Source organism: Coturnix japonica, chromosome 15, assembly GCF_054131305.1.
Source record: "Coturnix japonica strain WE chromosome 15, WE-NBRP24, whole genome shotgun sequence".
NCBI classification, from domain to species: domain Eukaryota; kingdom Metazoa; phylum Chordata; class Aves; order Galliformes; family Phasianidae; genus Coturnix; species Coturnix japonica.
This window is the reverse complement of record NC_140677.1, coordinates 3,710,552-3,782,640: the sequence shown is the minus strand read 5'-3', so window position 1 is coordinate 3,782,640 and position 72,089 is coordinate 3,710,552. Positions and strand designations below refer to the sequence as shown.

Genomic DNA, 72,089 nt, shown 5'->3' with positions numbered 1-72,089 from the left:
TGTTTCCCTCCCTGTAGCTCAGCACAGCTGCCTGCTAAGCACAGACATGTATGGCTTCAAACTGCTGCTCCATCCTTACATGGCACTGCACACTCAGCCACCAGGCTGCCGAAGATAAACCCCATAGCTGCCAGCAGCTCCCAGCTTGCTCCTGCAGGACCCACCCTGCAGCCTTTCAGTGATTACAGACCCAGCGCTTCCAGGGGGCACTGCAACTCCCAGAAAGTGCACCGAATGGCAATTCCAGTATCTTGACTTTAAAATAAAACCGCAGAAGAAACAAGCGCGCTGGCATTTCCAATGCAGACCTCCTGCCTTCATTGCTGTTAAATATATTTCAACTTACAGTTCCAAAATACCATTTCACTTCCACACATCGCTGCACCCATTTCAGCACAGCTCCCATCTGATCTTTTTGGAGTTGATTCCTCAGGCTTCCCCCGCACCCCCACTCTCCCTGTGTCCCTGGGATACTGTAGGTGATGGCAATGGGGTGGTTTCCTGGTGTTCTGGGGCTGGCTGCATGCCACTGCATTCTCCAGGGGGTTCCCAGCATGGATGCCCATGCCCAGCACTGCAGACCAGTGCGGTGATGGAGAGCATGGACTACTAGCTTCAGCATGATACAATTGCATACCTGCCTCTCTGCTCAGCTTCAGCCACAGCATGGACACACTGCCAACTGCGAGCCCATAATTAAATAATTTAGGTGCGGGTTTTGCAGAGCAGAGGGTAGGAAGCTGTAATAACCCATGGTTTCTCAGATCATTCATGTTTTTCCTGCTCCCAGTAACAACTCCTGATTTCCATGGCAACACTTGCATGCTTCAGTACGTGTTACTTTTTGCTCCCGCAGAGCACTGCTCCCATAAAGCAGGATGGCCGAGCTCCCCAAACACCACCAGAACGCCCCCAGTGCATCCCATCCCACTGCCCCAGTGTGCTCCCACACATCCCCCTCCACAACTGGAGCCGCAGCACAAGGACATGCACTACTGTCTGCTCTCCAGCCAAGAGCTCATTTTAAACTTGGCTGTGGTTTCTATTTTAATCCCACACACACATTTTTGGAAACACTTACTAAACCATTAACACATTTATATGAAAGGAAAGATGGTGATTAGCATTTCCCCCCCACACCCCTCCCCATCATTTCTTTTTGTGTCAATTTTTTGGCTCACGAGCAGCAGCAGAACGTGGTTACAGCCATGCATACAGCGCTGGCGGGTGTGAATTCCTTCACAGCATCAACTTGATTTACCTCTGCCTTGCCTCTCCTCCAGTCCCACACACTCCATTTCACCACCACTCCCATACAAAGAGGAGCATTGCCCAGAACACACTGAACTCAACATGAGAACTTCATTTCAGTTCAGCAGGGGGATTTTTTATTATTTTATCTTAAACAGGCTTGTGTTAATGGCTCATTAGGACAGACAGCTAATCTGGCCCTCATGCTTTTTTTTTTTTCCCTATTTTTTTTTCAAACACCTATTGGGATGTTTTCATAAGCAAGAATCCTTTCCAAGGTAAAGAAGCAGCAATTAGTGCATTTATTTATGTTACTGTAATTCACACCACAGCACCAGCAGTCTCCCCTCTGGCCAAGGTGCAGAACAAATAAACAAAGTCTGCTTGAGAAGCCTTAAACTTCTCCCATATGGTGGGATAGGAGAAAAATCAAGGCTGCTGTGGGTGGAGAACCCTGACCACTTGAGATGGTGCGTGCAGAGATGTTGCCAATTGAGGCTGGAAAACTAGCGCAGAGAGGGCAGGAGAGCAATGCTGATCATGTGCAACAGCTCAGAACTGGGGAGACAGCCCAACAGCAGAGCCACAACAGAACCTGCTGCCTGGATATGATGTTCCTACCACATTGCCAATTGCATTTTTCCTTCCCTTAATTCAAATACCATTTGGCACTTCCCAGTAGGGGGGCTGCATTCACACAGGACTCGTCAGTCCCAAGCATGCAGAAATCCTGAAAGTTGCAGTCCAAGGAAAGGCCATTTCAAGGAGAGGAGCTTAGAGGGAGAGGCATAAAGCTGAGGACCACACAAGAACTGAGCTGCTTCTTCAGGCTGAGTCAGGCCAGTCACTACACTGCAGAGCGACTCCTAGATGAGGCAGCAAGGCAGCCAACAAACACTATTGCTGGTATGGCTGACACACCTTGTCATAACTAGTTTCTTAGACAGAAAGGAGTACTTCAGGTTCACATTGTCATTCAGATCATGGAAATGGGTTTGCATGGCCTCCATACACAAGCATAGCTGCAGAACACAGGAAGAAATCCCGTTTTGTGGAGAACAAAGGCAGGGCTTTGGACATCCCCATTGTGTTACCACCAGCTCCAGGTGGCCACCACATGAGCAAGCAAAAACATGCTTGTGAGAGGAGCGATGACAGGTCTATAGGCATGAGCAATTTTCTGTAAGATGCACTTAGGCATCTGCTCTGGATTAACATTGTTTTAGTTAAAATGAGTGTTTTGAAAGCATTTGTGCAGGTAAGTAGCTGCACCTATGCAGCATAAGGAAGAGTCATCAATAAGCAGATATGGCGGAACCTGACAAAAAAGGGTAACGTCAGTCCTGTCACACAGAGTACACTGGGGTCAGTGCAGGGGACAGGGGGAACAGCAGTGGCTCAGATGCTACGGGATACAGTCACTGCAACAAAATGCCAAGTAGCAAGGACTTGTCATTCTCTTTATCTCTTCAAAACTCTTACAACTGCTGGTCTACTGCAGCTGGCAGCTGTGAACCTCAGGCTTTACAGCTCAGAGCCCTGTTTTATGGCAGAAGATGAGGAGACGACTTGTTCTCTGTGGTTAAGACTTGCCAGCTCAGCCTGGCTGGGAAGGGTTCACAAGCCAGCATAACCAAACCTTGCTTACCCTCTCTGTTCTGCAATATCCCAGTTTCTTTTTAAAGCCCTATAAAAAAGCTCAAAGGCTAAATTAATAACTACACCATTCAGATCCACATAATATTCAACTACAGCCAATAACTGCAGATGAATTAAACTAGACACAGGTATGGGAGAGGACAGCTTCAAAGGCTGAGTGGTAAGATTTACGCAAACGCCTAATAAATATGACAGAAACCCCATTAGACTGAGAAGAGCCAACCTGACCTTGAAGCTGAGGAAGCCCCTCACGTGGCTGAGAGGATGTAAAAGCAAGCAAGGAGTCTGTGAGACAGCCCTGCTGATGGCACTGATTACCTGGCTCCAACTGGTCATCAAGTAAGTGTGGGTACCACTGAGACCTTTGGGTCCCGCAGCCAGGATGAGCCCTTCCAAACCCAGAGGCATCTCTCACATAGTTCCCTGCTGGTTTCCCTTTCTTCAGCCTGAAATGCAGGGCCTGGACTGCAGTCCCAGTCTGCTCTTTTTCAGGGGCCAAGCACAAGGATTTCACATACTGCTCCAATTCAGGTTTTCCTCTTATTTCTTTTAGAGGCTTAATTCCTTCAGTGCCTGAATTCCAGGATTTTAATGCTTTTAGCTCCATTTCCCCTTTTCCTGCTCTGCATCTAATACTTCAGCCCATAAATCTCCGCAAGCACACAGCACAAAAACAGATAAGGAAAGCTGTATAGCCATAGTATACTGGAAAGGGACGGCATGAAACCAACCCAAAGCAAAGATGATAACCAATGGAAGGAGAAGAAAAAAATAAGAGTTGCTGTTGAACTTCATGTAAACCCACAAAAGGTGTTGTATGACAACTTAATTAAATTACAGGAGATCATAATCAGCAATGCATAATTCTGCTGATGGAAGAACCCACAGAGGGGAGATACATACTGGCCAACCTGACTGCAGGCTGCATTTTTCAGTTCTTTCAGGTTTCCCACATCTCCTCTCCTCCCACAGGTCCATATCCCTATGAGGGACAAATGTTGAGAGGCAGCCTGATGTTCTTTATGCAGGACATAAATGCCCATCCCGATCCCGCCAACCATCCTGAAGCACAGCACGCATTCAAAACCTCACGTGGCATTGCCTTCCACATCTGTGCAATGATGGCCACAATTAACGTTAATAACTATTTCACTCCACAGATTTAGCCCTTTTCCTTTGGGTAATTATGATCTTTCTTCCTCTCCCCAACACTCATTTCAAATCCTCGTGGGTAATGTGCAGCCAGCTGATTCTACATTTATCTCGCTTCTATTTGTTTGACATATTTCAGGCAAGAGCTGCTGAAAAACACTACAAATCCAAGAACTCCTGCTCATTAATAACATTCATATCACCTCCTTCGTTGCTCCTTTAACATGCTGCTTTTATTTGATCTAATTGCAACTCTCAGCATGATTAATCACAACATTTTTGCGGGAAGCTGGGGAATTTGATAACCCTGTCCTCATATGGATTTGATCACATTCATGCTGAGAGTCCAGGCATGCTTCCCACAGTCTTAATGTAAAAGCTTAGTGTTAAATGATCCTCCTTGCCTAGAATACACTAATTACCAGTACCACTATATTCACCTAGGTTCCAAACATGGGCTAGAGATAGAAGTTAGATAGCGTGGTTCAGCTGCACAACATACAGCTTTCCTCTTGTCAAGGATCTTTCCATACATAGGCCCTCCTTTCCTCAATTTCACTTCGAAAAACATTTAGCAGACAAAAGTTTATACTGATCTTGGAAGCTTACAAATTAAAACGATACACAGGAATTAAATCCTCTTAATCCAAGGGGCCAAATCTCTTTGGAGAGCTGCAGAAGTTGTAGCAGGCGCTGTGAGAAGTAAACTCCAAACTAATCTGCACTAGGTTCAGTTCTCCAAACATACATTACACGCTCACATATAAATGTATGCATTCATTTCCTAGTGTAACTACTGAAAATTTATTAAATTAGCAATCTTGGAGGATCATATTTTTCTCATAGCAGGCAGTGACAAATCTCCCTGGGATTTCAATGAAACATGAAGAGCATCAGTGCACATTTCTGAAGTGTCATCTGGAGGTCACATCAATATTTGAAGACGACACAGCATTGCCTCCCAGCACCAGACAGGAGCAGCACAGCTGCCATTGGCTCCTCCAGCTGCACTAACCCAGGTGGCTGGAGATGGTGTTGCCCACCCACTTCTCTTCCAAGGCTCCCCTTTCCCAGGGGTTGGGCCTTCCTTCCCATTCACTCCCACCAAGAAGGACTATTAGATGGATTAAATCAGTCAGCTTAAAACCACACAGACATGACAGAGCATCCCTCACCAGCTCCCCTCCCAGGCTTCATATTCTCTGCATCATTTGCCTTGCAAAGCCCTTTAATTAAATGGTAGGAGCCTAGTGATTATCACCTACTCAGAAAATACCATGTGGGAAAAAAAAAAAAAAAAAAAAAAAAAGCTGAATTAACACCAAATCCTCACTCAATAGACCCAGAGTTCCATCTTTTTCCTGATGCTCTCCCACAAGTGCTATTCCCCATTTGGTGTTTCTCCAGATGTTACCACGTCTAAGCTGAAGGGCTGGGAAAGCAGATCTCAGCCCAGCATGGAAGGGAAGGGCCCTTTGTCCAGACACAGATCAGGCCATCAGCACCCAGCCCACGCTGCAGACTGCCTCTCTCCTGGGAAACATCTGTGGTGCAGTGGGGCTGCAGCTGGGTGAGCAACCTGCATGGGATGCTGGCTGCGTACCACCCTGCTCCTAAACCTTCTGCCTAAGCCCCATGCTGTTTGCTCAGAGCTTCACATGCACACATCTGCAATTCTTTGTAGCCTTGACAACAGGCTGCACTTGAAGTGGTGTCTCTAGGTTAAAAGGTGTTTGCTGAGTGACAGACTCCCAAATAAAATGGAAATGCAAACTCTGGAAAGCCCCACTGATCCCCTTGCCAAAACTGACACCTCACTCGGCTGTCTCCACACCAATGCCTTTTCCAGGTGCCCAGCTCCCACAGCCCCACTGTCAATACTCAAACACTATGTAGCTAAGCCCTCAAAAAGCAGCGCTCTCCAGAAACCATATCGTTTGGCTTGAGTGCTTGGGTTCTCCAAGGAAAAAACGATTTTTCTCCTCTTTGTATACACACTTAGCCCGTACAAGAAGAAAATATATATGTATAGAAACCTAAGCCACCAACAATATTCTGAAGCAACCCTAAGTTGCATTATATTGGTATATGCTGTGAAGCTCTTGATCACTGCGCTGAGAAAGACAGGATCTGAAGTACATCCTTATGTTGAAAGAAGTGGCACAAGTTCAAAACAACTACAGATAAGTTAATCAATAACTAATTAGCTACAACAAATAAATGAATCTGTAACTTCTCTTGCCCATGATTCATTATCTAATCATACGCTCTTCAAGTTTCCCAGTTCAATTTGCCAAGCATGATGCCAACCATGTCCTGATAACAGAAGATGTTCAGGAAGGGTTAATGGAAGACTTTGCAGGTCGAGCATCTGCACAAACCCAGCTCAGGCACACCATCTCTGCTCATGGCACAAAACACACTGAGTGATGGGGGCGGCTCAGCCATGGCTGGGACTGCTCCTGCTGCCTGCTACGCTATGCCCAGTCAGAAAAACCTACCAAAGCACATGCTTGAGCAGCCAGTTCTGACTTTATCTTGCTTAATATGAACTTCTAAGGAGTATCTTTGGTTCAGACATCGATAACTTGAGGGCACAGCACGAGTGCTGCACAGAGCGGCTTTGAAGCTCAGCACAGCAAAGCAACAGAGCATCGTGTCCTCCACCTTCCTCCATCCCAGAAGGGCTCATTACAGCTGCAAGCAGGAGAACAGCAACCACAGTGCCTGCACACAGCATCTCCTCACTACACTGAGCAGCCGGTGCAGCCAGCAGAGCTGAGCCCCTCACAACACACTGATGGCAAACTCAGTGATGGGAGAAGTCACTGGATGTGCACAGCATGCACATCAACAGCCATTTCTGCACAGGCTTTCAGCATAGCCTGTTCCCTAACAAATAACCAAAGAAATGAAAGAGCAGACATCAGCCAACTACGAAATGGTTGTTCTCTGTTCCCCCTAAAATATTAACAAGGCACTGACATGGTGTAGCACTTACTGCACAAACCTGCTGTGACAGGAGATAACCGGGACATTACAAAGGGCTGTGAATCAACCCAAGTGCACAGCCCTTCTGCTGGGCAGAACTGAAATACGCTTGTGACCTGTCTGGTGTTTCTACCAGTTACCTTCAGAACATTTATCAGAGGAGGGAAAGGTTTTATTTATGGACTCTGAAACTTCAGTCTTTCCCAGCAAAAAGAGTAGTGCCTGTTTAATGTTCCCTTTGTTCTACTGGACATATGCATGTATTCGTTTTGATTCATTGCTGCACTGTTAACAGGATCCAAGTACCTGCAGCTCTAAGTACACTCACAGCACACACATCTCAGACACTTAAGATACCTTTCCCCTAACAACCTCCCAAGAGCCAGAATATCTTCATTCCCATACAGAACACAAGCCTGTAGCTAAAACCTTCCCAAGTTAATCTTCCCAAACCACTCACACAACCCTACACAGCATGCTTTGTAGTTTGGCATGTGATGGGAAAGCCAAAGCTGGTTACAATTGATTTAATGCAAAGCTCCATAGATACAGCTTGTTTCTCCACTGTCTTACCCTGGGGTGTTATTTCCTCCAGGCCTGTTCAGAGCTGACCTTACTAGAGGGAAGGTCTATCTCCTTGTCCTCCCATTGGCAATGTTAAATGCTGCCCACACATCTCCAAGTTAATTAAGTTAATTGGGACTTAAAGCAGCAAAACTGAACCTACATCCAAGACTTCACATTTGCATGCAGGTTTTAGATTAAACAATTGGTTTAACACCAATGCAAGTCAAAGGGCAAGCTCCAGGCTGGGAACAGCAACACATTGCACAGCAGGAGCAGGGTGAACCAACAGCCAGCAGTGTGTGCAGGGAGCAAAGGCAACATGCAGCAAGCTTCCAGCTGGGTGTGAAGAGCTGCTGGACTGCAGCTTTTATTGAGCTTGGATGGACACAAAACTGAGAGGACTCATCAGTCCTACACAGCTCAGTAGCAGTGTTCCTCGAAGGAGGTGTTAAGGGTGCATGTATTTGCCTATATCATATCCCCAGATTTTAAGGGATACTTCTCAGACACCATACGGATGGATAAGCATTGCACTTCTTGACACGTATTTTAAATTCAGTGGTTATTTTTAGTACCCTTCTTGGTTAGAAAGTACCCAGAACCAAATAATACATCAACAAATGCAACACAGAATATGGGATAGTTTGGGAGTTTTGGAGGAATCTGTGTGTGTCCTTTGGGGAGCCTTGAATTCATGAATGCAACAAATCAATGTGGAGATGCTCCATAAAACAGCCAGGATATCAGACTGGCCTGGCACCAAGGGCCCTTCTCTCCAGCCTGACTCTGTATAGCCGAGAATCCACAGGAAAATGGTCATGTGAAATACAGACACTGAAGGACACGAGTGTCACCAGATCTTGTTAAGCTCTGGTGTTCCTGCTTCAGAAGAGCACACCTCCTGCTTTCCAAGCTTTCTGCAGGAGCTCTTCCCATCTCAGCCCACATGCTGGGCACACAGCAGGGCACCGCTGTCATCCCTGGCTGTGATGATACCAGCCTGCCTTTGTGGGCTGCAAGCTCTGCTTTAGAAACCAGCGAGGGAAGTAAATATGAAGATACAATCCTGGCTGCTATTCTACCACTACAATTTTTAACCAGCTTATCTCATTTTGCATATGTAAAAGAACAGTAGGCAAAACATTTCTGAGAGCAGACAGACACCAGAAAGAAGCATGCAGACCCTCAAAACCAGCAGCCAAGGCAGCAGTTTTAGCTCAGTCAACAGCAAGATTTCATCCATACGAAGTCAAAAGCAGAGGGAGCAACTGGGACCACCAAAGACCCAGGGCTGGGGTTGAGCTTCAGCTCTTCTGTGAGCAGTGAGGGCACAGCCATGGAAAACAGCTAGTCCTAGAGTATATCCTGAGCAGCATCTCACCAGCATCTTTTGGCAAAGCCAGAGCCACTAAAAAGGCATAAAACTCTTCATTTGAAAAAAGAAGGAATACAAATACCCAATGCAAACACAAAGAATCTGCTTTTATACCTAATTTAAATGAGGAGTAGCCATGTAAATAGCATGGCTATAGAGAGATTTGCACAGGGAAGGATGAGACTGGAGCTGTCTGAGATGCAGGTGGTAAAGAAGAGAGCCTGGAAACAAGCTGCTCTCCATGCTCAGCACTCCTCCAGTCAGATTCGTATTAGCATATCTCTAAGTGCATATAATTTTCACATCAAAGAGCAATTTTTTTTTTAAAGGCATTTAAAAAACCAACAATAACAACAACAAAAAACACCTTGGATTGAAGTAGATAATTTCTTTGCTGAAACCTCTCAAGCAGCTCCTCTCTATGGCATGACAGAAAAATTACAGAGGAGACAGGCATTTAAAAAAACTCTTCCCTAGAATTCAGATTATTCTTGAAGCACAGGGTAATAAATAAATAAATAAATCAGCCAAACCGCAATAGAAAGTGTAAAGGAAGCTCTGAGCACAGTCTGCAGCTCAAGACTGGCACAAGAGCATTGGTGGTGGCACAGAGCTGGGCATTGCATCGCTGTGTGTGCACACAGTGGCACAGGGGAACACCAACATCCCATCATCTTCAACTCAGGAGCACCCTGTACCCTCTGCTCTTTGCTTGGGAACTAAACTAATCAGCAGTCAGAGCAAGGAGGAGGAGCTGAAGATGTCTGAGCCATTCTTGCTCTGTCCCACCAGCCCTTCCAGCAACTGGAACTGGTCCTTATGCAATATCTATGTACTCCTTCCCTAATAGTGTCCCCATGGTACTGCTCCCCAAACCCCCAGTTGTGCTGTGCATTGCCCTGCTCCATTTGCCTCAGATAGCAGGTTCAGGCAGGAGCCCTCCTCTAACGAGCTTTTATTAAAAGACTCTGTTACAAATAGCCACTTAAGCAAGTGAACCTTTGGAGCCTCCAGTCCATGATGTCAGTGCTGTGGCTGAATGTTTCCCGGGAGTATTAAACCCGATGCTAATATAGGTCTGCACTATATGACAGCTATAAAACTCCTTAAGCACACCAGGCAAGAGGCCAGCGTGGCTTTTTGTTGCCTATCAGGGCTTGGCTGAAGGCCTCACACACTGAGGCAAGCAGCAAGGCAGGGAGCCAGCTTTTGCTCACCTCAATTGCAAAGATGAAAAGTCCCAGGGATGGGGGATCCTTTCCTATACTTCCCTTACGTGGGCATATCCCCCAGTATTGTGCCATGCACCTCCAAGTTACACTGCCATCCCTCAGCTCCTTGACCACAGCTGTGGTCATCTGCCACAGGAAAGCTCAACCTAAGCCAAGTAAGCTCAACAGTATGTCTAAAATCACTTATTTTTCCAAGCCAGGTTTCCAGCCTCCCAGCTCAAATCTGCAGACCTGCCCTCTCTGCACACACATCCTCAGGGCTCCATGGGGCCACTGCCACAAGCCACGTCACTGCCACTGCTCTGCAAATCACACCCAAGATACACAAGGAATGCAAGCAACGTTTGGCAACAGTAAGCAGTACGAAGAACAATAGTAAAACAGGTTTGACCCAGCTGCCAGCTGGAAAATGAGAGGCAGAGGGCACAAAAACACTCATTAATCGCGTTATAACCGACTGCTTTCCACCAATAGGTGGCACCAGCAATTTTTGGATAGGCTGCAACGTGGTGCTCATGGCCCCCTTCCCACGCGAAGATGAATGGGGTGGCGGTGGCATAACAGCACACGGCCCCTCTCCATCTCTTTCAGTTAGGAAGAGGTTACATCCCCACAAGTCTATTTCTCTCTCCCAGGCAGACCCGTTTTAAGGAGCGTGTCTTACCTGGTGAGTATCTCAGGGAACAGAAGTCCAGATGGAAGAAATAATTCTTTAAAATGGAGGCACAGCTTCAGAGGAAGGGAAACAGAAATCATGCAGCTTAGTACAGAGAAAGCCCAAGTTTCTTGTAACCAAGTGCTCTGACCACTTATGTGAAAACATCTAAATGAGAGCCTAACGCTATTTAAGTGCACCTGGTTTCAATGTATTACCTTGATTAGCAAGCCTGAGAGAAGGAAGCACCAGGCAAACACATGCTCCATCCTCACACACAACAAAAAGCAACTCAGACCCAAGCAGAGTTCACAGCTCAGTAGCCTGACCCTGTGTTGGGGAAAACCCACCTGAAACACCCTCTGCCCAGCCCACTGCCTACAGGTGCATGGGATCTAATGACTTCAGCTTGCAACACCACACAGCTGAATCCAGCCCATATAAATTATTTAAGAGTCTGCAGAACATTACACAGTTCATGTAGTTAATGATTATAGTTCAGCGTCTAGGTCAGATATAATTAGATGTTACATTAAAATAGCTTCACAGAGCCATTTATTCTGATTTAATTACTTAAAATGATAGTATAATGAGCAGTGCTTTCAAAGAAAAAAAAAAGAAATCTCTTAATGAGCTCATTTTAAGTTAATATAAGGCAAATTAATCATTTAACAAAATGCAGTGAAAAAAGACAAGTTCGTGTTTTAAAGCATGTTCTTCCCATGTCAGAGAGGCTGTTGTGATGGCATACTGGGAAAGGTACCCAAACGGATGGTGCTTGAAACAAGTGTGTGTGCTGTACATCTGGAACATCTTTACACGATGCTTTCTGCCTTCCCCAGATATACCTGCGTCGTCACAGCCCTTTGAAATACAACCTGAGCGGCAGATTTATGACCATCAAACCGCGTCTTTATCCCGACGTGAAACAGAGCAATGGCTGTGTGAAGCGGTTATCCGGAGGGGGTGAGCCTGTGACAGAGGGTTAATCACGGGGAGCTCCATTAATCATTCAGCTGCTGGCTCGGAAAATTAGCTTCTACTTGTTTGTTTGCTCAAGAAGAGATAAGCCGGCTCGCTTGCTAACTCATCTATTTTCTTCCCCTTGCGTTGTTTTAGAGATTTTAATCCTTTCCCATTTCTGTCATCAGTCACTTTGGTCTTTTAGCAGCGCGGCTTACAAGCAGCAGCAATTACTGCGTGAGAGCTGGCATTTCTCTGCAGGAGAGGCAGCAGGCACGGATTCCCCCCAGCAGGAGCAGCCCCGTCCCTCCTGCAGCCCGAGCTGCAGCGTTCACGCCGTGTCCTGGCGGATTTCCTCCTCTGGAAAGCCAGAAAGTCCCACCTTGTAACCCCCCTCACTCTCAACGTTTGAATAACCACCTACAGCGGGTCAAACCGCGACCACAAGTGCTCTCACAGGGTCATACCCCAGCCACCACTCGCCCTCCTCCATCCTCCCCTGAACGCACGGTATCCCTGAGGGCAGCCCGATGCCCCCAGCCCTGACCTGCTGTCCTCCCAGAGGAGCCTCACAAGCTCCAGCCCAGCCCGCCGGTCCGCTCTACTCTCAGTACCGGACTGCACTCTGCCCTCGGTGCTTCTCACATGCTGGGATGCACGAGCACTCCCTGCCCCACAGCATCACTCGGGCGTGTATGAACCACCCCTACGTCCCCTGGTTCTCCTGTGAGAGCCTTCAGCCCCGGCTGCCTTTGCAAAGCTCTCAAGCGTTTCACGCTTATTCTTTCACAGGGAAACTAAGCTAGAAATGAAAAGCTGAGATTTTTTTGGAGCAAGGCAGAGAGGGTCTTGCTCCCAGCCTTGGTTTCTTTGCATCAGCAACAAGCCTCCCTCCATGAGCTGTTTGCAACCACTGCCATCAGAGCTGCCTGCAAAATGAGGGGTCTTTAGCTCAATCATTTGCTGGATACCTTGGCAAAAATAAATAAAAAAATAAAAACCCATGAGCAGAGGCTGACTGCAAATGAGCAGTCACACAGCTCCCACAAGGAACATAAATAATTTGGGGCTGCACACTTTTTTTTCTTAATGCACGGTGTCTGTTCCCAATTAGGGAAAGCCAATGGCTTGCAAATGCTTCGCTTCCCCAGCAGCAGCTCCAGGGGCAGCAGTGTGGTGCTATGACAACACCGTGCATTGCACTCACAGGTGCGTGCAGCACAGTTGCACCGATCCATCAGCTTCCCACTCCATCCCTCCCGGTTGCTGGGGATTAGATGCAGCAGAGCGGGGATATCCCTCACCCTTCACTTTTTTCCCATCAGGTATTTTTGGTTGCTTTTCCCCTACCCAGCAGCTGAACCCTGCCAGCACTGCCTTGGCACTGTTCCTTTGGCATCAGACCAGAGCCAGCACAGCGCTGCAGGGCTGCACACCAACCCTAACTGCAGCTCCATGCACCACAGCTTCCCCTTCTGGGGCTAAAACCTGGATTTCCAAGAAAAACACAACATTTCAGAGTGGCAAAACTCATATCTGGTGTGGATTTCCAGACAAAATCTGACTGGAGAGATAATGGGCTCAAATAATTAGGGGGAAGAAAAAAAAAAAACAACTGTTTCTGCAACAGAATATTTTCCTTGTCGTATTCGCTTGTAATTAATTTCTAAAAGTAGATCATTTTATATGACGCAGGCAACAGCGTTCCAGAGCTCATCAGGCCGTATGGCTTCACATTTTGAAAGGAAAACTAATTAAAAAGAAATTGAAAAAAAAAAAAAAAAGAAAGAAAGAAAAGGAAGAATGGTTGGTGAGGAGGGCTGTAGGTTTGGGTCAGAAAGGAGCGGTGAAGGAATCCTTCAGGAATGTATACATTCGCTCGGCTCTGCGTTTTGTTTTCAGAATTGTTTCTGGCAGAAACCTAAAGAAAAATATGAACCAGATGTACAAGGAAATAGTTTCTTCATCAGAGAGAAGAATAGCTCTCTGTCTGCCAGGAGGTTTCAGCCTCAATATTTTCAGAAGGTGATGTTAAAAATACGCGTCAAAGGTGGCTGCCCCTCCAGCTGGGTTGTGGGACTTCCCGGCCATGAGGGGATGAGCAGAGATAGAGAATGGAGATGGGGAGAGACACAGGGACACAATTGATGGATTTCTCTTCCATCATCACCTCTTCTTCATTTGCTGCTGACCTGAGGACACTGCTCCTCTCCCAGGGCATCCAGAGTTCCTGACAGACAGAGCAAGAGGCAATGGAGCAGGTGGTGTGATGCCTGAGTGCCACTGTGCCCGATCCCAGGGCATCTCACAGCCCCTGCTGGGGTCAGTGGCTGGGAACAGGGAGCTTAAGCGGGAGTTAATTGGGGCTGGAAGAGAGCAAGGGAGAGTGAACAGGGAGCTTTAATCTCATTAAATTCACCTTGAGTGGCTGTACCTGGTGATGTGACCAAGAAGAGCCTCACTCTCAGCCTTCCCACAGTAGAACGGGACTGAGGGGGACTTTCCCCATCTGTTTGGAGCAGGTCGGAGCCTTCTTCATTCCTCCCCACGTGCCCAAGTGTTCCCTTCACCAACTGCTCCTCAATGTCACTCAGGGAGCTGGCTGTGTCTGCTCCCAGCCTCCAATGCCCATCAGCACTCACTCACCACAAACAATTCTCACCCTTCCTTCCCCCAAAAGCCGCCTCTGTCTCGCTGCTTTCTGTTCACAACAGCACACGCAGCTCCAGGATGAGTTCGAAAGAGGAGGGAAAACACACACCCAACAAGATGAGTCACACGTGGGTGATGCTTTTATCTCCTGAAACTGGGGATTTTGGGGGGAACACAACAGTGCAGAGGAACGGCTTCTGGTGAGGATTTCCCCAAGCTGCCAGCGATGGCCTCTGAGCTAAGGGCTCAGTCTCACCCATGGCATCGCCACTGCATCTGCAGCTGTGGGCAGCACGGGGCAGAGGGCTGTCTGCCTCCCAGGCTTTCAGAACTAAAGGTGAGAAAACCCAAGTCCTCCCTCTAGTAGTATCACAGCACTGCCGTGTTCTGGCCAGCTCTGCTAAAAACAAACAAACACTGCGAGCTCTGAGGTTGGCCCAGCGTTTGCTTCATAAGTCATGGAGCGGGCTAAGCCTGACAGCAACCAGCTCCATTTTCCACACTTAGAAAACAAAAACAACAAGAGAGTTCTGTCTGTCTGGGAGCCAGCAGCATTCACATCCTGGGTCCATCCCAACCCCTGTAAATTTAGAAAGCTTTGCTGTGTTTCACGGAGCATCTCGAGCAGCAGAGATCTCTTGTGGCACACTGAGGAGAGCTGAGCAGCACGTGTTTGGTGGTGATTGGCAAATTATCAGCTCGCCGCTCCAACTTCCACAGACAGCATCAGCCAACAGCAATAAAACACAGGTCGTGGTCCCGGGAGCTTCAAAACTATTTTCCAGAGCTTGACTTCATGACAAGATGCTCACTGCGACACCACAGAAGCACTGAGCTGCTTGATTGGAATAACACAGATGCAGGGCAGTTTTCAAGTCAATCGGAACAATAAATATAGAAGTGCCAGATTTCTGCAAGAGTTGCTCTGACTTTTTGCTTTTTCCCCGTGCTTTTTTGCTCAGTAACCCCAGAGAACCACATCTCTTCTTGGGCAGAGCAGCGCTGGCAGTGAATACATGTGAGCTGCTCGATGTGATTTGCCTCATTCACTGCTCAGAACCAGGGAATCTCGAGGCGCTCAGCTTCCATGCACATCCACAGCTGACAGCGGAGCCGGGGCACTTATGGGGCGAATATCTCCAACCTCAACATTGCCCTGACAACAATATCAAAAAACACCCCGGGGGTTTTGCTAACAGCGAGACACTTCAAACACTCTTCGTTCCTGGATTTGAACAGCCTGTAATCCTGTAGGGTTGGTTCTGCTGTAGCTGGTGTGAACAGATACCAATGAGTTGTTTCCCCAAACCCTCACTGCTGTTACTGATGCCTTTTATTTTCCCCCAGTGCTTGCTTGAAAAACATTAAGCTCCTCAGGATAAGCAGAGGAGGAACAGTTTTCCCCAGTGCTGCAGGTGCCACCACAGCCACACAGTGCTTCCCACCCAGTGATCCCAGCCTCTATGCACTGCCATGGGGACAAGAGTGCTACTGGGACCTGCAACTCCCTGCTGACATGGAGGGGAAAACACCACCTTATTCACTGCCTCTCCTGGGATTTGATTGCTGAGTAACTGATGCCCAATGCTGTAAAACCAACTGTGAGCAGCATCTTCTGCTCCTTGTCTCAGAACCAGCACAGCTGACCCGGAGTGCTGAAGATGGAGCCCTCCTGCCTCCAGCTGCAGGATGCTGGCTGCCCACATGCTGATAGCTGGGTGACATGGCCTCGTTTCCACGTGCCGCTGCCCCACAGTGCTGCCAAAAGGGCCAACGCTTTTAGAAGGGCCCCAGCCTCCCTGCTTCACTTTCCTGCTGAAAACATCTGGTCCGCTTGGCACCTCTGCTCCAGTAAATATAGCATAGCATCTTGCTGGCGGGCACAGTGCCACTGCGACAGATGGGGCTGAGTGCAGGCAGCCAAGAGACCTTGTATCAGCATCAAGTGTGTGTGCAGAGGGCAGCATTCGCAGCCAGAAATGTCAGCGCGGCTGCGGCTCCGTGCCTTCAGATACCAGGGAGGCGAGACTGTGCCGAATCAGCTCTGGGCAGGATTAGCTTTGAAATGAGGGAGGAAAAGCTAATTTCTGTGGCTCTGGAGCATAAGGTTCTGGTTGTGTGGAGTTGGATTAACTTCTGGCTGAGGGATGGTACTGCTGCCTCAGCACTCCTCCAGGGGAGTGAGCCCACAGCCCGTGCCCAGAAGCCCCAAACCCCATAGCCAGCAGTAGGGTGCCAAGTGGGGTAGCAGACAGTGTCCCACCAATGTCAGGTTGCTTTACCAGGCACAGGAAGATGCTGCACATCAGATGCTTGCAGCAATGCAGAGCAGCATGGTGCAAACTGTGCATACAGATTGGCTGTGAATTAGGGGTAGCAGAGCTTTCTCCCTGCACTTATTGTTATATCCTTTGCTTTGCTCTTTCTTGATGCTCCAAGAAAAAAAAAATACAAAAAACCAAAAAAACAACACCAGCCCTGATTGAGAAAGGAAGGAGAATTGGCAAGAGCCAGCATGTCTGCACTTGTTTTAAGTTTTTATATTTATTAAAATACTCTGGAAGTGTCTTGCATTCCAGCAGCCTCTGGAACAGCACTGGAATGAGTTGCATATTGGAAACATCCAGCAGCCCACAGCCCAAGACAAGCACGCTCCCAGCAGGGAGCAGCTGGGATGGGCACAGGACGGGTGCTGCTTCACATCACCCAAAACATCCACACACTCCAAAGGGGTTCTGCAGTTTGAGCCCTTTGGGCTGAGACAGATGTGGGCCTTAAGCTTGCCCTGAGCCCAGACATGAAGGTGATTGGACCACAGTCCTTCAGGAGAAACTTTTGTCTATCTGGAAGATTTGGCCTTGACACCAGTGGGGTCTGGACCCTGTTTTCACACAGGCAATTGGAGCCTATCCATCACAGGTAAAAGACAAATGCCCATTGAATCTGATGGGAATCTTTTCCTTGGCTTTTATGGGATCTTCTGTTTCCAGCAAGCTGCCTCCCTACTCCTAAGCCAGGCTTGGTGTTGACGACTATCACTGTTGTCCTTCAGCCTCCTTAAAAACACCCCAGTTTCCTCAGCTTCATCGTCCTCTGCATTTACAACATGGGCTGGCAGATATTAAAACAGAAAAATGTTATTTAAGAAGGAAACCGAAGCAGGCCCAAGGGAAGCAGTGAAGGCACATGTGAGAAAAAGGAGATAAAAGAGCAGAAAGTCATCCAAGCAGCAGAGAGGAAAGGACAGGAGGAAACCATTCACACAAGCGCTGGATGAGGAAGGAGCATTTTGCACAGGAATGGCATAAGATCATCTCTATCTCAGTGATGCATTTGCTCAAGACCCTGTAATTTAACACAGGCACCTTTAAAAATGTCTCTGTTATGTGAAACTCAAATACGGTGCAGATTTAGAAAGTCCATGGCAGCTCAATAGCTGTGTCCTACAATGAGGATTGCCTTCCTTGTCCCCCTACAATTACCCTCACACAGCTCTGTCTTATTCAGCAGCTTTATAGTTTCAGACTTTGGAGATTTACTTCTTCCATGTACTTCCCCTTTTTAAGCTGTGAATATTAAAGCCTCTGAGATAAAAAGAAACCAGGACAAAAAGAAGTCTTTACCTGGGAGGTATGAGCAAGAAGAATAAGAGGGCACTGAAAAAAAAAAGCTTTTCAGCACATCTTTGCAGTCCCAGTCCCAGGACACCCATCCACAAGGTGTCATAAGGAGCTGGTGCTGCTCACAGGCACACACAGCAAGGAGCAGGGATTTGCTCCTGACTGCCAGCACGGACCCAGGCATGGTACTGGTAAAACATTCAAGCGAGACCTGGAAGGGATGCAATCCCCCGAGCTTGGTGGAGGAGGAATCTAGCTCAGCTTCCTTCTGGTGCTAATAATTAGGAAGGCTTGCGAGGCCCAAGGGGGAGATTAGGTTGTTTACAGTTTTGCCTTTATCAAATAAATTAAGGTCTATCTGAAGCCAGCACAGATTTCCCAGGAGGGCTGCATTTCCCGCTGCGTGCGTTTGCACTGCACCTTGGGCTGATAGAGAAAACTGCGTCAGGGTACCAATGGGAACAGACAGAGTTAGCATGAAAGCCCAGGAAGAAAAATCAGCAGCTGCACTGCCAGAGCCAGAGCTGCACCCAAAGCACTGCTCCTGCATCTGCAGCTGGGACCTCACCCAGGACAGAACAGTAATGGTGCCTCCTGTTTGCTGCATAAGGGGAGACTGTGTTGCTCGTCTTCATTCTCCCCTCGTGGTATTTCAGGCCTGTTGTGCTGTGTCCTGACACATGATGAGACTTGAGCCCCAGGTGAGCTTTACCCTAGAGATGAGAGTGATGCCACATGAAGGACTGCCCCAAAATTGTGATACTGTGGCCTACTCCAGTTAACCTCTCTTGGTTAGTCCTTCATATCTGAATTTTAGAAGCCAGTTTTCTTATTCCTATGGTTTTAATGAAACAAGCAGTTATTTTTAGTGACCCTCACTGCACAGAGAAGAGGCAAGTGGAGGTCTGAGTGTTTTATGCTCTATACCTCAGCTAATGGCTTTGTACCATAGCACAGACTCACTCAGATTTTTTACTCCATTGGCCCATTCATGGTACCCAAATTTGCCCAGGGAAGGGAGTCACCATCCTTGGAGATCATCCTGAAAAGGGTTGATGTGGTACCGAGGGATGTGGCATAGTGGGGATGGGTTGTCAGCTGGAACATGGTTGGGATAGATTGACAGTCAGACTCAATGATCTTAGGGGTCTTTTCCTACCTTAATGATTCTATGAGTCAAGTTAACACACAGCCCTGTTACAGCAAGGCTCTTCCTTGCACACCACTCATGGATCATCACAGTAAGCAGGACACTCATGGGGGAGACCTCACTCAGCTCCGGATGGTCTCTGGGGTTCTGTAACGTACAAACACGAGCCATCTCCACTGCAATCCCACTGTGATTGGTCACCTTGTCATTATCACACTGCATGGCTTCACTCCTTGAAAAGTGGCAGAACAAAGAAACACATCTCTCCCTCCCCACCTCCCATCACCCTCCCTGCTGAACAACAACAGGACCCAAAACAGAGCACTTCTGTGCTTCTTTAACAATCTGATTATTCTGTAAGCTGAGAACAGTGAGTGTCATTTGGATTGACCTAAAAGTAGAGGTAAAAAACTGCACTGCTAAGGAGTGAGGTCCAAGAAGGAAAAGGCACGGAGGTAGGAAACAACTTACTGCTTTGTAATAAAGCTTTTAAAGAAAAGATAAGTGGGGGGAGGGGGGGGGGGGGGGGGGGAAGGAGAAGGGGGGACGGAAGGAAGGGGGATGTTTGGAATTTGGAAAGAAAAGAGCAGCAGGAGGCCATCAAAGGCAATTCTGCCCAACTTTCTGGTGAGAGGCCCACCAGTTGGCGGGGGACTCCCTACAGGGGGAACAACCAGCAGCTCCAAGAGAGACGTGTTTGCTGCAAGAGCAGCCCTGGGAGCCCACCCTCAGCATCACAGTGATGGAGCCCAAAGATGGATCCCAGTCCTGCAGAGGGAGGACCTGAAGGTTGCACCTATTCTCCTATTTCTAGGATGGATTTACATGGAAATGAATAGACAAGAGGTCTGGATGGGCTACTGTGCAGTCAGGGATGAACTTCTGGCTCCAGCCAGGTTAGCAGCAAAACCCAAAAGGGATTGGCACTAACCTGAAGTGCTGCTTGAGCAGTGCACATTGTAGTGACCCCAGCATGAGGTGCTCAGACAGCAATGCTTACAGCCTACTCACACACACCCTTTCCAAATGGCTTTAAATCTTGTGGAGTCACAGGAAAAGGCACTGCATTAAAAGAGAAGAGCATAAATTATAGCAGCCTTGGGGCAGCAGGACTTGCCTTCCTGCCAATGATCTCAGGAGGCTTTATGCATTCGTTTACTCTGGTGATTAATAAAACATTCTGCACTTAATGTGATGTGTCAACCTTTGCATCCTGGAGATCAGCAGCGATGATCTTGGTGATACACTTTCCCCAGCGCCCCAAGTGGCATTTAGGATCTGCTCAGGGCAGGGCTGGAGAAACATTGCTCCCATCTTACTCCATTGCTGGGACATATCACAAACACCCAGCATGGATCTGAAGCCAAGACAGGGAGCTCTGGCCGAGCTGCTCTGGTACAGCCAGGTGGCACTGCCCCTGCCCTGTGGCTGGAGCAGCAAAGCCCCACTTGCCAGGGACCATGCTGCACAAATGCCTTTTTACTGCCCATATATTTTCCAGCTAAGCTTCCCCCTGTGAGCATTCATCAGCTTCACACTTATCTGCATCCTGGCCTGTGCTGACTTTGCATTTTTAACATGTCAGCAGAGGAAACATCACACACAGGTACTTTAGCATCATCATGTGCCAGAATCCCAAGGTCCACAGATATGCTCCCTCCTCCCTGAGCTTACCACGTAAGCAATTTTACACTTACATTTTCCTTCCAAACCTTTCTTTCTGAGCTAATCTTAATGCTCAGACAGCACACAAGAGCAAAATATTCTCCTTCTACAGCAGCAGGCATGCTGTTAGATGGCCCACAGCCACTGTCCCAGGAAAGCCTCCACTGATCCCAAGCACCCTGTTTGGGTGCAGCAGTATGGGGAGGAGAGCAGCAATGCAGCAGCCCCATGGCCACAGCTCTGCTTGCTTTGTGCTCACATCCCACCTTTGGCTGCAGCTCACCCTACAGCATCCTTCAGCTCTCAGCCACAAACCAAAGGGCAATTTTGCTGAATGCTCCTGGAGGTAGGGGCTGCAGAGGGCTGCTTGCAGCAGACTGCAGCCTGACCCTGCAGGAATGGACTTCTTCAACCATGCAGCCTGTGAGAGGGGAAGGATTACTGTGTGTACATGCCTACACTGGAATAAGACGCATGCCATCCATGTTGGTGCTCAGATTGCTTTTCCTAATGGACCTCCGGAGACCTTTGTTCTGTTGTTCCCGTGCAAGGGGATTTGTAAAGGAATGGAGATTTGATCTATTATTGATTACTGCACCATTAAAAAAATAAAATCAAGTCAGTCTCTCTTAAGGACGAGGTAATTGGCTTTAAGAAACTCTTACATTTCACAATAACTTCTAATAGTCTTTATTGCTATTCCTTTTGCCCAACACAAACCTTATTGCCTGAGGTGAGGTTTCACTCCTGCGTTGTATTACATCTTGCTGCTCTATTGAATGCCCACTGTTGTCCCCACCATCGCCTGCTTTCTCCTTCCTTTGAACAACAGCTGGGTCACCCGCTGGTGCTGCACAGTGCTTTGGAATGGGAAGGACGTGGCATCAAAACACTGAATTGAGCCACCCGATGCATTCCTGCAGGCAGAAGGCTGGAAGTGAGATCCCAGCTTCACAAGGTTATACACAATACACGCTGGAGGTGGAGGGGGTCCATCTCATGCAGGGCCAGCAGCTGTGCTGCAAGCTGGGCACATTCAGTGCTGCAAAAGCAGCCTTTATCCCCAGCCAGACACACCTTGCTCACATTGTTTGTGCTTCATGGAATGTGTCTTTACAAGCAAATTGATATTAAAGCCAGGGGTTCTTGATAAAACAAATGCATTCAAGTTCATGTCATAAAGATACACAGGATATGCAACAGTTAGCATATGGTGATTGGAACTCTCCCTTTCAGCATGTTTGGACGTTTTTTTTCCCCAACTAATGTAACAAAATATATTTAAAATTGAAGCTCTATTCTAGCAGAGTTCTTAGTTTCCATCTCCCACATTTCCTCCTCCCAGCAGTGGTTTGGGAAGCCTTGTGCTGCATTTTCCCTCATCACCTGGAGGACCCCAAACAAAACTCTGCAGCTCACCTCCAAAAGGCAGATCCTGGCATGGAGAACGAGGCTGAGTGGCCCAGAGCTGCTTGCTTGGATCAGGATGGATAACACTATCAGATATCAGACTCAGAACTTTAAAGATCTCACAGAGTACAGCAAGGTAGAAGGAAGGAAAAAAAAAAAAGTAGAATGAGCACTGCAGTTGTTCACAAGCAAACATGCAAGTGTTAAGTGAATAAGCAATCAGAGATGCTGGGTTTAAATGAGCCACACCTTGAGATACTCAGTCAGTTAACTGTTAGCATTTGCTTCAAGCATTCTGGCAATTAGTCCATGAATAACTTCTTTCATCATTTTTTATAATGATCTCCTCAATTCTAGCATCTTCATTATCTGCCCTCATACTGAATCATCTCTTTGCAAAGGAACTAAAAGCTTTCTTCAATACCAACAGGTTTTCTCATTTCTCCTCCTATTTTCCTGCAGCACATAGGGTCTGCTGTTGTTCTTTTCCATGAGTGAATACTTACTGAATCTGTGCTGAGAGTTTTAGGAGATCATAGAATCATTAAGGTTGGAAAAAACCATTAAGATCACCTTGTCCAACCATCAGCCCATCCTCACACACAGGAATTTAGCTCTTAGACTAATTGGGACATGGGTACACGAATATGGATACATGAAATAGGAAAGAATTTCTTTTCTCTATTTCATGTGGGCATTTCTGGGGGTAAATTTCCTTAATATATCAACATCTTTGAAAACCAGCAGCACTCCTGCAGATGGAGGATTCTGCTGCAAAGATGTGCAGAAAGCAATGAGAACACCTCGGACAAGTAGGAAAGTGTCATTCACACCCTGATCGTTCTTCCTTGACACCAACTCAACACAAACACCCCGGCTGTGTAATTAGTTCCCTCTCCCTCCTGTTGAAATGCTCACCAGCCCCAACAAGCCCCCGAGATGGCTGAGGGCTGAGCTCGCTCTGCACAGCACCCAGAGGTGCGAGACCCCACCATCAGATCTTCCCATTGACTTCAGTGGAGTTGCCTGTGGCCAAACCGCTCTCATCCCCCACAGGTTGGCTGGGGAGGAGGGCTGCGGTCAGCAGATCTGCTCCCATCCCAGGGAGAGCAGCTCTAAGTGCGTGCACGTTGAGGAGCGATAACATCAGAGCCTCTTCTGAGACAGATTTAAGGCTGGCGTTGGGCCCAGGGATTTTGCAACTCACTTCTCCTCTGCACAAAGCATCGCTTTGAAATATGTTTGCTCCGCAGAGATGTACTTTTTCCCTTTATTTCAACTTTGCAAAGATCGTGTCCCCTCTCTGCTTCTTACCACCCTCCTCTCTGTTCCCTGCTCAGCCCTGCATTACTAAGAGCCCTTGGTAAAGCTCTTTTCCATGCTAAATATGCATCCAACCACTGTTAATGAGCTCTGGCCAGCGCGCAAGGAGTTTTGACAGGCCCGTTGAACCAGCGCCAAGCAGAGATGAATGTTTGGCTTGGACCAGCACAATGCTCTGTTTGTCTCATTGTTACATGGGAAGTGTTAGCAAACTAATGTGACGGGATGGAGACGCACAGAACTGAAAAATGACTGAAAATATAATTCCGTGTCAGCAGTGACTCCTGAAGGATTATTTGTCTCTGGTGACTTTGAAAGAACTTTTCCTTTCAGGCTCAAAATAAAGACAGGTTTGTGTGCCTGGGGAAAGTGATCAATTAGTCTTAAAGCTCGATGTAAGGAGCTGCACTCTGCTTTGCCTCCTAAGATTTACTTCTACATCAGCCAGGCTCTCCAGCACAATCCCTCTTGTTGCCTTTCCCAGAAGCCCTGCAGCTCACACAGCACAACGATGACCTGAGCCCTGCTCCACTCCTGCTGCAGGACCTGCACCATACAGCCCCTGGGGGTAGAGATCACCAGGCTTAGGGACAGTGGTGCTGAGACATTGCTGCACCAGCACTTCACTTGTGCAGCAAGGACCATAGCCCCAGGGACCATTACGGGATCCTGCAGTGTGAGAGAACCAGACTCACATGCATCTCTTTACTTCTGGCACTCAGCCGTACACAGAGACCTGGGGAGCTGGAGACTGCCCCACTGAACAGCCACATGGGGATCCAGCTCCTTCTGATTGATAGCTCCTGGGCCTTCTGTTATTTGGGGTTTTTTGTTTGTCTGTTAGTTTTGGAACTGAGCTCAATCCTTGTCCCTGCAGCACCATTTTTCCCCCTTCACGTCAGAAGAATTTCTAAAGAGCAGAACTACAGTCAGCCTGGTGTTGTTCTTTCCCTTCAGGAAGGCAGGGGTCACACAGGAACCCGCTCACATCGACCTCCTGACTTTGGCATCTCCAGATGAGGAAGAGCAAGGACTCCCAGCGCTTTGCTCTGGGATCTCAGCTGCTTGGAGGCCACAGAAAGAAAACACAGAGCACATTTTGCCATATGGATGACAGAACAAATTGCTTGCATGCGTACCTGCAGGAGGACATCCTCTTTAGCCAGGAGCCACAGGAGCTTCAAAATCCTTCCCAGCTCCAGTTCCCTCACACTGCAGGACCCGGTAATGGTCCCTGGGGCAATGATTTCCTTGCTGCCCAAGTGAAGTGCTGGTGCAGCAATGTCTGAACACCTCTGTCCCTAAGTCTGGTGGTCTCTATCCCCAGCTTCCTCCGCTTACAACATACAATTTGCTCTCCACATTAAGGAAAACAAATTTTCTTATGCATTTATGCTAAAAATATTTGCAGAATGGTGACCTTAATGATAGGGTCCAGATTTCCACTTCGAAAATGGTTCTCCCATCCTTCAGGCTGCCCTTTTTTGATTTATATATGATAAGAGGAGAGGGTCTGTTAGATTTTCAGAAGGTATTTACACCCCTAAAGCTGTAGGTATAAATTTGGTGATTCTTGCAAAAAGTACCCAACTCCTGTTGGAAGTCTCATTTAAGGCTTTTCAGTAAATCCTACTAAATGCTTATCTATGGCTTTCAGGACTCATAAACCCTTGTAAATCCAGACCCTACAGTAAATGATATTGTTTATGTGTAATAGAGGTGGATTACCACTCCTCTCCCAACTCAGAATTACAAAGCATAGATGGGAGCACCAACCTCAAGGAGCTCTGGCCTTTGCTGTACCTTTCTTCATTCATTGCTTCCAGTTTTGCAGCCAACATTGCACAGATACATGTTTAGGGATGGCCACAGGGATGGGCACAAAGCAGACCCACTACAATACCAACAGAAAGAGCCACAGACTTGGGAAAGTCTCCATCAGGAGTGCTGTTCCCATCTTGTAAGCCTCCATTCCACTTCTGCTGAGCTTTTCTGTGCGCTTCTAATGAAAACTGCTTCCCAGGAGCCCCACATTGCTGCTGAAAGCCACAGCTTGGGTGAAACGGTATTGCATTAAAAAGATAGCGATGGCAAATATTAACAACACAGATTGCTTAGGCTTTCTTCCCCTTTTCAAAATGAAACACTTTTTAAATCAAGCCTTCAGTTGTTGTTTTTTTCTTTCCACTGAGAGCTTTGTGAACACTATTTTTCACCTGGTTCTAATCTGGGCACAACTGCACACAACCAAAGGCCAACAAAGTGAGAGCATCCACTGAGATCCAGCAAGTGTGCTCTGAAAACCACAGCAGCCACTGCTCCCAAACTGCTCCTGTCCCCACATCTGTGCATACAGCTGCACCTTAGGGTCTGCAGCTCACAGTGCAGAGCACCCCCAGTACACTCAGGGCACAGGGAAAGGCAACAGCCATCACAAGTGGGTGAGGAGAGCAACATCATCACCAGCCCAAAACCCAACAGCATCAGAGAAGCAAAGATCAGGTAAACAGATCCCTGTCCTGCTGTGCTGTTCTGCATCCTGCAGCTCGTGTGCCCCACGCTGCCCGCAGTCCCCCACCACTTATCAAGCTCCATCTTAAAGTGATTTTGGCCCTGAGCAGATTTGTTAAGCAGCATAATATGGAGATCAAGGAGTAAAGATGAGGAAAGGCGAAATTAGATTAATGCCGCAGATAGCTTTGGAGTGTAACTAATGCCAAATAGCCACAGGGCAACATGTCAACAATGTAATAGGTCACAACGTGAAAGAATGTTTTCAAAACAAGCCCTTCATTGGATGCTTCCCTTTTGAATCAGATAAAGCGTATCACTGCAGAGAGATCGGCTTTGATCTGCTCCGAAGCAGAAGGTCAAGGGTGTTTAAACCAGCTATTCAGAGCCTGCGAGTAATGGAATTAAATGCTCAGATCACAAAGAGATCCCCGGGTTCTCAGCACCCTCCTGAGCCCTGCCCTGCCCACAGCGCTGCGGGAGGCACACAGGGTGCACCCCCACAGCACCCAGCTCTAATCAACTCCATTCTGGGTACAGCCAGAAAGAGCTGCAAGGAGGAGGTAATCCCAGGCTGCTTCTGAGCAGTACGGACAGTGGAGGTAAGGGGCACAACTCTTTGCTGCTCCTTGCACACAGCTGTGCAGAGGATTTCAGCCTCACTGACCTCCTCTCCATGGGTCATGGCTGGAAAGGGGTCAAATAAGAAGGGGAAGGGTTAGAACATCAGTTACACGTGTCATTTCCATGCTATTTTGCTGCTTATCTCTGCTTTTCTTAGCGTAACACATAAGCAGCGGCTGGGCCAGCCCACCCAGACTAGAGCTGGCAGAAGGTGCAGTGCAATACACTGCTGTGCCAAGCCCCAGGTGATGCCATCTTGCAGCCCCAGGACATCAGCATCAGGCAAACACCACCTCAGTGGCTACCTGTGTACTCACACCTGAGAGGATGAGGGCAGCAGTCACTGCCACGGCTGCGTGGTGAAGCCTTACAGCCCCACCTGTCTCTTGCACGGTCCTGTAGCTGTTCTGCAAGCACCTTTTGCTGCTCCATGCTGTCACGTCTCAATTAGCCCACAGCTCAGAAGCACGTGGTGAGAGGCTGCAGGGTCTCCAAGCTCTGTAACCGGAGCATGAAGAGGTAAATCCATGCATAGTGCTCAGATGAACAGAGCTGCCTCTTCTCAGGGCAGGAAATTCAAGGCAGGGGGCACTCCAAAGTGATGGCAGCTGAGTGGGCAAAAGGCTTTCCCACACTGACAGCCTGAGCAGAAGGGAACACAGCAGAGCAGCACTCAGCAGGGACCTGCCCCAAGCGCATTTAATGACAGCGTTGCTAATGAGATGCTGAAGGCAGGCAGCTGCCAGCCCTGCTCAGCCCCAGCTCTCTGCCCAACACACTTTCTCCTCCATCCAACCAGGACACCATCACCCCTCCCTTAGGTTGGGGCTGTCAGCACCACTGGTGTTCACTGTTGCTTTCTCAGGACATCAGGGAAGTGGGGACATCCCCTGCAGCACCCCAGGCTCTGGGATGGCTTTGAGCCCATGGGGTTTCCCTCCCACCAGCACCCACCTGCTGCATGCAGCTGGTGATCTGCAGAGGTTTAGGGTGGGCTCTCTGAACAACCAGCCCAGCCCATCAGCAATCAGCACTAACCACTCACAGCCGGGCTGTTCCTGCAGCTGGAAGTCATTTGGGTTGGTCCCGTCTCATGGCACTGTGGTTTGTTCCCTAAAAGTCAAATGCAAACATGAATAAAGGCAGAGGGAAGATAATGTGTTATCCTTCTCTGCCCACGGGCAGTGTGGGACAAACACTTTACCTGCAAAATGGAAATATACCTCCCAGACAGGGGGCCTGGAGGCTGTGACAGCAAACTGGGCAGCCCATCGTTTGTTCAGGGATTTGGGGCAGCACTCAATAACTCAGCACTGAGACAAATGTGTGTTTCATCAGTTTGAGGGTGGGTTTTCTTTAAGGCTTTCATCCTAGCAGGGATGTTTGAGGAGCTAAAAATAGGCAGCAAAATCACGTGCGAACCTCCGGATGTGAGAAATCACATGAAAGATATGAGTGTGAGACCTCGTTTCCTTGGAAATAATAGTAGTAGTAATTCTTGAGCGTGGGGTTGTAACCGTGAGATCCAAAACCACCCTGTTGTTCCCTGGGTGTGAGGAAGATGAGCCTCAGGAGCTGGGTGCTCATTGGGGTTCAGGATGCAGACCCTGTGCTCTGTGCCAGGATAGCTGTGCAGGAGGACAGCTGCTGAGATTTCCACCTGGAGATACATTGCGAAAGGCAGCAGAGCTTTGGGCAAAGGGAAGGGTGCGGGCTTTTCCAGGCCAATGGTGCAGCTTGAGTTGTAGATCTCAGTTTGGGATTAAACTGAAATACCCTCATCCACTGACTCTGAGCTGAGTGTGCAGGCAGGATGGCAGAGCTGGCTCTGGTCCCAGGGCTCAGACAGTTCTGGGTAAAGTGCAGACCTGGAGGGAAGTCTGCAGCACATTCCCATCCCCAGAGGCAATCACTGTGTAAGTGGCAGACTTTCTGCAGTGGTAAAGGGCTCTCACCCATGCATGAAGAAACTACTTACATTTAAATGTTAACATCTCCATCCTGAGTGCTGTATGGCACTGCACAGCCTTCAGCATGAGCCAATCCTTGGGGACCTCCTGGTGCTCAGCAGTATTAAGAGAAGTGTGGCAGCATGAACATCAACATGGGGATGCAGCAGGTCAGCAGTGAGGGGCTGGCACAGGTATGGCCGTGGCACGCACAGCCCTGGTTCCTACACCCAGCTTCATGCTCAGGTTTCCAATCTGTGCTTTGCCATCTGAAGCTACACCTTACTGCCCATAAATTCTTTCTAAAGAAGAATCAGCACTTAATTTATTTCAAGGAGTCCTACAGAATCACAGAGTAATTAAGGTTGGAAAAGATCTCCAAGATCATCAGGTCCAGCACTCAGCCCATCACTGCCATGCCCACTAACAACCCTGCCCTCTTACTGCATTGTACAGATGGACTCTGCAGAGGAAATACAGCTCAATGCTGGTATTCAGATCCCAAAGCCAAACTCTTAATGATAAAATTAAGGTTTTGTAACCCACCCTGAGCCAAGGGTGTGCACCACAACACAGCCATGCTCAGCCTTTCCATTGACATAGGTCCTGATGCCAAACCCAATGCCAGCCCCTGCCATGAGTCATCTCCAGACATAACAGCAGTTTGGGATAAAACCCTTTCACAGATTTCATTCCTTGAAGGGTCAGCTCTGCCCTGTACAGCTGGTACACAAGCCACCATTTTAGACTCAGACATGAAGACTTTAACTCCTCCTGTCCACCATGCTGCAGCCATCCCCATGCCCACAGCCCATCCATGTGCCAGATGCCTCTGTGAGGTTTTGTTATGGACAACCAGAAACCGAATTAGGCTGCATCCAAAGAGACAGCACGACGTTGCTAGGCGATGACGTCTGGCTGAAAGGAGCCGACAGTCATAGAGTTACTGATCTGTGCAGGATGCAGTGATAAGGTTATCTATGTGCATGTGGGACTGGGGTAAATTTGCACTAAGTATGACTTCAGACACAGAGGTCAAGAGGGCTCAGGTTTGGCTGTGGAGCTGGGCAGAGATGAGGCTTCTCCAATGTGCCAACAACCATGGCCAAGGCAAATCCTAACTGCTGGAGTCCCACTGCATTTGCACATGCAGCCCCATAGTGCCCCAGCCTGGGGGCAGGAAACCATACACACACCATTCTATAAGTCTATCGACGAACTATTTAAACATCCCCCAATTTCCCGTGCTTACTGGGACAAGAGTACAAAACCAAAGCACAGCCTTCACACTGCCTAAAAGACAAACCCTCTTCCTCTACCAGGGTAGCCCCCAGCACCTCCCTATCCCACTATGAGCCCCAGCACAGCACCAGGGTCTCCTGCTGCTGGGGAAGCAGGAACGCACCCACCGCTGCCTCCAGGATCTTGGCTTGTAGCAGCAATTGGCACAGAGTCATCCTTATCAGCTCGCACATTAATCTTAATTAGTAGATCGACAGCAACAGTTCCTCCCTGCAGCTCCCCCGAGCATTCACAGCCCTCGCTGCCTCTTGCAGCGCCGCAGCCTCACAGCAGGAGGGACTTACCCTGCATCTGCCTGGGGCAAGGGGCACCTTGCTGCCCCTGGGATCCCCCACTTCTTGGGCTGAGGATGCATTGAGCTGGGGAATTTGGTTCAGGCAAAGAGGTTTGCTTCAGACGTTGCCTTCTAAAAGCACTGACCTAAGTGTTTTTCCAGCACGGAGCCGGAAAAGCCCGTTTCAGCTGAAATACCGGGGCTTTAAAAATCAGTTGCTGTTCATGTGCAGTAGCTCTTGTTATTAAAAACATCATAAAAGTTTTACTGTGCTGACTTAGGGTGCACGTAAAGAATCGAGTTTGTCTTGACAGACCATAAAGGAGCATTTATGACCTATGGGGTCAATGATTTGTGAGGTAGGATTGAGCCAGCAGCGGGCAGGGATGCGGCACAGCAGGAGGAGTGCTGAGAGGTGCCCCACAGGGATGTGCTGGGGAACAGTGGGGACATGCACTGTGCCATCACACAGCAGCAGACCTGGGTGTCACACAGCTGCTCTAAGGCAGGGGACACAGCGTTATGTGTTGATGGGCCTTTATCACTTTGGGGTCAAGAGGGGAACTTCAGCAGAAAAGTTCCCAGTGCGGCAGCTCAGGGCTAAAGCTGAACTCCCAGTTGTGCAATCATTTCATTCTCTGTTGCAAGGTGCTGGGTAAACAGCAGCTCCACTGCTCCAATGTTCAGCTCAGCGTGCTGTGGGGTACAGTGCAGGAGAGGGCTCAGAGCCATTCTGTCACACTCACCTGGGCTGGCACAAACAGCCCGAGGGAAGCCATGCCGTGCTGGGGACTTTGCAGCAGAGCCATTTCCCTTCAGCCGTATTCACTCCCCTTTACAAACCAGGGCAGAGCATCTCTGCTGCAACAGAAGTGCTGCTGAAATCCCAGTGCACGGTGTTCCTTCAGCCATAAAGATTTGGGAAGGCACCCCATCCCCTGTGTGGGTGACAGAAGATCCCATGTAGAAGAGAGTCCCCAAACTTGGGGCAGGGCAGCAGCAAAGCACTCTGCATGCTGCCTTCTCAAAGCTGTTTCCTTCAGCCTTCACCATCCAGATGGACAGAACCAGCTTTGCTACACACATGGCAACCAAATGAGATGGTTTCTTTGGCAACAACAACCAAAGCACAGAAAAAATTTGCTTTCTCCCTCCCATGACTTCAGCAGCTCAGGTAATGCGGAGAAACTCCACGTGTCAGACTTAAATGACTGCTCGTGGTGGGAACCAGACGTGTGCTCCAGCGTGTGCTGCACAGTTATTTATTTATTTGGGGCCTGATTGATTTAAAGACTCCCCCTCGCCTGAGCAGCACCGTGGCACCATAACTCACTGCAGCTCTGATTTATGGTCCGCGTTGGAGTGATGCCGGCTGCTTCTGCCTGGCACGGGGCTGTGCCTCGCTCCCTTCTTCTCATCACAGGGATCATTGCAGGGAGCAGAACTAGGAGCTGCCGTTCCCTGCACTGCTTCCCCTTTGGAAATGCCCCATAGGATGAAGGAGGATAAAAACAGCAGCAGTCAGTGCAAGAGAGCTCCTCAGAAGGAGCTGTAATCATACGGAGCCGGACTCTGAGCTCCAGGTTACAGCGCACACTAACAGTTGGTTGCCTTTAAAGCAGCACTGAATGTGGTCTCAGCCTCATGACTTCAGGGGATGGAGTCCTTCCTAAGATTTAGAAGATCCGTATTTTCCAGCTCTGTTATTTTATATCACCTCCTCCCGGATGGCCTCATTAAACCAGGGGCCCCTCCCTGCCCCATTATGAGGGCCCCTTTCCCTGGTAGGAATGTTATTTGTGCTGCACGAAGAATTTACCAACTGCCTTTATAGCCCTCCCTGCACTAAATCACACTCCTAATGGATTGCCTGAGGTAAGAGCACCACTGTTTATTGTATTATTTTTTTAAATCCATTTAATGGCTTGGTCACACACAGCAGAGCTGCCAGGCTGAGCTCCACCTCCCTCCTGCTGTGACAAATGGGACGTTCTTTGGGGCTCCCCAACCCTCACCCCGGGCAGAAGCACGAGCAGCAGCCCCAGGTAACTGGCCTTTGCCACGTGCATCCTATGTGGCAATATGTCCACGCTTCTTGAGTTTGGAAGATGTGTGTTTCTTCTGCTACTCATACAGAGCTCTGAGGCACTGCAGCCCTCCTCCAGCCCCAGCCAGCTCTGGGAGCTGTGACCGATTAATGCTTCCTAAAAGCTGCTGATGGGCTCTTATCAGTGCACACTACGCCGGGAATTTCACGGTGTTGAGGCAAACGCTGTCGGCATTACACGGCTCGCATGGTGCTGACTCACCTGCTGGCACAGACACGGGGCTGAGCTGGGAGAGCAGAGCAGGGCAGCACTCTGCTCTGCGGATTTCTGGTACACGAGGCGGGGTTGTAAGGAAGAGGTGATCCATGCGCTGGAGCATCCTCTTCAGTAGGTTGGAAGAGTATTTACAGCTCCAAATGCTAAAGAAGTTGAGGAAGGAATATAGGTACAGGTGATAGGAAATCATGACATTTTCAAGGTTGTGGAAATCACTAATAGTCATGGTGGGAGCTTCCTTTTGGTATCCAGAGAGACATGCAGTACAGGAATAACAGCATTATTTTCTAGCTTCATACTATGTGAGGACCACTGTTAGATATAGATTGCTCTGTGCCATCGTGAGTTCCCATGTTATTCCATAAGCAGGACCATTACGCATATACAGCTTGTAATGCTTTGGATTCAGGATTTCTATGACAGCCATTCAGTGCTACTGACAATTTCAGTGTGCACTTTGTTCTTTGCAGAGATGCAAACAGTGAGAAAGCACAGCAGGCACTTCCAGCACGCTCCTACAAGACAGGTACAGGCGTTGGCCTCAACCCTGCCTAGAAAAAGGCTCCTTGCAGCACCAAGCACTCATCCATAGGATCATATTGTAGAATCATAGAGCGGACTGGGTTGAAAGGGACCACAATGCTCATCTGGTTTCAACCCCCTGCTATGTGCAGGGTTGCCAACCACCAGACCAGGCTGCTCAGAGCCACATCCAGCCCGGCCTTGAATGCCTGCAGGGATGGGGCATCCACAGCCTTGGGCACAGTCAGCCCAAGCATCCCCACCACTGCCCGCAGTATCCCTCAGCCAGCATCCTCACGGCTCTGCTGCTCAGACAGTGGTCGGTGCCTCCTGCACTGCTCAAGCAGTACCAACGTGCTGGTCCCACCATCACCCGCTGCTCACAGCCACACCGCACAGCACCTTTCCTGCTGCTTCTTATTCTTGGCACCCGCCGCTCTGACTCGCTTCCAGCTGAGGTTAAAGCATTTAGGAGTCTGTTTGCACAGTGTTTTTCTAATGCGACCTCTGGTTGTAACACATGCTTCCCCTGCACACACAGAAATACCCAAATTGCTCTTAGGTCAGTAACCGTCTCATATTCCCCAGCATAAAGAAAAAAGAACTCTGGATATTTTTTTTCTTCGCATCTTACGAATCACTTGGTTCCCAAATTTCAAGTTTGTGTTTGGATTTGAATGGTCACCGAATGTCTCCAGCCTGGGAAAAACCATCAGCCTGTTTCCTAGCAGAGGATCAAACTACTGCTTGCAAAATAACAGCACTTTTATGCACCAAAAATACAGTCAGACCCTAAAACACGTTTAAGTTCCGTTAATCCCACTCGTGGGAGTTCATTAGCACATGGCACCCAGAAGAGTTCCCAAGGGCTCTTACCAACACCTCTGGCACGGAGCTTCCTTCTTCTATGGCCACAGCACAGGGAAAACATCACAGGACGAGGACCCCAGTTCTGCAGCCACCACCACAAACCCCAAACCATACCCTAAGGAACACGGCGGACTCACAGCTGTGGCTCCGCAGAACTGGGGTGCTCCAGCGACAGCTCCAAGGGAAGACAAGCGCTTCCCTGCTTCCAAACAGTGGCATCTCCCAAAAAAGAGAGCTTTCAGATGGCAGTAAATTTTACTATTTTATTTGTGAAAAAACTACAAGCAGAATTCATAAATAGACATTTCTATTTAAAGCAGGAAAATGATAAAGTGGCTTCTAATAACAGTCGTGCACATGCCAGTAACAGGAATATATTAACATCTTTTATTTGCTAGACAAAGAGCAGTGTCCAATATAAATTTCCCGAAAACATTTAAGACCTGTGAATTTCTGACCAGTTCACAAAACCACCATTGACACTTTAGCATGAAGATTAAAACAAACCTAACAGGACTGTCAGCTCTAAAGACTTTACAGAGCGGAAAAACTTTCAGAAGCGTTATACAAGCTGTCTTTCTGGGCAAATGAAAAATATAGCTCGTATAATACATTAACATAAAAATCCACAAGATAAGATTATGTTTTGACATACTTAAACAAGCATTCTATATTTGTCTCCAACAAACAAAGCTAAGGAAATAATGTAACCATCTTTACACAGTAAATTAAGGTTACAAGTCATACACAAGAACAGAACTGCTTGCGCATTAAAAACTGTTCAGCTCCATTGTCATACTCTAAATGTTGGCTCTTAAAACCATTCGGTTACATACAAGCAAAGGTTATTATATAGTCAGCAATTAATAAGTTTTCAATAATTTAAGTTTATGGTAGAGCTTAAAAAAGTAGACTGAGAATGATCTTGGTAAGGCAGGTGAAAAATCTCAGTGGAAATAAACTCATGGAAGCTGCCGCCACATTTTAGATCTGTCCAATCTGAGACCAATTAAAATAAATAGTCTGTTTGCCTAAAATGCTTTTGGATTCTCCCTTTGCATAACTGTTAAACTGAGCGAGTCGGGCAAGCTGTGTCGATATGTGTGTGTCGGTGTCAAATTGAAACTCAGCCAACGTAACACTGTGCTTTACTTACCTGCTTCTGTGCCACTGAATGCCCAGAGCCCGGTCCTTCCTCTAGACTAGTGTTTTGTTGGCTCGGTTGTTAACAACAGCAGGAAACCTATGGACGCAGTGTGAACAGAATCCCATTTCTGGACATGTGCCTTGGGGTGCTGAGCTCAGAAACCAAGTGCAGAAATGAATGCTGTCCTTCAAACACACGGCACAACGGCCACAGATGAGGCTGGCTGAGCTGGATGCTCTGCTAGCAGTTCCTACCAAACGCAGAATTACAGGTCACTCGTCCCAAAGCCATTTTCCCACTTATTCATAGTAAGCTGCTTTATCAAGGAGGCACACCCAAAACCAGATTTTGCTTACTGAACCATAGCCGGTGAGTAGCCAGGTACCGCGTTAAGGCTCTTTCACCTCATCTACAGGTCCATCCATTTGAGAAAGAAGCCATTTCCTCGTACACACAATGCTTTTTTATGCACAAATTCCCAGATTCAACAATGAGTGGGAGCACACGGCTGACTTGAAGCACCAGGAAGAGCCCAATGAAGGGACGTGCCATGCGCTCACACGCGCTGCTGGATCGTGGGCCCCATGCGCGCAAGCCTAATTGATAACGGATCGTTTACAAAGCAGTGCAAAATATACAAGTTTGGGGGCATCTTCAAAAAATCTCTCTTAAAAAATTATTCCAATACATTTCAGTAAAATAAATAAATATGGCTGACCAGTTTACCCTCCCTGAGACCCTTAAAGGAATAGTAAAAACTGGAAAAGGAATGTCTTTGCAATATCCCACTAATGTTAAAATGTGGATTGAGAAATTCATAGTATTTAAAACTATGTATAATAAATTGTCTTGATGCTCATAGGAAGCATCCGGTTTCCTTTGGTTCTTTAATAAATACTTTAAAAATGCTTAAAAAGGTAAAGACGGCCTATACTGCGGATATCAGCAGAATGACACTGGGGTGCCCATAGGAACACACTGGGAACACCACCGCCACCACAAAGGCACTGCCACCGTGTGCACCCTCAGGCAGAGGCTGGGAAGGATTGGTGGCACCGCACAGCTTTCTGTCACCGTGAGAAAGGAACCAATGTCTGCTACTCAGAACCACGCTGATTTTAAAGGAAAGGTTACACCAGTTGCCCCCTACAAAGAGAAACGCCTCTCGCTGAGCAATTAATTCACAATATAACAGCTGGCACGGAGTTGTCAAAAAAAAAGAAGTGGCCCTCTTTCTTCATACCCCAAAGTTACACATAGATGTCAACCAAAGCCACAGCCTCTGGGCCTGAAATTACTGCAAAGCACTCTGGGGCCGCTAAACAAAGAAAAAAAAGCCAAAGAGGTATTTTTCTACCTCTTCAGTCTAGTGTTTTAGCAGGATAATGCATGGAAGGTAAACTGCAAAGCAACACTAACAGGCCAGGAAAAGGAATGACAGCCTGAATACGTCAGAGCACGAAGGAAGGAGGTGCTGGTCACAAGCAGCACCCAGCACCAAAGCTTTTCACTGCTTCTGCAGCAGGATACCAAGAACATCTGCTGCCACATCCCTAACATCCCCGCTGGGCACTGCTCAGCTGCTCTGGGGCATGGCTGGAATTGTGCTGAACAGCAATCCCACAGCACAGGACACGGAGCCGATGGCACCCAAGTATGCACTGCAGCAAGAAACAGCCCCACAGCACTGCTGCCTGAAATCCCAAGCACAACTCCAGTTCTAGAGCTACCTCAGTCATTGATGCAGGTCTGAAAAACAGCCAAAATTAATTACACCTAAGAATGCCAAACTTCTATGGGATTGGCCACGCATGACACAGTGATGCTTGTGTTACTGAAGCATGTGGGTGGGGTGTGCTGACACCAGCCTGGCTCTGAGCACCCACTACTCCAGCTGGACACAAACCTGCAACGTACCGAGCTGAGTTACCCCAGTACAAACATGAGCTGCCCTGGAGCGATCCTCTGATTTCACATCCCAAGGTATAAAAATCCAAACGGCGTTCAGTACACTTCAGCCATTGCTTAGGGAGGAAATGGGGAAGGAACAACTCAAGAAAATGGGTCCTGTCTAGGTTGGAACCTCCGGGAACACTCCTCACCTACGACCAGTTCCACCATTTCAGTTTCAGCACTGTCACAGAAGGGGACTGTCCCAGATCTTTAACTGCTCGATATTTTGTTTTCACTTCACAGTGTTTCAAGCACCAGCGTTTCCATGTATTGGTTTCAAATAACCCTTTATATATATTTATTTATATATATATTTATATATAATTTATATCAAAACTGATAGTACACAGTATAACTGGAAGAAGAACTGAACTTAAAAAGGATATGTTGAAAGAGGATGGAGTTTGTGAATGCAATAAATAAAGCCCCCTTCCCTCCCCACCCGCTCCCTATCCCAAAACAAAAGTCGTAACGTTCATGGAAAATTGTGCACAGCAGATATTATAAAAAGTAGATTCAGGAGCACATCCAATTATAAATGATTGTTAGGAAAATCATATAAAACAATGGAATACATAAAAGTGTCAAGAGTAATCATTAGGGTGAGAAATTCCTTGGTGGCCAGATGCCCACGGCAAGCAGAAATTATCCTGGTTGCATCAGTAAGAGGTCGATGTCCAAGGAAGTGTGTTCAAGCACAGAAGAGGCTCTCCAGGACGTGAGCAGCGTGGGCAGGTGGAGTGTTTGAATTTCATACCCTGATTCATAGTTTCCACAACTCCATGTGCAACTTTCAGAAAGATTCATCATTGACTGCTGACATGTCCCCCTTTGGCGTGGAGGAGCGGGACGAGCCCTTGTCTGTGCTCTCAGAGCCCGAGCTGCTCTGATTCTGTTGTTCTGATCCTGCACTGGAGGTCACTGTAGAAGATGACGTGGAAGAGGAGCGAGTCTTTTCCTTAAAGTCTGTGATAATTACCGTGACATTTCCCACTGTGACTGCCAGCTGCTGTGCAGTACTTCTGTCCACATTTTTCAGTCTGGGTCTAGGATAAATGAGAAAACATTTATAAACAAAATGAAGGAAGAGTTTATTAGAAAAAAAACAAAACAACAGCATTCAACAAGCTTGGTGGCCTTCCTTCCACTCGCCTGTACAGTCTGTAATAATTGGGAAGAGAACCCAGGCAGCAGCAAACGCTGCATGGCAGAGGACACAGGTTTGACCTCCTGCCCCCTGCATCTGGGTGTTCCATCCCAGGGGGAAGACCTGTCATGTAGAGCAAACTGTGCCGTGCTGCTGACAGTTATCTTCAACCATCTCTGCTGGGAAGCAGGACACTAAACCAGAGCCAAGCAGACAGGAGCCAGGGAGACCTAGGGATCTCCTCCCTAAAGGGAGGATGAAAGGAGTCTGTTATCTAAATTCTCCATCTCCCCATGCGCCCTGATGTTATGAGACAAGGCTGTGACTCTGCAGTACAAAGCCACAATAAAGTATTTGAACGCTGCTCTTTCATTCCCACATTGGAGCTTTGCAGCTGCAAACAACACGGGCACTGGGACAACTTGGCTCTTCTTCCAAACGCTTCGAGCTTCTACAAATCAGATGCCCAATCAGCCTGTGTGTGAAATCGCTCAGAACATTCCCTCTGGAAACAAAGTGATTGAAAATAACATCCAGAACACACAGTGATATTCCTTGCAGCTAGTTCTTTGGGTTAGGGGAAGAAAGAACAACAGAAAAGAAACCGATATTTATAGTCCAGGATTATCTCGGTAATTTGCATGCTGTGCTATCATTCAATTAGTAATGCAGCTAATAAGGGTCTAGACTCTAGGAAGCTGACATCCACGTGTGTTTTGGGGGCTGGTCCAAAGCCCTGATATAACAAACCTCGGACACTCCTCCAGCTGCCAACCAATTCCAAGTCAGCTGCAGCAACTGCTGCAATTTACTGCTTTTCCTCCTAATTAAAGGTCAGACTTAAGCAGTGGAATATTCTCAGTAGGGAAATTAAAAAGCAGAGTCTTTATACTTCAGTGAAAAGTAGCTTGCTGAGAACTGCCTTATTCTAAGAGATGGGGGGAAGGATAGCTGCAGCTTTTAAACCAATTTTCTCTTTGTCTACAGTATATTAGGCTAATGCAGCCTAAACAAAAAAGAAAACTAAGCTGATTTTGTATTTGCCACATATACTCATTGGCTTGCAGTGCTAAGTTAACAAGAAGGAAGTCCTTAAAAAGTTAATCCATGTGGTATTCCAGAACCAGACAGAATAGAAAAAAGCATTAAGGATGAATGTACAGCTTCAGGGACAGAGAACTGTAGAAGTCTGTATTGCTGCAGACTTCCTTAACAAAAAACGAAGCTGTTACACCACAAGCAGTAATTTCATATCAAACCTAGAAGGTGTTTCATACAAGTTGTATATTTCTAACAAGTACAGCAGGAGCAACAATTCTAATAGTTTCACAACACAGGCAGAATGCTGACCACATAGGAATACCCACGAATAAAACTTCCCGGTCTTCTCAACCCAACAGCTATGAGACGCACGCCCACGTGCACGCGTCGCACATACGCACTTGCTGGAGTGAGCAAGTGTAACATAACCACAGACCAGATGAGATGATGTCACCTCGTCTGTGGGTGACAAGGAAGGGCAGCCAGCTCAGCAGCTTCTGGGGTTTCCGTCAACTTCTGATAAGATCTCAGATGAGTGCTGCCCCAACGCATCAGCACTGATGCAGTGGTAAGTGTTCCCGGAAGCGTAGTACACGTATGTATTTTCCTCCTCAAACCCTGAGTTCCTCTAGGAAACCCAGCTCTTCCTGTAACTGGGCTGGGGCAGTTGTTTTCCCTCTTACTCAGCCCAAGAAATGCTGGCCCACATACACAAACAGACCTTACTGCCTCCACCTCCCGACAGCACCAAACATCCACTCCTGCCACAGCTACTCCAGAGCCACCAGTGATCAAACACACTGATGCTTCACATCCTCTTTTGTAGCTGAAAAAGTCTATTGCCAAGAAACGCAATTCAAAACAAGGAGTGCAAGACAATGCAAAATAAACACACGTTCTGTCAGAAATAGGCATGGTAACCAAGAGTTCAAAGAGGGCTCCTTCAAAGATGAGTTACCAAATAATACTAAGAAACTTGGGCATGAAAATGAATAGAAGGTGGTGATGCACTGGAACAGGTTGCCCAAGGAGGCTGTGGATGCCCCATCCCTGCAGGCATTCAAGGCCAGGCTGGATGTGGCTCTGGGCAGCCTGGCCTGGTGGCTGGTGACCCTGCACACAGCAGGGGGGTTGAAATGAGATGAGCATTGTGGTCCTTTTCAGCCCAGACCATTCTATGACTCTACGATAAAACAGGTAACCTGGAACTCCATAAAAATCACAGAATCACAGAACGACCCGGGTTGGAAGGGACCTCAAGGATCATGTAGTTCCAACCCCTGCCTGGCAGGGACACCAAACATACACATTTACTAAATCAGGTTGCCCAGGGCCCCATCCAACCTGGTCTTGAACACCTCCAGGGATGGGGCATCCACAACCTCCCTGGGCAGCCTGTTCCAGGACCTCACCACTCTCCTAGTGAAGAACTTCCCCCTAACATCCAACCTAAATCTTCCCTTTTTCAACTTAATATCATTTCCCCTCGTCCTGCTATTATCATCCCTTTCCAAGAGTTTATTTCCCCCTCCTGATTGTAGGTTCCCTTCAGGTACTGAAAGGCTGAATCGGAGCCTTGAAAAGATGACTGACAATGTTCTTGAGGGCACTGAGCTGCAAGTTAAATTCCACTAAACTAAGCACTTAGAGAGAGAGTTTAATATTCAAAGGAGATTATGTACCCCCTAAAAATAGTCCTGATAGACCCGATACTAGTAAGGATTAATTAGGAATGACGAAGTCTTGTCACAAAACATGAACTAGATAACTCTGCAGTAGACAGAATGACTCCTTTAAGGAGTGAAAACAATTATTTGATGCAATCTATCAACATAACATTATCTCATTAGTCAAGTGCATTGAGTCTCCAGCATCCTAAGCCTTGAAGGAAGTATGGTTTTGAAAAGAGAAAGAAAATATATTATATATCACTGCAATAAAGCTGTATTTTTATAACCAGCTCAAGATTGCAGACTTAAATCTTTGCGCAATGAGGAGAACAGTTGGAAGGAGTCACCACAAACAGCTCTGTCTTCTCTTTTCAGCACAACAAATCTCACAACGCCTTTACTACATTCAAATGAATTACTCTATAAAGGATAGCCACTGTTAAACATTTTCATTCTATTACTTACAATCTTTCAATACAGTTTCCTGCATTCTCGTCTTGCCAATCTTTACGCTAAGACAACAGTGGAAATCATATCTCACATGTACTTTGTGACTGCAGCTAACAAATATTGCCTCAGTTCACGTAGCTTCACTGGAAAATACCTGTGTTGTAGAACACCATTAAGAATTCTTACATAGCCCACACAGGGAAGTGCCCAGCTGAATTCTGCTTCTTGTAGCTACGTTCACTCAAGAACATAAAACCCATAATTTGATTCCCAATTTTTGATTTATGAAATAAAGCACAAGACACTACTTAAGGAAAACAAGCACCGAGTATCAGTGTAGGCAAGGCTAGGATCAAACTGCTCTCCATAAACAGCTGCTCATTTCAGATAGGTAAACAGAACCAACCATTCATGCTTCTTGCTGATAGCAAGATCCCAACAAATCTGCTCACAGTCTTAATTCCAGCATATTCACAGAATTACCCTGACAATTACCATGGCTTAATTACAGGTAAGGAAATAAAAAAAAAAAAAAAAGTAAGCCTTTATTACTGCTTTCAAGCAATGGTAAGAATCTGACCAAGATGAGTACAATGACTGATGAATTCAGTCCAACCAAGAAGCATTACTGCCCAAGTGACACATGATTTAAGCAATGAAATGTGAACTGAGTGGCTAACAGAACAAGTAATTCCAATGCTTGAATCTGTCCTCACCAGAAGAGTGTCTGAGAGCTTACACATGCGCAGCCAAGGAAGGTCATGTCATACTGACTGTACCAGATCCTGTCCATTAGGCAGTACTGTCAGCCCATCAAAAGAGCAGAGTCTGCTATGTAATACAATTCTCAGATATTAAGAGCTTAATGTTTTCCATAAAGTTACCTTGAAGTGTGATTTGAGTCGCTCGTCTTTGTTGTAGTATTCCCAGACTGTATGCTATTTGCTTCACTAGGAGGATCTTTCACAATATCTGACTTTGGTCTGTAAGAATTGGAAGGAAAAGGGGAGATCGTGTTAGATTAACATTCAAATCAATCAATCGATGCACAGCACTGCTTAAAGTCACACCACATTTAACACTGCATCCTTGAAACTTACTTAGTCTTCTTATTAGTGTTCTTCTTTGTGACGCTGGGACTGATTTCCTTCTCTTTGTCAGGTTTTTCTTTATCTTGTTTTTCCACTTTCTCCTTCTTCTCCTTCTTGGGTGGTGGTGGGGTTGCATACTGCTGGGCAACTTGTTGTGCCACCAACTGAGAGTTTATCCTAGGTTTTCTACAACGATAACACAGAGACCTGCATTCAGACTTTTTAAAGTAACAATTACTTCACAGAAAACACTGCAAAGATTTATTTCAGCAACTGGGGAAGAATACCTCACTTAAGAAATACCACATGGGTGCCCTCATTCCACGCTGAGTGTTACTGTTGCTACCAAACAAGACACAAGTGTTCAAATTAAGACATGCTCCTAACTGCTGTTCCATCATTTTCAGCCTCATCTAATACTCTCAAAGTATAATGCTCCCTTTCTTCTACCTGTTTCATGAAAACACCGCCCAATTTTAGACAACAGTGAAAAGCAGCTTCCAAGAAGTTTCCAATCACAGCACATGGGCTACTCTTCAACAGAAGGAACGCAGGTAAAGACAAAAGTCAGTTCCCTGATAAATATCAGGCTCCAGCTGTATTTTTTCAAACGAGTTTCTGGTGCACTGATGCAGCAAGCAGTACATGTAACAAAGAACAAGAGAAGGTAACTGAGATGGCTTTGTCCCAAGCACCAGGATTGAAATTCACAGAAAACAAACAGGCATTCAGCACCCTACAGGGAGAAAGGCCGTGCCAGCCCCCGGCATGTCGTGCTCACACCATTGTCTGAAAGCCCCAAGTGGAGCTCTGGGACGTATACAGTGTACACTTGGGCTGAAAGAGAAGCGCAAGAGTCAACTCCTCCAAATCACAGTGAAGTGCTCAGCACGAGGCAGAAGGAATGGCTGCTAGCCATCACATCACGTGGCAGTGCAAGGCAAGGCACCAGCTCATGCCATGATTGCCACAACAGCTCGAGCCAGAGCAAGGTAACCAAGCAGCGCACAGATCAAGCAACGCACAGCAACATAACGCACAGGCTGGAGCCAGAAAGAACATTTCCAAATTATGATTTATACAAAAAACAACAACAAGGCATGCAAGAACCTGACGCTCACACAGTCCCAAGTAATTCATACTTCGGTTTCTTCTGCATTCCTCAACCAAACTCTTAGTTTAGCAGCTCACCAGCTCACCCTCCGGCCCAGCACAGAGCAGTACCATTACACCACAAAGACCTACACTCTCCCTGTGGCTTTGGAGGGGAAGGAAACAGAGCTGTCAACTCTATTAGGAGCTGAACACTAATTGCAATCATTGTTGATGCTTGCCCATGTTGTTATACTGGTTCCAAGCACAGCTCAAGCTTATGCAGGTTAAGGAAAGCCTCTCAAGGCAGCACACAGCTGACACACGCACCAATGGGGGGGTTCTTGGGAACTATAGGAAGCCACAACTCCCCCACAGCTCTCGGGTTGTTTGAAACCTGCCTGCACTGAAGTTACGCCACTGACAGCTGCTGGAACCCTGAAACAAACCCTATTAGCCTGATCATCACCCATATCATTAAGGCCACCCTGCTGATTACCCAGCTCTTCAGATTGTCAGCTCTTTGGTCCTGCTCAGTATTACAGGGCACAAACCCAAGGCACTGCACGCAGCCCTACAAACAGGGCAGCTTGCTCAGCCTGCTGCAGCAACAGGCACCACCGACCTCCAGAGCCATCTCTGCTGTGGCTGCTCTTCCTACAAATGCACGTTGAGCCACATCTGCTCTAACACTTGAATAAACAATGAGTTATTACCAAGTCTACCCTGATTCCAGCCTGTAATCTATGTCAACACCACCACCATTTGTATTTTAATGCAGTATAGAAACAGAAACTATTATGCACTCTGTACTACAATCTGCATGCGTTTTCTAGAGAACAAAGAATCTGGATTTCAGCCTTCAATAAGTATGGTGCACCAATAATTATTGTGCTGGGAAGCTCTGCAGATCAGACCAAGCAGTTCCCTGTTCTATGCAACAGTTTGCAGAACAGCAGAGGTGTTTAGCACCCCGCACCTAGAACCCTGCTATACAACAACTTCTGTCTGCTGACTGAATAAGCATGCCAAAAAGCCTTTTGTTATACAGAAGTCAGTCAGTGATGCAGTCACACATGGCTGGCAGCAGCAGCTTGTCTGAAGCAACCTGCTGACCCACCGCTCTTCCAGGAACAGAAAGTCATGACATTTTTCCTTGCCAGCAGCTAATTCGATTAAATAGTAATAATAATAAAAGGATTGTTGATTCGTGCATTGTTTCCTTATCTTCACTTTCTATATCTTAAAAAGTAATGTGAAAAATCTCAAGCATCAAGGAACCTCCAAAGGAAAGGCAGACACCATCTCCCTGCACCATTAACCCCACAGCACGGAGCTGCCTCCTGTGCTACACTCACAGCGATCTGAGTGATCTGCTGCTCACCCGGACAGGTAAATCAGAACCTTGGGCTGTGTGTGGGATGCCCCAGCTCAGGAACCTGAGAGCACCACTTTCCATATCCCCCTGCTTTTAATTCTGTTGCTGTTTGTGATGTTATTCTCAATCTTAACGGCTACCGAGCTGTAGTTCATGTTGTTTGGATAAAGATCTGATTTTTAAAGGCTATATGACTTCTTTTTAATGAGGGGCTTTAGCTGATAAAAGCACAAGTCAGAACACAAGTTCACCATCCAGCATAACAGTAATAGCAATGCAGTAACCAATGCCTTGCAGTCAGGCCCGCAGTGCTGCTCCAGCCAGGACCCGCTGGTTACAGGCCCTTCAAAGGAGCCAAACAAAGCAAGCATAACAGCATGTTTCCAGCACAGCAAGTCATAACCATAGTAACCACAGCCAAGGGATGTGTATGCAGTACCCCAGCCTCACTCCAAGCACAGCCCTGTCCCACAGCACACCGGCTGCTCAGCCTTCCAGGAGCAGCACTGCTGTGTGACAGCCCACACTGGGCACCACTCACCTTCCTGAGTGCAAGCACTGACACAAAACCAGTGCGAACAACCAAGTCCAATTCCCACAAGGGCTACAACAAATTAACATCCCATCCACAATGAGAACTCAAAACAGAAGGAACCCTTCTTGCTGCTTCTTTTTTTTCCTTCAAATTTCTTTTTTCCTTCCTTTTCTGAACATTACAATGTGTCCAAGTGTTCCTGACCCCAATTCTGCTCCCATCTGGTACATTTTTTTGAATGCTTCAACTCTAATATACCTATTACCTTAATATAAGTTATCGTTCAACCAGAATAACCTGAACAGAAACATAAAGCCCCTTCCAAATTTTCTGTATGACAGAGAAACTCAGAAATGAGCATTAACCAGTTTTATCCCAGATCTGCTCCCCAGTTTGCAGCATGAAAGCAATTTGTACAAACCATGAGCATATTCAGGTGGCAAAAATTAAGCCTCATCTCTGCCTCTTCTAAGCAGCACACCAACATCTATCTTACCATTTAATCGAAGATCGCACAACACAGCTAACAAATCCCAGTCTCCACAATAAATGTCTTTGAAGAGATGCAACACTGCACAGTGGTCTCAAACACATCCAAGTTCCATGATAGCAACAAAAAGGACAAAATTACTGCAGTGATGCCAACAGCTGAGTGTAAGAACAATTTGTCCATGCAAATATCCAAGACAAGATGGTTTCTTTTTACCTGGCATTAAGTTCAGCTTTGCTTGGGCAGTTTCCCCTTAGTTAAGGCAACAGTCTGGGTAAAAACCCAACTGAGAAGATGCAATTTAAACGTGACATAAATGAACACTGCCTGTGCTTTTAGAATTCAGTGACAAGGATTGGCTTCTTCCACCCTAAAACTAAGTACAATTAAACTGAATTAAACTATGCTTTCAAAAGTGCATTCAACCAAATCGCTTCACATTAGCTATAGTGCTCAACTGCAGCTGACCACAGGAGCAGCAAAGAAATTGTGATCCATGAGAAAGCTGAACTTATGTAGCTATTCAGAGCATGATTTGGGCACCCAGGTCTTCACCTTGTGTGGCACACAAATACCCCCAGCTACCAAAGAACATCTCAAGGGACCCACAAGGAGCACTGAGTCATGCTCCTGACCACCCTACCCCCTCCCTAACAGAGCTGGGCTGTACCCTGGGACTGTCCCACTAAATGACACAGTGTGAGACCAACAGGAAGCACCTGAAGTGTCAGCCCTTCCACCAAGGGCTCCCACACATTGCTGTGCTCCCAAAACAAGAAAGCACTGTACTCCTAAGGTTCTGACAAGCATCTCCCAGAGTACTTCCTTCCATATCTTCAAGCTCTCCTTTGGAAACCCATTTCAGGGCTGAAAATAGAGCACGAGCACTGCATACAGATCACACCATGCGTTCAACATGTGCTATTTACTCGGAGCTGGATTTGCAGGGGGATAAAGGAGGATAAGTCTCACCGTATTTTTCATGTGACCCTAATTTCTGTATCTGTTTGGGATTTCTCTGATCCTGCTTTCTTGACACAGCACAAACCACCCACCTCCTGAAGACACAGCATGGAAACCGCAGCCTGCTTTACAGCCACGGCAGCACACACGGGGACTCCGGCAATCCCTGCAATGTGGATCTAATTATAATTGCTCTTACTTTCCTACAACTCTGTTATCAGAAGAATGAAAGTAGCATCAAGTGGGATTTCAGAGTCAAAAGCCTCATGTAACATGAAGTACTGAGGATTTGGGTAATTTCATGCTGTTCGAGCTTTGATGCAAGTGGTGATACAGCAGACCTCTGAGAGGCTCTCTGCTTCTTTTGAGGAAATCTGTTTCATATGCAGCACAGTGTAAAGTTGAAGTACATGATTATTTTAATAATCCCAGCAACACATGAGCGTGTCTCTGCTCAAAGGAAAAACGGGACTAAAAGTACTGATGTGTTTATGAAACCACTAGTGCCAGAACAACGCTGCAGTAATCCCACTTCTGAGAAATTCTGCTGGGGAGGTTAGGAACCAACCCACAGATACACACAACAAAAAAAAGAATAAAATCACCTTCTCTAAGGGATGTTACACCTACAGGGACCTAAACTTTAGAGAAATTAAGCCATAAAAACAACGGGATGAGCACTCCTTGCATGCGTGTTTTCCAGCTCAGCTGTGGTGACCACACAGCCTTTTTCACCAGCAAGAAAAGAGATGAATGAACAAACTGCCCTTAGTGTACAACTACACAGTGCCACGGGAGCTGTATACAGGTACCTGAGCTCCCCTATGTAATACAAGGCCGCAGGACAGCAGCAGGACTGTGAACAAAAGGTCAAACAGCAAGAAACACGTGACTGAGCAGTACTCTGTTGGAAGAAGGGAGTTTTCCTTCTTCATTGACTGTCTGAAGTAGATGTAAAATAAAGTTAACCCAAGGGAGATCAGACTGTGGGTTGCAGGTCTGGGGTTTTCACAAGCAAGACACAGGAAGGACAGGCTTTGCTGTGAGCCACACACGAGGACACAGCAAAGCGTTACGTATGAATGCCAGTGTTTGGCCTGAACGTTTTGGAAAGAGAAAAGTGCAAGAAAATAACGACTTTACACACACAAATCCATTGTTCACCACAGAGTACACAAAGTCCATTTAAAAACACATGGCCACCTATGGTGAGCTTCAAGTGCACCCTCAGTGACTGCCCACCTCCTGCCTCCTGTGTGCCCTACAGCAAAGGGCAGCAATGCAGCAGCCAGGACTGCTAAGGCCACCCCTCCTTTTTTTTTTTTTTTTTTGGTTCTTAAATTAAGAATTAAAAGGTCATTAAATTAAACCCAAGCACTACTGGAGAAAGCACTTACTGGAAGCTGCCCGCTCGCTGCCCATCCGTCACTCTGCAGTGTCAGAGGTTCTTTCAGTGACGCCTGCAGGCACATGCAACTTTTCCATCTTATCAGGAGCCTCAGCATTGGCTTTTTCCTTACAATTTGGGCATATTTACAAATCACGATGCCCACCAGCTGGAGAAAGGGCTCAGTAGAAGTATCAACACACAAAATGCACCGTGAGGATAGTGCCAGAGAGTAGGATGGATGGGGAATGGCTGGAGTATTTTTCACTGCAGAAGCACCCTTACAGCTCTCCCTGAAGTCTACCTGCTTGCCACCACGGGACACAGCTCGCAACCCTGAGTACAAAGAGCAGCAAAGAGAGCTCCTGCTGCACTCAAGAGCCATGAGCCATCCTCATTAAGTCTTCAGCAAAACCACACTTCAAAAGCAAAAACACACCTTATGCAACAACGTAACTTCTACTGTTTTTTGCAGGGAAGTTCTACAGCAGTAGGAAAACTGTTCCCACATACAAAACCCACAACCAAGTTGATACAAAACCAGATGCAGCCAGAAACATAAAGACAGGACCAGGTCTGAGTTTGAGATGATGGCCCCGAGATTACTGACTCCTTTTCCTTAGGCTATGGCCTTTGGTCACCAAAACTGCAAACGCTGCAGCACTGCTGCTTCTGGCACCTCCACCCAGGCACACCTCACTGCAGAGCTACCAAAGGATCCCTGATTTACAACTTCTAAAACTGTCAGGGAAAACTCACTGATCTCAGCACAAAATTTACTCGCCTGCTATCACCCGAAGGATGATAAAACCAAAGCGATTTCACTCGCATGTCAGAAATAAGCTGCTCTCACTAGCAAAAATTGGAAAACAGTTCATAAAGCTGGCAGCAACCACAATGCGTGCAATAAAATACTCAGATTTACAACAAAACAATTCCTTGAATGCTCCTTCCTGTTGGACTCGTTATTGAGCTGTGTGTAATCCTGTAGAAAGCAAACAGACCCCCAACTTCCTATCCTGCAGCAAGGTGCATCAGCAGCACGAAGGCTGACAGCTCCGTGCTTCCAACAGCTGAGCCATTCCTCTGGAGTCCCCATGTTGCACAGCTGCCTGCAGTGCAGGGATGTGCCAGTTCACTGGTGTGAGATCGTGCTGTACTCATGGCACAGCAGCACTCCGTATGCTGGGGGGAAAAGAAGACTTCCCTATCATTTACCAGCCAGGCTCAATTCACACAGCAGCACTATGAGACGCTACCTGTTCTACAGCAGATGCTCAACAGTCTCTGTAGGCCCTAAATCTCCAGGGATGCCATGAAAAGAAGCCAAGTGAGCAAGGTGGTGATTTTAATTCAGCTACATCAGAAAGGCTTTATCTCATGAGAGAATCTGAGCTCTGCCACAGCATGCTCTGCACAGAAAGGGTGGTCTGAGGGGAAAGCTCCCTGCCCAGTGGAGCAGCATGCTCTCCTAACACTGCATGGAATACCAGATGCTCTGAGACACGGATGCAGGCAGGCATGCCTTTTTATGAGGTGACCATGCACCTTAGAGCTTTATTTCTTGTCAGGAGATATGCAATGAGAACAGAACACTGACAGGCAAGTGAAACCCTCTGTGCCTGAGCACAGCACTCCGCTGGGGAAGCCCAGGGAGCCCCCAGCTGCAGCTCTGCCACTGCTCCCACACCTGCGTCAGACAAATCAGCACTGCAGCCCCAGGAGCACCACTTTCAGCTGTCAGAATTATTACTCCTGGGCTGGAGGAACTGACTTCAGTTCAGCTCTTCCTCACCTAACATTTATGTGTGTAGAAGAGACCCCACACAAACACACAGAAACGCAATCAGTTGCCCTCCTTCTGGGCTCCAAGGAGTGAAAGAGAGCAAGCTCTGCTGGAAGTTCTTTCTTTGAATTCTCCAAACAACCCCAGTGCTCCATCACACAGCAGCGGTTATCGCTGCTGAAAGCTACCAGCTCAGCCAGGAACCCGCGCCAGCTGCAAATCACCACGACCAGCCCGGCACCATCACTTAAAGTCATTTTCCATTTAAAGAGCCTCCCATCAGTGCCCGAGCAGCCTTTCATTACCCATCCCACTTAATACCCACAATCTCTCCACAGCTCACTCGCTCCATCTCCACTGACCGAGCAGCACAGGGACTGCTGCGTGCATTATTGGGATTCCTGATGCTTTCTCCCTGCCGGCACAGAGCTGCCTTTGGCTGCGTGCCCAACCCACAGCACGCTGAGGACTGGCAGTCTGATGCAAGGCAGCAGCTGAGTGTGGACACACTGAGCCCAGGGCACTGCCAGCAGCTGCACAGAGCTGCAGGAACAGGAGATGCATGCACAAACACTGGTCACCCACCAAGAGGAGAGCACACACAGCAAGAGCAGTAACAGTGCTCAGCGTGCTGCTGGAGCTGCGGGCTGCTCCTGCAAAGGAGATTCGGGGGTTAACTTTATTTTGAAGGAAGCAGCAGACCACGTGCAATTAGCAGATAGGAGCACTTTTAACGCTGTTCCTAACAAAGAAGGGCAATGAAAGCAAAACTCGTTTATAGATGAATGAAGTACAGATGTGCCAGGGAGAGCTTTCTTGGAAATGGAAGAACACATAAAGTACCTCTGAAGTTTCACTTCCCCCATACAACAACACACAGCAGAAAGCCCACGCGGTGCATCCCTCCCAGCCCCTCACACCCTGCACGCTGTACTACACACCAGGATTTTCTACACTTCTTTGTGATGTCACATTACAGATTTTTATGAATTCTCAGAAAGTGATAAAAGGTTCCCAACTCCACGGCTGGCTAGAAACAGGAATTTTGGGGCACAGTGTTATAAGAGTATTTTGCTGCTGGTAAACACCACCCAAGCATCTCAGTACCACCCGTATTTATCAGTTTGGTTCATTCCCATCTAACGATGGGGAAGCTGTGGCAGTGACTTACCTCACGATGACTAAAGCAGAAGAAAATACATAAGAGATCTTCCGATCCTCAAGATCACACCACATCAGAGATGCCCATCTACCAGATTACAGATATTACTTGTTGCTACAGATTTGCAGAAATGAGTCAGCGAGATACTACCATCTCACACTGCTTCCTCTTCTAATTTCTTCCTGGATTTGTGTGGCTAATTGTTTATTCCAAGTAAGAGCAAGCTAGAAACAGAACCACGTTCTTGCTCAAATACAGCGCATAGAACAGCACACGCTGCCTTGAGCAGCCGCCTCCCAGGAGTGCAGACCCCATACCACACCAAAGCCACGCAGAAAAAAGAGCCAAAGCCTCCCGGGTTGGCCCAACGGCGCAACAAACCATCAAGAAAAACAGAAAATATTCCCCCCTTATCTTGTCCTTTGTTAATCGCTGGGTAGTGGCTCCCAGCAGCAGCAAGCCGCAGGATCCCATCGACAGATGGCTTTTTTTGTGCTGGGACAGGGACAACAGCACCCTGACACATGGATCCAGTACCCAGAACTGGATTAGTGGGAACTTAGGAAATGGAACAGGTTTAAGTTTGCTGCTTGAAAATCATCACCTGCACTAGGAACACCGGGGACACAGCAAGTCAAAAAGGCAGAAGCAGCCACTTACAGTAAATACTGCAATAACAACTTAAAAGAACCACAAGCTTTTCAGATTTCCTCAAAACAAACCACTTTGTGAGTATCACAAAAAGATGAATGGAAATGATCACTGTGGCACAAGCACAAAAGCAGAGAGCTCTCCTACACGTGTTGGTTTCAACAGCAGACGGCGTTAACTCAGAATTGGCTGCCCTGGGACACACAGGGACTGGCTTTGGGTTGGTGCCTGTTTGCTTCACAGCTTCCCTGTTTACGTAGCTCCTTCCCTCTGCAGCAGCAGCCCGAGAGAGCTGGCTGTGTGCTGCTCAGTGCGGGGCGAGCGGCTCTGGCCAACAGCTACACGCGCCCTGCGGCTGGCTGGCTCCTGCTGCTGGGAGCTGCTCCTCCCAGCCTGGGGAAAGACCAGATAAGGTGGGACGTCATCTCAGAAGCTGCTTTATGTTTATATGGAGCCATCCCCAAACCTCTGGATGCCCAAGGCTGCTGTGAGTATGACAAACACTTTTCAGTGTTTCAGAACATCCATCCCAGATGAGGCTCAGCCCTCAGCCCATCCCTGTTAGTGGGCTCCTCCTGCCCAGTACAGTGCAGAGGTCCTGCAGGGCTGGTGCCAAACCTCCAGGCACATGTGCTTGCAGTAGGAAGCCTGGCCACAAACGCCCTTTGTAAACAAGCGTGCTCATTTTGCAGCGCTGGTAGAGCTCTTCCGTGGGGATTTCCACTGCAAGGCAGCTTTCTGACATAGCAGAGATCTGCTTTATTTCCTCTGGGACCTCCATGCTCGCATGAAGGTGTAAATCCAGCTTTACGGTCCTGATCTCAAACGTTCCCATCTGGCACTTCCGTCCTCATCATCACCAACAGCAGCTCTGTACCACGGTTTCAGCCTGCAGTGTTTGTACACTTGCAGCCTCAACAACAGCTCTCCATCTTCCACATGAAACCAACAGTCCCCAAACCCCTCCACAGTGCACACAAACATCAAGACAGCTCCTTCACACCCTGCAGCTCTCACACTGCGAGCCAGCATGAGATGTTTAAGGAAAGACAGCTCCACAACACAAGTTCAACACTTCTCCATCCCACCTGCTGCAGCAGCACCCCAGCACACCACAGCCCTGCAGACAAGCACGTCAGGTACCTACACCTTGTTACTCTCCTATAGCAAGATACAATACCTGAAAATATGTCCATGAGGAGAACATTACACAGCCAAGTCTCATGAAGCTGGCCTGTCACACAGCAGCAGAGCATGCCTCTGCACAGAGCCCACTGTGGCTGTGACAATAACTTCATCTTATGCCTCTCCTGTTTGAGTGAGTCTTCTACTCAGACATATCCCACGGAAAAAAGCACTCAAGAGCCAAACACATAGACTGCAGGAGAACCTAGTCTGAACATGAAGTCAGCAAAGAAGCTGTGCAGCATTTAACACAGAGCTCTTCTCCAGCACCTCCTTTTAACAGAGGGCTGGCTGCACCAACCTTGACTTCATCAGCGGCCACTCCCCACACACCAAGCTCTGCAGCCAGAGTCCAGCACAGCGCAAGGCAACTGGGTTGTGCACATGCAAGTTCAGGGCACAATGGCTCCAGTGCCCTCCTACAACCCCAGCAACAGCCATTTATCAACTGCTGCTGCTTTTAATTCAGATTGTTCGGGAAACTTGTAAACAAGACTTCACCAGCTGGCAAAGGAAAGGAGAGATGCATATGTGGTGTCTTGTCTACAAAGTGACTTATTTCAGGATGTGTACAGAAGTGAAAAAATGGACCCAGAACTCAAGGTAAGCAGTAAATCCTTCAGTGAGATGCTGCGAAGCGAGGTACACGTATATCTCAGCTAAGATTTTGTTTACTAAAGATATTCTAGGGAAAAAAAAAACAGCCAATAAACAACATAGATCAGTTTAACAGGTCTGTGCTGATTCCATCTCCAACACAGCCCATGCACTTAATCACTGTTTCTCAGAACTGGATGCATGGAATTGAAGTTCTTTGTGGAAACAGGTGTGAGTGTTTGTGAGAGCTGAGCTCCGCTCTGCCTCAATCCCGTTATAAATAGAATGCAAGCTTCGCTAAAGCCTCTCTTCATTAAAACACTTCAGTTGTGGGACCTATTTTGTGCCACTTGAAGCCTGAATTTAACATACAAAAACCCACTTTTTTTCCCTATAATACACTTTACACAGTTGCTGAAAAGAGACTGCTTGCGTAACAGGCATTATGCAATTTCCCAAATAAATAATACCCTCGCAGGGGGGAAGATTACAAAGCCACCAGATTTTCAAGGCTACAGATTTGGCTTCGGAAGCTGAGTCCATAAGAAGTGCATGTCATCCCCAATCCTCCTGGGTGCCCACACCCAGAGATCCCATCAGGGACAGTGCCCCGCAGTGTGCAAACAAAGCAGCCCAGCAGAACACTACTTGCCACCACTGTTCTGCCTCTCAAGAATACAAAGGAAGTTAACATCAGCTAAAATACTCTGGCATGGATGCAGCTGCATTTTTAAAGCTGTTCTTTGGTTTGATTTACTACTACTGCTGAGATGGTTTTATTGTATCAGTAAGAAGAGATCAGAAAGAAAAAAGACAAAACAGAAAAGCAACTTATTAGCCACCTTTGCCTCAGAGTACTATTGCCAGGACAAGCGTAGCACACTTTCCTGAGGGAGAAAGGAGGCCCATTCAAAGTGGTTCAGGTGCTGGAGCCCAGGGAGGCATCCAAACAGCCTCAGCGCTGAAGCACAGAAGGACACGGAGCTGTGCAGGGCAGCATCCATCCTGCCAGCAGCACAGAAACTACACTTCCATGGCTGAGCTAATCAGTCATGTGCCAAACACAAGCAGCATTTATCTCCTCCAAACAGGAGACTTCTTAATTATCCAAGGTCAGCGGCAGCGAGTATTGAACAAACTGACACAGGGAACCCACGCAGACCCAGAACTGGAGGGCAGCAATGCCGCATCTCAATACTAAGTGGCTCTTTAAGACATGGGAATTACTTTAAATAATCAATCAATACATTTGTTAAGGTGCCAATTTTAGAAGCCTTTATCAAGTTACGCACCAGGACAATTATTCTCTTTATTAATTAACTAATATTTGGAGTATGGTGCAAAGCTTTAGACAACTAAAGTAAGCAAATGGCACAATTACACCAACCTTTTATCAGACTCCTTCAGCGTTACAGCAGCAGCTCAGCATTCTGATCACTGCATCCTCAGGACATTCACACTTGAGCTTGTCACAGAACAGCAGCTACTGGGGAAATCTCAAAGACCGTTTCAGCTTCCCCAAAACACAAGTGGTGAGGGGCTGTCAGAGCTTTACTAGCAATGTATAACACAAAGGCATCGCACAATTTCCCTGAAATTTCTATTCAAAGTTCCAACTACACAAACGCTCATTAGCCTCAGCCTCAAGAGCTGTTTCATGCAGTACCCATCATTACACAATAAAGGAAAACTTCTGCAACATAAAGGGAAATAACACATCCAAACCGAGCAGGATCCTTGGTTTGGTCCTGTGCTGATGAGGGGGCATCAGGGAGGAGAACAGGATGGGCACTAAGAGGTGCTGCCCCACGGCCTGGGACGGTACCAGCCAGCAGCTATACCCTGACCTGGCAGCTCGGCCTCCTGACCTGTCACTGCAATGCATCTGTGTGCCATTGAGCCCTCACACCTTCACAGAGCTGTGTGGTGGCCTCGCTCACAGCCTCCTCCTGCAGCTGGCAGAGCTGAGCATCTCACAGGTGGGACCACCTCCTATGCAGAAAGCAGCACATCATCATTAACACACACCGTGCCCCCAGACCCAGTGGGCATCACTCCAACCCTCCCTTTGAGGCCACACAGCCACCAGACCAACGCCAGCAGTCCTGGAGCAGTCCCACGTGAAGCCTCACGCACCTTTCCTAAGCGTGTGTTTTAACTCCAACGTGCCACACAAAGGAGGGAAAAACATGTCACTATGAGTTCATCCACCAACACAGTGAGGATTTCTTCCTGAAAGTTATCTTCAAATGAGCATGAAAAAACAACTGTCTATTTTGCCCCCTCTCAAATATGACAAGGCTTCAGCCCATCACACCTTCCCCAGCAGAAGCTCCGTCTGCACCTTTCCCCCACGCTCCCAGCACCAACCTCCCTTGCAAGCTCCAACACAATTCTGCATGCATTATTTATCCCTCTTGCTAAGTCATGCAGTGGGATAATTACTTAACTATTGTAATGCTATTTTGCAATGGCTGTACTCTATTATTCTAATTGATTTTCATGGGATTGCTTTTGCTCCATGTTTTGAGCACAGGAACTTACATTCAACAAAATAAGAAGCTCACTTTTACACTCATCTTTACGCCCATGAGCTGGAAGTCAGCACTGAATTGTTAGGAGAATATCAATGTGTTTTTAGTAAGAGCAGTGTCAATATACTGCTCCCATTCTTGCTCTCCCTACTAACAACCACAGAAAACACAGGATGTTTTTTCAGAAATCAAGTGAAACAAAGTTATTCATCAACTCACACAGTTATTAATCAGAAAACTTTTTCCTTACAAGAGGATTTCATTTGAGTGCAGCACAACATTTGTATTCAGCAACAAAAACCTTAAGCCAAAACACGTTTGCACATCTCACTTAATTTAGCACACTACATTTCACTAAGAGAAATGCTCAGCTTCAGTCTGGGAGAGTTCTTACAGTAAAGGACTGATTTTCTTTAGTGCTTTCCATGTACTCAACACAATGTAAGCTACACACCAGAGCAGCCCAAGTAAAGATTATTTAAGCCTCTTTATCCCCAGGATATTCTTCAGGCTATACATGATTCAAGCAGTACTTGTAAAACTTTTGTGAGGAGATGAATGGGATTTCAAAAAACACCACAGTCCCAGCAGCTCAGGACAGGAAAGAAAACAACTTCTGCCTTGAGCCAGAAATTCTTCCAAGAGGAGCCATACTTGGAGCTGCTGAAGCTAAAACTCACCTGGCAGCTCCATGAGCAGAGGCACAGACACAGCGCAGCAGAAGGAATGTCATCGTTTTGGTCCATGTGAGCAATTGCAGGAAGACGACAACTGTATTTGTACACTAACATCACAATCAAGAACTTCTCCCTGCTGGCAGCAGAAAGAATACACTATGGACAGACGAGACTCATTAAGAACTATGGTCCTACAATATTTCATGAATATTTTGGACTGAGCATTTTGGTTCCTCCCATGGAGTAACAAGAAGGGGTTTGGCCCCAGTTTGATTACCGTCTCTGACGTGTATATTAATGCTAAAATGATAAAATCTGAAGCTTCATTGGTCTCAGCACTGTTCAAACTTCATAGGGTACCGGGATGACTGAGGCAATGAGAAATCCAAAGGGTTCTCTGCTTAACAGACTCTGTCCCTGGAGCTTCACTTAGGGCTTCATACAACACAATTCATTCCTTTTAAATAGATATTTAAAAAAAAAAGCTCCTGGAACACAGAAAGACCACAAAAGATATCTTCAGTTTAATGCCAGTTTACTCCCTTTCTTTGCAGGAATCAGCCTCAGAGGTCTGATCCTGCTCTTGTAATTGCCAGCAAAGTGCTGCCCTGACTTCTGCAGCCCCTGGACGTGATTCAGAGGAGCATGATGCAAACAACAGAAGGTCACTGTCTCCATGTGTCACCTACCTGTCGAATCACCATGACATTTCAATGCTAGCACGTTCAGAAATACAGTCACCAACTGCTATTAAACTAATTTCTTACAGCAGCATTCCACATCCCCACGCTTGTGCTTAAAAAGGCATTTCCTTATGCTGTGCACCATCATGTAACAAAACACAAGGAAACCACAACACTCATGCCTGTGGCAGGCTCTTAGAAATGAGCAAGTGCTAAATGCTGCCCCTTAGGAAAAGGCTGAGAACTGGTAAAGAAACACAGCAGGTCCCTTATTGTGCACTGCTTTCCGTGCCTTGCTTGACAGCTGTGTGTCTGCAGAGCAGGTACCTGGCACGCACATGGATGTTGTACCACTCCGCTCTGCTGACTTTGTATCTGCTGGTTAATGCGTAACTGGAAAAAAACGTCACCCTCTTCACACAGGTCAGGAAGCTGTTGTTGGTGATGCAGTTTCACTATCACTTTGAATGCTGGCTGAGTAATAGCAGACTCAGCACAGTCGTGTAAATTCCCAGTGCGTTTCAACCTGCAGATACAACCGAGGAATTGAGAAGAGGCACTCCCAGGTCTGAACTTCTGCATGTAAATTGCAGTCCCACCTCACAGAGGTGCTTTCAAGCTATAATTGTAAATAAAAGAGCTAACAAACCTGCAGATGCCCCAGCTGGTGCTCTGGCATTGCTACCTATCCCCACACAGAGCTGGGGACACCAGAGCACCCATCTGAATGCAGGGATCCTCCTGACCTCATGAGTGAAGCAACTTGCAACCAACTTGAGTCACATCCGGCAACAAGTGCTTCTAATTAACGATTCTTAATTGTTCCCAGAGTACTACATTCCCACATCCATGATGAAGAGTGTTCTTCACTGCTGTCCCACATGTGTAACCAGGCAGCTCTTACAACCCAATGCCTTCAGTAACACAGCTGTGCCATACCACCTGAATTGTCCAAAAATTAACTTAGCCCCCCACATGCTGTATGTACCCCATCTCCCTAAGCAAAACTTGTCAATACCACTTCCAGACACGGTGACACTGTCACCAGAGCCACAGGAAAGCCTGACTTGCTCCCTGCTGCAGAGTGCAGACACATATGCAGGAACTCCATTCAGCCCGGCATGCCATAGGAACATACAAGCAACATACAGAGCAAGAAATAGATAAGGGTGCATCCTTCTCACAGCAGAGTTCATCCCTCATGGTGCTTTAGGGATGAACAACTCCGCTGAGAATGGGAGAATCCCACCTAAGGATTTTTCCCCACAGACATTCCAGCATTTCTAAAGACCAAAAACAACCACTGGAAAAACTGCCAACAATTTGAGCCACAGACCATAGTAAGAATTAATAAATAACAGGAGAGCAGCTTTTAGGAGTGCAGCTCTGTCCCCCAAAGCTCTATGCCCATTCCCATTGCAGTCACCTGAACACACTGCCCATTTCTAGCTGGCATCACACAGCTCCATGGGCACCTCCTTGCTAGGGATGCTGACAACTTCACCCCGTAACTCCATGTGCAGAAGAACACACAATACTTGATTGAATTATAACATACTTTTCTCTCTGACAACAGCAGTCTCGCTGCAGAAGATGGAACCTAGGTAAATTAGCCCCACTTTATCTCCTCGTTGCAATGAGACACTTCTATATGACCTTGCTCTTTCAGTACTTCACTTCCCTGACAGCAGCAGAACCCTATTCCAAGAGCTCCTTAGCAGGTGTGGATGGAGCACCTAACACAGGCATAAATTTCCTGGGCAAGCTCAAGCAGACAGCAAATACAAGCAGACAGACTAAAGAATGGCAGCTTGAGGACATTCAGCAAGCTCATTTCCTAAAGGTGACTCCTAGCTCCTTTTACACTGACTCAGATCACCCCAATGGCACCTGCAAAGAGAATCGTAGAACCATTAAAGCTGTCAAAGACCTCCATGATTCCCATCACTGGGGATCACCGTCCAAGCCCACCATCACTGTGCCCATAATGGTTTCTCTCAGTGCACATTCCCTGGACACCCTCAGGGACGGTGCCTCCACCACCTGGGTGAAGTGAGAGACAACACACATCCTTCTGTGTATTTCTCCACCACATCCAGAATAACATGGGGGGGAAATAAATAAAGCAAGGAGGAATTCTCTTCAATTAACGGCTTCCCCACAAACCCAGCAGTGCTCTGGCCATCTTCACACAGCACTTCTGGATCCTCCATCCACCTCTGTGATTTGGCTGTGTTAAATTGCACATGAATTACCCAGACGTCGTTCCACCCGCACAAAAATAATTTAGCTCAGGAAAAGTATTTCAAGATTATAATCAGTCTCACGTTTGTCTACTCAACAATATAAATCTGAAGCAGGCAGCTTTATCTCAGCAAGATATTTTGTCTCACTTAGCACCTCTGCGTGTTACAGGCAATCCATCATCACTCAGGGATCCCAAAGAGCACTCTGCTTCAGGAAACACGTCCAAACATTTACTCCTTGTTTACCCCTAAACAGAACCCAAAACCGGCTTGGTTTACTGCCACTGGGTTTGAAGACAACCAACCAGACAAGATCCTAAAGCTGGAGTATCCGCAGCTCCCGGACACACTCAGACATTAAGCTGCAGATAGGTTTTTTTTTGGAAGTTTGCACCTCCACATAGCAAGTGACATAAAGCATACGCTGTGCTTGCTTAAATATGGCACATCTCAGCTCTCAGCAAATTGCTGTGAAGTGTGGGCTTCGGGACGTACAGCCGTCAGAAAGCTAAAATCAATTTAAAAAATCAGAAGGCTTTTGCAGCACACAGTTACACGTGTTTCTGTCTGAGCCCTGCAGCATGGGCTGCTCTACAACCCCAGAGCAGCCCCTCGAGCCAGGCAATGCTCTTCTCACAGCCACCCACCTGCTGTCAGGATCTGTGCTTTAAGTCCGTACCCTCCTTCCCATGCTGTTCCAGCAGGACCTATTGCTACAAAATAAGCAAGGTCCCAGATGTACCCTCTGTTGTGAGCAGGCCAACAAGCAGCAATACCTTATGGCTGAGCCACTCAGCATCACACCACTTCCATCGCTCAGCTGACAGCGGATTTGTTAGCATCCCAATTAGCGCTCTGCTACAAAGAACATGCTCCTAATTAGCAGCTGGCTTATGGGAAGAACAGCAGCAAAGGTTTGGTCACACCTCCAGACATAACCAGGAGTTTAAATGGATTCACGGCTTACAGGTAGGAAATCGAAGTATTTAGAACGTGGAACCTCCAAGAGGAACTTGCACACATACAACACGGGCACTGTCACCTTACTCCAGTAATGCTGACATCTGCTTACAGTATGAATGTAATCTGTAATAGCTGCAATCTGCTTGCTTTTTTTTTTTAAACAGTGTCTTAATTAAAGACAAGGCAGCAAGTGACAGCAGTGTGTCCTGACCTGTCTGAAATATACATGCTGTGTAAGTGCTCCTAAGCCATCCTGCAAGATCACCTCCCTCTGGAAATGCCCAGATCTGTCCTTGTGCCTTGGGAGGAGAACGGTTTAAAGAGATGAAAAGCACAGCCGCAGGACGCAGCCACATCTACAGTGTGTGTGAATCTGATTTCAGGTCAGAGCTGTGTTATGAAACTCTGGCGCACCTTGCAAGTGACCTACATTGTGGAACTGAAACCCACTAACCTACAGAACCACCTGAAAGCCCACAAAATAGGTCAGCGGGTTTCCTGATAGGAAGGCTCACACAGACAAAAAGGTCTGCACGTAATGGAGAACACAGAGCACATCCTTTGCCCAGCTAACACATGCTGCCAAGTCTACCTCTCACCATGATGCTGTATTTGTGTGCAGGCAACAACAACTTTGATTCTTAAGAATGGAAGCCACTGCCTGTCCTTCCAAGTCTGGAAGCAGGGAGAAGAGGAGCAGCACTGCAGCAGGAGAACACCAACAGCAAAGCTGTTCAATTCCCACTCCTAAAGCGGAGCGGACACCTGATTCATAGCCTGCAGCCAACTAGCCTGGAGTTATGGCAGAGGCATCCAAGCACAAAAGCTGGAGTGAGCCAACCAAAATAACTCATCTAGCCCTCAGCACATTGCCTGACACCTTTCATCCCTCAGGGGCTGTGGGTCACACGCATTGTTTGCACAGACCTAATAATTCAGCCCCAATAGAGCTCCCCAGCTCCGAGGGTTGCTGGGAACATTAACACGCAGCACAGGACAGTAAGTCAAGATCTTGCACGAGTCAAAGGTGTCCACAGAGAACTGCTCTTTGCATCCACCACTTCCTCAGGGCAACCCCGTACAAAAGCTTTTCTATTTCCAGTTCAGACAAGGCTCCGTGTACTTGATGAAGCCACACCAGGACACAAAACCCACACATCGAACTTGCAGATGTACAGCCCTCCCAGGGGCAGCTGACAGGAGCACGAAACAGTCCTCTCAATATAAGGCAGGCACGCAGAGTCACCCTGCATTCTTCTGCCTACAAGCCATCCATGCGGACCTGCAGAGAAGGAGCCCAGTGTCCCAGGGAGCCCAGCAGTAACAGAGCCGCGTGCTCTCTCCTCCTACATGCACATGCATGCTTTGACTTGGATTCCTGTCTCCAAAAAAAGCAGCCTATAGAAGAAGGAGAAAATAAATAATACCCACACTGGGTGTTATCAGTGACAGATTAACACGTTCAGTGCTGCAGTTTATCAATCAGACCTTTACACCGTCTCCAGAAGAAATTAGGGATAGATCTTTAAACCCTCCAATATGCCATCATTTAACCCAAACAGGCATTCTGCATGAAAGCTATAATACACTTTATCCACACTAAACACTTTACTACACTGTTAAATATGCTTTTTTTCCTTCGCTAATACAAAAGCATCACAATAGGTATAGTTAAAATTCCTCACTAGGATCTTGAGGAGCAGGAGTGGTAGAAGAAAAGTGAGCCTCAGCAGCTAACACTGAGCCTATGGCATCTGTCACCTACCAGACTTCAAGTACCCAAATTGGAAGACTACAGCTCAGCGTTATCTCAAGATGCTACACATGAACAGAGGATCCTCCCCGCGTGGAATGAACCCAGAGGTGTTGAAGCCCAAAAGAAAATCTGGGATTGGGGTAACCAGATCATTAATGCCAGAGCCAAACACCAGCAAAGAGCAAACCAGGACACGGCTCTCACTTCTTCCCAGCTGCCAAAGCACAGGAGCCTGATCCTATGCCAGTTTTGTGCTTGCACCAGGATGACAGATAATAGATGATCTGCAGCTGAAGAGCTTCATCCGCTCAGACAGAGCCTAACAGACCAACTCTAGGCTGGTTAAAACAGCAGCTGAATCTGTACCAGTAACAGTTTATAACTGATGCTGGCTGATGCATTTGAAGTGCAACAACGTAAGTCACAAAGTCAAGCAGCGTATCACCAAACCACAGCCTGAGAACTCAGGTCTTGCTGTGAACAATCAGCATTTTCTGCTTGTAAAATGCTAGATTCGCAGAAGGCTCCTCCTATTTTTAGCTCCCACACCACTGAGGGTTTGCCAAACCTAGTAAAAGTGTTCTTCAACTACACATTCAGAAAGTACCAACCAATCGGTTTCAGACAGTGCTGGTAAATAAGATACGAGAAAACTGAGGTCTGAAGAACTCCTTGAACGTTGACAAACATTTACCAAACACGTACTGTGAATTCCAGCAACTGAAATGACCGAGGCAGCACCACGCTGTTCTCACCCCCCACCAGCAGTCAGCCCCCAGGGCACACATCCCCAGACCCACAAGGTGCAGGGACACCTGCAGGGCTCCAGGCTCACACAGACCCACCAGCTGCCACTGAACTGCAGCCACCAGCGGGACAAGCAGAGATGATTTCACTCCTGTCCTATACAGTCAGTGAGCAAAGTTAATATCCTAGAGCAGAAGCACCGAGTTCCCCTCCCCAGCAGCTTTTTTCCCAGAAGAGGCAGACACTCAATTTTCATAGAGAATAACCCACTTAAAAGGCCAGGCATGATGACAAAATAAAGCCCACCCTAATGTGGGAGAAAAACATTTAACATTAAAGGACTGAATGAAAACCACTTTGCTTCTAACCTACACCACAGCTACACACCAGCAGGCATTTTTAAAAGAGCAGTCCTGCTAATAGGCAGCAAATAAGCAGGGCATGTATCAGTTCTGCAGAGGTCAGGATCAGAAGCGATTCCTCATTCCAGGAATAGCAGGGCTATCTGGTGTCTATTCTGGTCAGCCCAGCCCGGGTACAGAGCAGGAGAGCACTCGGCAGCGGGGCACAGCAGCAGCTTGTGTTCTGCAAGGTGTGAGCACAGCTACTGCAGACATGCAAAGCGAGCTCCTGGAGAAGTGATGGGGGGTGAAGGCCAGCATCCAGACACTTGTTCCACACATTTTAAAGCTGTACTGAATAGGTTTGGCTTGGCATCCCAAAAACAGGGATGGCAGAAGAATGAAAACCCAATGATGCAAAGTCCTTGAGTGCTCCACAATGAAATGTACATTCAGATCAGCCTATGCAATCCCCAAACCATGTGCTTTGGGCACACACAGATACCAGCAACCAGCACACAGCAATACTTACTACTAAATGCATTCCTTCCAGAGGACACAGACATTGCAACTTGTCTTTCTATTTACAAGTTCTTTTTTATTGCAAGCCAGGCATCTAATTGCTGCTTGCACATCTTCGGGTGATGATTTTCAGAGCATTTCTCTGTAATCAAGGCACATTTACAATAAAGGACACGAAGTTCAGACAGTGAAAGTGCTTATCTTGAAGTCAGAGACATGGGAACATCAGAGAAGCTTCCACCTCCACTGCTGATACATTTACCAAAAGGAAAACTTGAGGAAACAGTGTCTTTCTCTGTGAAATACAGGGACATCCTATTCCGCAGCAAAGCCTTAAAGTCACACCTGGAGAAGAGGCAGCTCCCAGAAGTGCAGAGGAACACGACATATCTGAACCAACAGAGAAAGAATGGGGGAGTGAGAATGTCGTGATGCCTCACGCAGGGACATACAACTCCCCTTAACAGGGAATACAAGGCCAAACACAGCCTAACATTCTCAGGAAATCCAAAGTAAACTTTCCTTCCACGCTGAAGAGGGAACGGGTACTGGAAAGGAACGTGTGTTGGTGGAGCAGGGCTCCTGGCAGCAGCTTCATTCCATCCCTCTGCATTCAGGAGCAGACGGCCTCCAGCAGAGCAGCCACCCGAGCAGCACAGCACACACATGGGAATGGTGACAGCAGCAGCTCCTGAGCCACTGCACCAATGCAGAAACCTCCAGGAAAGAAAATGATTGCAAAGCCCAGCAAGCACGTTGCTATTACTCATTCCCAAGCTGGCCAATTAAATTGTCACCTCACTGAACTGGATGTTGCGGCGCTGAACACAGCTTGTATCTTTGCTGCTATCCTCACAGAACGAACACTCAGAAAAACTCAGTGTGCTCCACACTCAATATACTCGACCAGAGTGGAGTTTAACCATAAAAAGCAAGAGCAGAGTTGGGGAAAGCGAGTCAGTAACAACCCATATCAAAATCCAATACTCAAGTAAATACTACAGGTTTAGTATAATGTTTGCACAACTGCTTTGTACCTTCTTACTGTAATTAAAGCTCCTTTTCTGAGATAGGGATAGTTGCAACTGAGAAAGTCCAACTCGTCCAGGGTGCCAGCCCCACTCCCACACACAGCAATCGGACCAAGCCTGAGAACACAGACACACAGTAAGAACTGCTAACAGCCTAACACTAGTTCTTAGGTATGAGAAGCTTTGTCAGCCAAAACTCTACAGCAAAGAACGGATTCTATGGGGGAGGAACAGGTCGTATCAGATCTTCATAGAAATGCTGGGCACCCTGTAATTTCCCACTAAGATCTGATGAAAACAAGTTGCCTCATCACATCTATGATGCTCTTCTTTCACTTGGGTTTTTTAGAAAGTGCATTTGGTTAGTTTCTGATAAACGCTATCAAAGTGAGCCTTACTGATGCAAGGCAGTTTCAGATGGGGCTAAGTAACATCAACTTGTTAAATTACAACTCAGAAGTCAAGCTCATCGTGTTTCAGGTAATAAATTATCAATCACAGCTCACAAGGTTTCCTTCCATCAGTCATTCATTTAAAAAATCCTGATGAATTTCCCAGCCATCAACTTGTTCATCACACACAGTAACAGAGCAGAACCACAACAGAGCTCTCTCACCCCCTCCCTTCCCATCATACAACTGAATGTTTTGAGCGAACTTCTCATTTATCCATAAATGACATAAATATGCAAGAAGGCATGATGGTCCATTGAGTATTTTAAATACTTTCTCCAATTCTACAAACAAAAGCAATTTAGAAAGCGGTAAAAATGAATAGAAAGCTGATGAATTAAATGAATTAAAATTAGAAGCCATTCATAAGTGCCTATAAAAAAAGCTAAACAGACACAGCATTGCAACCCATGGATCACATCTGCAAGTAAGGCTGTGGTTGTTAACGTGAACCATGAATTGCTTTCCCTCTGAAGAGCCCTTTAGAAGACAAAACCTTCTTACTATCTCAACAAACCTTTTGAAATTTCTCATTTAAAAAGAGGGGAAAAAAAACCATAAAAGCTTCTGCTCTCCAAAGGAGCATCAGTATGGTGGCCAAATGAAAATGGTCCGGTACGATACCAGCCACACTCCATGTGGACTCCTACATCTCATTAAGACTCCCCTCCTACAAACACTCTGCACATGCTCCACGTTACTCTGTGAGTGCTCTCAGTGACTGCAGGGCTCCGCGCTGCACTGGAGCAGCACAGTTTGTACCAGAAGCTGCAGGACCGACGTGTTTTACCTGCATCAAGGTAAAGCCAGGAGAAGAGAAACCCACAGCACTCAAGCACGCTTTGAAGGTTCAGCTGCATGACAAAACAAGAACTAACAAAGCTAGAGAAGAATCAGATCTATGCATGTACAGAGTGCTGCTGTCCCGAGAGCTGGACTGCATTCAACGACATGAAGTAACTTTTAAGCTCAACATCTCAGCATATTTTTGTAAAAAGTAGGGCTACCTGCAATCAGCGCACAGTGAACACCACATCCTATGGCTGGAACTCAGAGAGCTTCGACAGCCCAAAAGCACGTACCCCATTAAAACACCACCACTTCACATTGCTTAAAGCACAGGCAAACAACCAACAATGCCATGATTTCCTTTGTCAATCCCATCAAGACACCCAGCTCACAAGAACAGCCTGCCCATGCATCACCACAACACACTGCTTCATCATAAGTAGGAAAAGGACGATGCTTCCCACAAGGCATATCTAACAGACCACACTGCCCTGATGGAGAGAGGAGTAACATGAACCAAATACGGGACATGCACGTTCAGGAAAGGGAAATCAGGAGACAACACTGTACAGCAAAACAGAAGAGCAGCACCATGTGCCTGTTTTAGCACCACCTGGTCCTTTTGGAACAGGCTTTTTGAACCAACTAACTGGAAGAGCACAATCCGGGGGACTGGGGAGTTAAATTAACCACTCCATGTCAGCTTCAGAACCACACGAAGTTACTCAGGAGAAGGCAGACAGAGCTGACAGTTCAAGCGCTCCGAAACAAACTCCATCCCCACAACAGCCAATCCCTTCCAGGCGACAACAGGCAGAGATCAACACCTCTGGATGGGAGCTGTGCTCTGGTGCCATCTGTGGTCCCAGCTGCCACCCTCCTCACTCCTTAACCCCTAGTTATTGTCACTCCAGCACAACACACAGGTACATCTCCCCATAAAGCCACCTGCCCTAAAACACCATCTGAGCACTCCTGGCTGCCTGCAGAGCTTTAAGGGCTCTTTCTCAAAACAGCAACAGAAAAGCAGAGAACAAAAAGATTCAGGTCACTGCCACAGCCACAGAACACGCTTCCTGGGGATAATTAAGTGCTTGAAAGAGAATTTTTAAAACCCACACTATTTCAAATGGGGACAGCTGGAGCACATCATGGGGGGGATACACACAACCGGGAACAGGGAGCTGCAAAACCAAAACCAACCACTCCGTGCGATGAACCATCAGGAGGTGTGACGTACCTGGTCGAGGTGCCTTTCCGGACATCGCAGATGCTGCATTTGAAGGCTTCGGCGCTGTTCCTGAAGGTGCACACGCTACAATCCCAAAAGCCTTCGTCGGCGGCAGGTTTGGCTTGCCTCTTCGGCCTGGAGGAGGGAGGGAGAAGCGTTGTGTGTGTGTGTGCGTGCGTTTGGGGAGGAGGAGAAAAGCAGCAGGAGGAGGAGAGAGAGAGAGAGAGGAGGAGGAGAGAAAGAAAACACACACATTAGAAACCATATTACTGAGCCCTGAAAACCCAGCGCTTTCTCCGCTCGCCCCAGCGCGGCCCGAGCCCGGAGCCGCGGCCCCGCTCCGCTCCGTTCCCCGTGAGGGCCGCACCGCGCTGCCGGGATGGCCGACCCGAGCCCCGGGGCGGGGGCAGCGCTGAGCGGGGGCCGTCTCCCCCTCGCCCTCCTTTTTCGGAGGGGCGGCGTGGCGGAGAGTTGGAAGGCCGGGAGGCGTGTTCGGCGCCCGCCCGCCGCCTCCACCTTGTTAAATCTCCCTTTGTCTGGGAGAAGTGAGTGTGCGGGGCGGGAGTGCGTGTGCGAGCCGAGCCGCCATGGCTGCTGCTCTCACACCAGATCAGCCCGGCACCGGCGGGGAGAGCCGCGCACACTTCTTCTCCTCCTCCTCCTCCTCCTCCCCCCGCTCCGCGCTCCCTCCATCTTAGCCGCCTCCCGCCCGAGTCCCGCACCTGGCGCCGAGGCGAGGCCGGGCCGCCCCTCCCGCACTCCCTCCCTCCATCTTAGGGCGCCCCTCCGCCGCCGCTCCCCCCGCCCCACGCGCCCGCAGCTCGGGGCCTACAGCCGCCATCCCCGCACACGGCAGCTCCCGGCCGGGTCCCCCTCCCTTCCTTCTGCCCCCCCACGCTCCCTCCATCTTAGACACCGCTCCCCGCCCGCCCCCGCGCCCCCCCAGCTCACCTGGTCGGGCTCTTCTTGTCGCCCATGACCATGGATCGGGGCCGCCCCTGCCCTGCGCACAAAGAAAGCCGCGAGGGAGGAGGGCGGGCGGAGGGGAGGGGGGGGAAGAGAGGGGGACGGGGCTGCCTCCGGCCGGCGGGCTCCGGCTGCCGCTCACCCCCGCGCCGCCGCTCCTGCCGCTGCCAGGCTCCGCTCCAGACTAGCAGCGCAGCGCAGCCCGGCGCCCTCCCTCCTCCTCCGCCTCCTCCTCCTCCTCCCCGCGCCGCTCCGGCGGGCGGAGCTCTCCGCCGTGCCGCGGCCAATGGTGGCGGCCCCGCCGCCGGCCCTGAGCGGGGAGCGCCCCCCGCGCCGCGGCCGCCCCGACGGGTTCCCCCCAATCCCGCCCCGTCCCAGCCCCGCGGCCCGGCCCCGCCGCAGTCACACCCGGCACTGTCCGCCCGCCGCCCGTCGGGGCGCACCGCGGGAGGAGGGGATGGGTTTATTGCGGGTGGAGGCGACCCCTTCCCTTCCCTTTCCCCTCGCGGGGTTCCTGCGGGTGGGGCGGCCCACGAGACCCGGCCCGCCTCGCGGAGGTGCGGGTGGCAGCGTTGGCCGTCGGGCAGAGGAGCTGCGTGCCCGTTCCGAGCGCCGGGGAGGGCCGCTGGCTTCGGGAGCGATTCACAGAGTGCCCCAGTGAGTTGGCTTTGCTCCTCGGGTCCAGCCCCCAGCCCTGCGCAGACACGGCTCTGAGTTAAAGTCCTCTGACAGCACGGCTGTAACCAGTCAGCGACGTCCTGGTGGATCCGGTGCCGATCCGCACACTGCGCTCCGAATGAAGCCGGACTCCTGAGGGGTGCTGCACAAAGCAGCTCCGAGCCCCCAGCCGGCTGTGGTGCTCAGGACACGCTCTATGAGCAGCAGGTTTCATCCCACCCCAGCGCCCACTGAGCCCCTCTCCTTACAGAGGGAGCCCACCCTCCCTCAGGCTGCACGGAGCCCTCTCTCTCCCTCCCAGTTCCCGAGCGGTGCAGCAAGAAGCAGACATCTTCCGAGGGCAGAGCTAAGGTTGTGTAATTATCACAAGTAGGAAGTGTCGTTTTCCCATCGCATCTGCTGTTTTCCAAACATCTTTGCTCTTTTAGACGATAGCATCAATGTTTGCTGTGGGGACGTGTGTGGGAACAGGCGCTCGGCGGTGTGTGCGGGGCACGGCGGCCTGTTGTGTGAGTGCTGCCAGGACTCCACCATGGCGGTGGAGGAGAAACTGTTACGGACAACAGCAACGTGTTTGAGGACAGTGTCAGCAAAGGAGAGTGAGCGCAGGCAGAACATGCTGAAACTTTGGCTCCGGAGCAGCCCAACTCTGTTTGCAACCACAGCCATTTGCCATCACTGCCTTAAACAAAGCGGCACCACAGAATGGCACTGTCTCAGTGGTACCGATAGTGCTCAGCTGCTTGTCTGAGAGCCCTCACAACTACAGGAGGACTGTTCCTACTCTCTCTTCCTGCTGCAGCTCAGGGAACAGGGGTGGCCCTCACTCCAATCCACGCATCCCCCTGAGCAGAGCTGCACCCTCTGGCAGCCCCACATCATGTCCTGAGCCCCGTGCTGAGAGCAGGGGATATATCCACACACCTGGACCACTGGTAGAAATGGGTATGAAAACAAGCCGGGACGTTACATGCACAGCCAAAGTCAGTATTTGTGCGTAGGGTTGGATGCCAAATATAAATATTAACTCAGGCTCTCCGGCCCCGTCAGCCGCTGCAGTAAAGATGCATTTTAGTGATTTTGCATCAGAGCTGTGTAACTTCTCAGAAGTGACTGCTGTCCTCAGCAGCCCAAACTCTAACCACTTGTAAATGACTTCTCTGTGGATTTAATGGGGAATGTGTTACCCAGGAATGGGGCTCTGCACATAGGGGTTTCTATGAGCTTCCCAGCGCTGGGAGCACCAGGAGCGATGCTGCTGCTCTCCGGGGCAGGAAGGCTGTGTCTCACTGCATGATTAGCACCTTTTAGTGGAAGTGGGTGGAAAGGGAAGTTAGCAATTGAGGGTAGGCACCGGGAACCATCTGCACAGAGCCCGTTAGCAGCGGCCATTCTCTTTGCAGCATCCAACACATCCTGTGGAGGGGCGAACCATTGGTTTCCAAGCTGAGAAGACATTAGGGATTGGAAGAAAAAGGCTTATGTGAGAGCCAACGGACTTCACACAAATCAGGGCAAGGTTTGCCACAAGAGCATCCTCGGCAAAGACAGCAGGCGCTGTGTGCTGGGAGTCTGCACCACAAACAGGGCAGCCAAGCAGTGGGCAGGCAGTGGCCAGGCGCACGGTGGCCAACTCACCGCACCCCACACTGCTTCCAGCACAGCTCTGCTGCCGCCGGCTCTCAGGTGCCGCTGCCAGCAAGCAGGCAGGAGGAAACTGCTCTTGGAAATCTCACTTAGCGCTTGACAGGATCCTTAAAAATGTGGCCCGGGCTGAGTCCATAAGCTTTTGGGGAAAGCGTTGTGTGAGGAATTGTGTAAACACTGAACTCGCTAATGGATAGCCCTGCTGCACCGCTGAGATTTATGCGCGCTGCTGCAAAGCACACTGAGCTAACAAGTGTGTTGGGTTAATAAAGAGACACTGAGAGACTTTGCTGATAATTGTGAGGGAGAAACAAGAGATAAGGAAGAGTTCCTGCGCAGTGTGCATTCTCCAGGCTTCAGTAAGAGCACCAATAGCTGTCAGTCGGTGTATTTTTAGCTGAGCTGAGAGCACGGGCAGGGGATGAAGTGAGGAGCACAGTCAGGCTGTGTGTGAGGAAGGTCCTTGGCAGAGCTTCTCCAAAACTGCCTTGGGATGAGCGTGACTTATCTTTTCAGTAGTGATCCTATTAGGAAAATGAGGGGTTGTGTAACAATCCGAAGATGTGAGGCAGATGTCACATTCAAAGAAAAACTGTGAGATAAAGCAAAATGGGGCGAAATTCGGTGTTAGTCGATGTCGGCAGTTGGGTGCTGATAATAAAACTTTCTGACTTCTCCTTGGTTTGGCGCACAGGAGACAAAGCCTTCTCTCAGTTGTTCACAGATGCGAGGCAATGACCTCGTGTTGCACCACAAGAGGTTCAGGTTGGATATTAGGAGAAATTCCTCAGAGAGAGCAGTCAGGCAGTGGCACAGCTGCCCAGGGAGGTGGTGGTGTCACTGTGTTCCAGAGCTGACATGTGGCACTGAGGAGCATGGTCAGTGGGCACAGTGGGGGTGGCTTGGGACTGGACTCAGGGATCTTAGAGGTCTCTTCCAACCTTGACAGTTCTATGATTCATCTGCACTGAGTGTGATCTACCTTCTGGAAAGGCAAATGTCAAGCAGAGGGGTCCAAAATTCCAGCAGAGACAGGGAAACAGCAAGTGGCATTGCATAG

The 72,089-nt window shown here is 48.0% G+C and overlaps 1 protein-coding gene across 1 annotated transcript; it reads right to left on the bottom strand.

The window, feature by feature from the left end:
• Positions 1 to 34,290: 34,290 nt before the first annotated feature.
• Positions 34,291 to 68,964, bottom strand: RYBP (RING1 and YY1 binding protein). Its single transcript, XM_015875430.3, has 5 exons — positions 68,690 to 68,964; positions 67,748 to 67,873; positions 42,550 to 42,726; positions 42,334 to 42,432; positions 34,291 to 38,187 (listed from the first exon to the last, which is right to left on the bottom strand). Exons 1-5 carry the CDS (start codon positions 68,719 to 68,721, stop codon positions 37,935 to 37,937), a joined length of 687 nt encoding a protein of 228 aa, XP_015730916.1. The 5' UTR covers positions 68,722 to 68,964; the 3' UTR covers positions 34,291 to 37,934.
• Positions 68,965 to 72,089: the final 3,125 nt, after the last annotated feature.

Coding starts and splice junctions, on each gene's coding strand:
- RYBP (XM_015875430.3), bottom strand. CDS start 68,721: ATGGTCATGGGCGACAAGAAGAGCCCGACCAG. Junction 67,874..68,689: donor GACAAGAAGAGCCCGACCAG/GTGAGCTGGGGG, acceptor TCCCTCCTCCAG/GCCGAAGAGGCAAGCCAAAC. Junction 42,727..67,747: donor CGGAAAGGCACCTCGACCAG/GTACGTCACACC, acceptor TTATCGTTGTAG/AAAACCTAGGATAAACTCTC.